The sequence below is a fragment of the Amblyraja radiata genome, chromosome 8 (genome assembly GCF_010909765.2).
Source record: "Amblyraja radiata isolate CabotCenter1 chromosome 8, sAmbRad1.1.pri, whole genome shotgun sequence".
NCBI lineage: Eukaryota > Metazoa > Chordata > Chondrichthyes > Rajiformes > Rajidae > Amblyraja > Amblyraja radiata.
The window spans coordinates 1264859-1325806 of NC_045963.1; the positions used below are offsets into that span (position 1 = coordinate 1264859).

Genomic DNA, 60948 nt, shown 5'->3' on the forward strand with positions numbered 1-60948 from the left:
GAACTTCTGATCGCTGATCTTTTTCCAGGATTTTTACTCCAGATTTCCTGTATTTCCTGTATCCTGGAGCTCGACAGCACCTTGGTTAGGCTGCGTTTGGAATATTGCGGGCAGTTCTGGTCACCCAATACAGGAAAGATATGGAGACTTTGGAGCCGGTGCAGAGGAGATTTACCAGAATGCTGTCTGGTTTATAGGGTTTCAGCTAGGAGAAGTTGGATAGACTTGGATTGTTTTATCAGGAGCATCAGAGGTTGAGGGGAGACTTGATAGAAGTATATAGAATTATATTTGAGTATAGGAGCAGGGAGGTTCTACTGCAGTTGTACAGGGTCTTGGTGAGACCACACCTGGAGTATTGCGTACAGTTTTGGTCTCCTAATCTGAGGAAAGACATTCTTGCCATAGAGGAAGTACAGAGAAGGTTCACCAGACTGATTCCTGGGATGGCAGGACTTTCATATGAAGAAAGACTGGATAGACTCGGCTTGTACACGCTGGAATTTAGAAGATTGAGGGGAGAACTTATAGAAACTTACAAAATTCTTAAGGGGTTGGACAGGCAGGAAGATTGTTCCCGATGTTGGGGAAGTCCAGAACAAGGTGGTCACAGTTTAAGGATAAGAGGGAAGTCTTTGAGGACTGAGATGAGAAAATCATTTTTTACACAGAGAGTGGTGAATCTGTGGAATTCTCTGCCACAGAAGGTAGTTGAGGCCAGTTCATTGGCTATATTTAAGAGGGAGTTAGATGTGGCCCTTGTGGCTAAAGGGATCATGAGGTATGGAGAGAAGGCAGGTATGGGATACTGAGTTGGATGATCAGCCATGATCATATTGAATGGTGGTGCAGGCTCGAAGGGCCGAATGGCCTACTCCTGCACTTATTTTCTATGTTTCTATGTTTCTATGATTTGCATAGATAGGGTAAACATTCCGAACGTTTTTTCCCAGGGTGGAAATGTCAAACATTAGAGTTCAAAAGTAGACAAAAGTGCTGAAGAAACTCAGCGGGTGCAAGGAAATAGGCAACGTTTTGGGCCAAAACCCTGAAGAAGGGTTTCCAGCATCTGCAGTTCCTTCTTAAACACATTAGAGTTCAAAAGGTGAGAGGGGGAAAGTTTAACGCAGATGTGCTGGGCAAGTTCTTTATGCAGAGGGTGGCGGGGGCCTGGAACGCATTTCCAGGGGAGGTAATGGAGGCCGATGCGATAGTGACGTTGAAGAGACTTTTGGATAAGCACTTGGATAGAGGGAATAGAAGGAATAGTGGGATATGGATCATGTGCAAGCATAGGAGATAATTTCTGCTAGGCATCATGTTCCACACAAACGTCGTGGGATGAAGGGTCAGTTCCTGTGCTGTTCTGTTCTATGTTCTTTGTTCCATGGGAGAGACCTCTCAAACGCTTCCACATCATTCCTGGAAATGATCAGCAGTTTGGGCAACTTCTATGGAATGAAAAATAAAGTTAACTTCACATGGTCCGTATAGAACTTTCCATTAGATTAAAGTCAAGATCAGCACAAGGTCTGAACTGAGACCACAGCTATCTCTGAGAGTTGTGGAGCTGAGGTACAGAACAGTGAAAGGCTTGGATGGAGTGGATGTGGAGAGGATGTTTCCACTAGTGTGAGAGTCTAGGACTAGAGGTCATAGCCTCAGAATTGAAGGACATTTCTTTAGGACGGAGATGCCAAGGAATTTTGAATTGCCAAATTGAATTGTATTGTTGTATTGTATTGTATTGTATTCTTTAGTCAGAGGGTGGTGAATCTGCAGAATTCTTTGCCAAAGATTGCAGAGGTAGATAGATTCTTGATTAGTACAGAGGTTATGGGGAGAAGGACGGAGAATGGGGATAGGAGGGAGAGATAGATCAGGCATGATTGAATGACAGAGTAGACTTGATCGACCGAATTGCCTAATTCTGATCCTATCACTTATGACCTTAATGTTTCGAACCGTGGAGCGATTTTCAATGTTTTCGTAGTCAAATTAGCAAGAGAGTCACTGAGCATTTATAAGGTCGTGGCACAATGCCTATCTATCAATCTCAACATCCCACATGCCCAGCATGGCCTCAAGCCTTAGAAACAATTCTCATAGTGTGAAGTTTTGAATTTACCATCATTGACCAGAGACCACACACCTTTTTTTTCTCCTCTCCACAGATGCTGCACGACCTATTGAGCATTTCCAGCATTTTTCTGTTTTTATTTTTGACTTCCAGTGCCAGCAAATAGTGTGCTTTTGGGGGAAAGTCTGCAATGTGTGCTTTTCAGGCTTGGAGGGGAACACCACCACCTGCAGGCTCCCCTCTTTGTCACACATCATCCTGACTAGAACATTTATTGACTGTCAAAGGCAGATACAAAATGCTGGAGTAACTCAGCGGGTGAGGCAGCATCTCTGGAGAGAAGGAATGGGTGACGTTTCGGGTCAAGATCCTTCTTCAGACTTGGCCCGAAACGTCACCCATTCCTTCTCTCCAGAGATGCTGCCTCACCCGTTGAGTGCACAGATCACCACCCCACGGTTCTTGACAGATCTGGGTCAGGATCCAGTGGCATGGAGTCCAAGACGACCGGAGACCCTTTTCTGCTGCAGCCTTCATCCGCCTTCCCAGCCGTTGTGACGCTCCACTAAGGTCAGCCCTCGTCCCCCGCCTGTTCCACCGTTGAGGTCTTGGTTGGATGGCTCTTTGTCAAAGACCTCCCCTCTCGACCTTACTGCCATGGGTGACCCTACCAGGAGCATAGCTCCGGAAGGCATTGGTCGCAGGATCTCAGGTCCACACAAGCTTCTCCACCACGACAAGGTGACAATCCACGGAGAAGACAAACAATAATAGTGCAATAATAACAATACCAGTCTTTGTAGTTCAGAGCTTATTTGAGGTTGTAGTGTTTAATAGCCGAATGGCTGTTGGAAAGAAGCTGTTCCTGAACCTGGATGTTACAGTTTTCAGGCTCTGGTACCTTCTTCCCGATGGCAGGGGTGAAATGAGTGTGTGGCCAGGGTGGTGTGGGTCTCTGATGATGCTGGCTGCCTTTTTGAGGCAGCGACTCCAGTAAATCCCTTCGATGGTGAGGAGGTCAGAGCCGGTGATGGACTGGGCAGTGGTCACAACTTTTTGCAGTCTTCTTCACTCCTGGACGTTCAAGTTGCCGAACCAGGCCATGATGCATGCAGTCAATATGCTCTCTACTGTGCACCTGTAGAAGTTCAAGAGAATACTCTCTTACCTATCGAATCTCAATAATCTTCTCAGGAAGTAGAGGTGCTTTCTTTATAGTCTGCATACTATTTAATAAAATCATGGCTGATCTGACTGTAATCTCAACTGCATTCCTGCGTACAATCAGTCGCCTTCCCCTTTTCCTTTATGAAAATCTCCTGTATATCTGCCTCAAAAATCTTCAATGGCTCTCCTTCTGCTCTCCTCCTTCGTGGAAGGAAGTTCCAAAGACTCACAATCCCTTAGAAGTAAGTCTCACCTCTTTCTTAAACTGTTGATTTTTTATTATAAATAGCAGCCCTTAATTCTAGATTCATGTATCCAAACAAATGGGGGCAACTCATGCAAGAACATTTGAACTAACTACATAGCGTAGAGATATAGTACGCAAAGAAGAATGCGTTATGTTTCACCTATTCCATCGTTTAAGAAACAGTTAGACAGGTACATGGATAGGGCAGGTTTAGTGGGATATGGACCAAGCGCAGGCAAGTGGGACAATTGTAGCCGGGAAATGTTGGCCAGTGTGGGCAAGTTGGGCCGAAGGGCCTGTTTCCACACTGTATGAATCTCTACGACCTTGTTTTGAATGAAGGAATGAAAGTGCTGTAAGGCGCCAACTCTATTGCTGCACTACCATACTGCCCCGAATATGATTGACAAATTTTCTTCTTATGCCAGGTTAATTCATAATATTAGTCCTATGCTTCGCACGTACCTCGGCACTCTTTATTGTCAGATCCAAGACTGTCAACAAATCATTTGTCACATGCAGGATTAAAGGACTTTCTCATAGGAAGGAGATGAGGAGAAATGTCTTTAGTCAGAGGGTGGTGAATCTGTGGGAATTATTTGCCACAGAAGGCTGTGGAGGCAAAGTCGGTGGATATTTTTAAGGCAGAGATAGATAGATTCTTGATTAGTACGGGTGTCAGAGGTTTTGGGAGAAGGCAGGAGAATGGGGTTGGGAGGGAGAGATAGATCAGCCATGATTGAATGGCGGAGTAGACTTGATGGGCCGAATGGCCTAATTCTACTCCTATTCCTCATGACCTTATGCACTTAGGTCTGTGTATTCGGGCTCTTCCCAACCCGTGCTACAGGCAGGGAGTGCAGGGAAGGGATATCATTGCATATCTCTGGACCTCGCCAAATGGCCGCCATGCAAAGGTAACGAAGTGGAGGAGTTTGAATGAAACTTCCACGCCAACATGTTGAGGTAACGATGAGATAAATAGAATGAAATGGCCGGCCAAGGGGAAGCACAGATGGGACCGAGGACTCAGGGAGAGGAATGGAGGGTACTATATAAAGGTAAGACAGCGGAAGCAGCAAGACCCAAAGATCCATGAACACGGTGTGTGCAGCAGTAGAGATGTTTTCCTACAGCACTGGAGACCCGGATACGATCCTGACTCTGGGCGCTGTCTGTATAGAGCGTGCATATTTTGGGTGTGCACATTTCCAAAGATCTTTCCTGAACCCAGCACACTGATGCAATTATAAGGAAAGCACATCAGCGCCTCTATTTCCTGAGAAGCTTACGGAGATTCGGTATTTCAAAGAGGATTCTCTTGAACTTCTACAGGTGCAAAGTAGAGAGCAAGCTGACTGGTTGCATCGTGGCCTGGATCGGCAACTTGAATGTCCGGTAACAGAAAAAACTGCAAAAAGTTGTGAACACCCCACCATCGAAGGGAATTATCGGAGTTGCTGCCTCAAAAAGGCAGCCAGCATCATCAGAGACCCACACCATCCTAGCCTCACACTCATTTCACCACTGCCATTGGGAAGAAGGTACAGGAGCCTGAAAACCGTAACATCCACGTTGAGGAACAGCTTCTTCCCCACAGCCATCAGGCTATTAAACACTACAACCTCATATAGGCTCTGAACTACAATAGACTATTATTATTATTGTTGCACTGTTGTGTTTGTTTTTTGAGTATGTGTGTATGTGTATATATATGGGTAGGTTGTGAGTATGTGTATATATATACACACATAGTTTGTCATATCACACTATGTTTGCATATTCTGTTGTGCTGCAGCAAGTAAGAATGTCATTGTTCTATCTGGGACATATGGCAATAAAACACTAACCATATAACCATATAACCATATAACAATTACAGCACGGAAACAGGCCATCTCGGCCCTACAAGTCCGTGCCGAACAACTTTTTTCCCTTTGACTATCTTGAGTTTGTGCGTTATCCCCATGACATGCATGGGTTTTCGCCAGGAGCTCTGGTCTGCTCCCACACTCCAAAGCCGTACAGGTTTGCAGGTTAATAGGCTTGGTATTATTGTAAATTGTCCCCAGTGTGTGCAGGATAGAGTTAGTCTGTGGTGATCACTGGTCGGTACCAACACGGTGGACCGAAGGGCCTGCTTCTGCACTGTATCTCTAAGCTAAACTATAAAACACTGAACAAGGACTTGCGGTTTAAGACAAAGGTATTAGGGAACCAGGTGCCATGAATGTCACACCACAGAGGTGACCACCAGTGCAGGATAGGACACTAGCAATGGATCTTTGGATGAACAAAGCATGGAGGAATGGAGCCCAGCCCAGGGAGTATGGGAATAGTTGCAGATGGTGGTGAAATAAATGCAGAAAATGCAGATCATTCAGCATTTTTCACATATCAACTCTGGGCTACTGAAAAATCTGCCACTCGTGTTTCTGCCACAGGCTTCATGTTACTGAAGAGTTGACAACTCTCGGAGAACATATCCATCTGGCCTCCAGCATTTTCTGTTTTCATTGCAGGGGTCAAATACCTGCACAAGTTTGCTTTTATATTCATTTACTAAAAATCCCGGTGAAACATTTTTTTTAAACTCCAGGATTTGCTCAGAGATGCCAAATGCAAGAATCCAACAGTAACGAATCACAGGTTTTTGGGAAGGAAATAAAAATTGTTAAATTACTCAGCATGTTTCTCTCATCTAGTGGTTACAATCTATTACTAATTTTTTAATTTTTCTGATCTTTGAGCGTATGGTCAACACCTACCCCTGGGGGTGTTTTGTTGTTTGATCGTTAGGGTAACGTTTAGCTGAAATTGCAAATGAAATGTTTCACAAGTCTCTTCAGTTACACGAGGAATGTGTGCGATTACCAGAAAGTGGTGGAAAATTCTGGCTAATTGCATGATATGAATTCTCCAAATCTCCCTGGCCAAATTGTACAGTCCATGGGGAAATTTCATAGTTAACTCATGGGGTGTCAGTCTAAAGTAGTCGGACAAACGTCATTGAAAAATAACAAGAAATAAAAGCAGGAGTGGGCCGTTGAGCCTGCTCCACCAAGCAATAAGGTCACGGCTAATTTATACTCACCTCCACTTCTCTGTTCGATCCCCACATGCCTTGAATTTCCTAGTCTCAGCTTCCAAGGAGTACCAATACCTTGGAGTGCACCTGGACAGTAAACTGTCTGGTCCAAGAAGGCCAAGGCCCTGTACAAGAAGGGACCGAGCCGGCTGTACTTTTTGAGAAGGCTCTGTTCCTTCAACATCTGTAGTAAGATGCTGCAGATGTTCTACCAATCGGTGGTGGCCAGTGCCATCTTCTTCACTGCCGGGTGCTGGGGCAGCAGAGCGAAGGCTGCGGACACCAATAGGATCAACAAACTCAGTCCTGGGGGTGGAGTTGGATTAATGGGAGGTGGGCTTGGAGGGGAGGATGTTCCTGGACAATGATCCTGGACTCACTTGAGGGGGCGCTGTCCAGTTGGGTATGGCTGCCCTGCCGGCAGCTGTCTGTCCTTTCACTCCTTTTTTAATTTTTTATTATGCTAAAAAGTGTTTTGTTTGGAGGTCTAGTCTTTTTATGTGTGGGGGATGGGGGATGGGGGGGGGGGGGGGGAACTGTATTTCTCAGTCCCTACCTGGTCGGAGAGGCAGCTTTTCTCCGGGCTGCACCGTCGACCCGTCCTCGCGGCCTTCCAGCAGGCCTGGAGCGGCGTTTCCTGAGGGGATCGGCCAGAACCTCAGCTTCGGCGGCGGCACAGCGCTGGAGCGCTACCGCGGAGCGGGCGATGCCTTGCCCGGGTCACCGCGCTGGAGCTCCAATGTGCTGGGTCCGCCGATTGAACATCGCGGAGCTGTGGGTCTGTGGAGCAGCCAGCCGCGGGCGGCGGCGCTGACCTTAAACATCGCGGAGCCTGGGATCTCTCGCCGAGATCGCCAGTGTTGGAGCTCCGTCCAGCGCAGCCTGTTGGCTTCGGAAGCCGCGGTCTCCGTTAAGGATGTGGCCGTTCCAGGCATCCCAAGCCGCTGTGAGGGTTCTCCCGACGCAGGAGCACCATCACCCGGCGAGAAGGGCCTGAAACATCGGGTCGCCATAGCGGCGACTGCGGAGGCCTCAATATGCCCGACTATGGGTGGACAAGCGGATGGGTACTGGATTTTGTGCCTTCCCTTACAGTGGGAACCATTGTGGGGGGATGTTTTTTATGTTTAGTGTTAAATCTCTTTATAATGTTATGTTGTATTCTTATTAATGTGCTGCAATGGCAACTCAAATTTCACTACACCAATTGGTGTATGTGACAATAAATGAACCTTAAACCTTAAACCTTAAACAATACAGCTCACCCCCTCCATGACACACTGGTCAACCTGAGGAGCATCTTCAGCAACAGACTGGTTCCACCAAGATGCAGCACAGAACGCCACAGGAGATCCTTCTTCCCTGTGGCTATCAAACGGTACAACTCCTCCCCCTTCTGTCATGTTTTAGACTGATTCCCCTCTACCCCCGCCCCCCCCCCCCACCCCACATACCTTCCCCAATCTTTCCACATCCCCAATCCTTTCCACTCGTCACTTTCATTTCATGTTTCATGTATTTTGTGTTTTATGACAGTTGGCAGATCAATTTCCCTCCTGGTATAAATAAAGTTGTATCGTCTCGTATCGTATTGTATCGTATTTGTAAATATAGTCAATGAATCATCATCTACATCATCCACATAAATGTACACCTCTCAGAGAGCAGACATTTTTCCCCATGTCAGAATAGGTGGTCATCTCTTTATACTGCGATTATGCCCCCTTCGTTTTCCACTCCGTCTCAGGGGAGACATCCTCTCAACTAATAACCTTTATGCCCATGTCCCACTTAGGAAACCTGAACGGAAACCTCTGGAGACTTTGCGCCCCACCGAAGGTTTCCGTGCGGTTCCCGGAGGTTGCAGGTGGTTGCCAGAGGTTGCAGGTAATGGAAGCAGGTAGGGAGACTGACAAAAACCTCCAGGAACCGCACGGAAACTTGGGTGGGGCGCAAAGTCTCCAGAGGTTTCCGTTCAGGTTTCCTAAGTGGGACAGGGGCATTACACGCTTCACTAAGATCACCCTCATTCATCCAAATGCCAGAGTGTAAGGCCAGACTGCGTTGTGTTTTCTCAGAACGAAATCTGCTTATCGCAGGAATTAATTATAGTGAACATTAGCTGAAGCGCCTTCAAGGCAATTGTGTCATTCCTCAATTAGCGAAATCAACACACGATGACACTAAATGTTAGTTCCATGAAACATTTGTGATGTAAAACACCCCTGCCATGCATCACAGGTAAAACATGACTTCCCCTCTCCATTCCCTATGATATCTCAATGGTATGTATTTAATTCATAGTTTCTTACATAAGTTACTCCCATTTACTTCTCGCACGAAGGGCAGTAGAAGCAAAGAGCAACACGGTGCTACGGGTGCTGTCTGTACGGAGTTTGTACCTTCTCCCTGTGACTCGCATGGGTTTTCTCCGAGATCTTCGGTTTCCTTCCACATTCCAAAGACGTACAGGTTTGTAGGTTAATTGGCTTGGTCTGAATGTAAAATTGTCCCTAGTGTGCGGAGATCTCTGGTCGGTATGGACTCAGTGGGCTGAAGGGCCTGTTTCTGCACTGTATCTCTACACTGATCTAAAAAACGAAACTAAAATATTGTGTCAATTAAGAGGTATTTTGTAAAATATTCTAAGTTGACACTAAAAATACCATGGTCTAATTAATACCTATTCCTATTATAAAATTTCCATTATAAAATTCCTATTATAAAATTCTTTCCAGTATTACAAACTTTATTATTATTTTTTTTATTTCAAAATATACTTTATTCGGGAAATAAATATATCCAATACCTGATCCTTACAAGACTCCATCCAACATTCTCGGAGGCTATACATACAATCAATAATGTTACCACAAATTTATCCCCCACCCTTGTCACTCATGTGGCCCACTGGCATGGAATCCCTTCCCATATTTTTGATGGGCATCTCCACCACACCGTACCCCCCATGTCCAGCAATGGAAGGACCCTAGACTGTGGTCCTCCCCCGCCGAGCCTTGACGTTGGCTGCACCGAGCTTCAGTGCGTCCCTTGGCACGTACTCCTGCAGTCTGCATCGGGCCAGTCGGTAACAGGATGTTAAACCGTTAAAATAAATCCTTACTCAAACCTACGTCAAAACCCTTGGCGTGATATTTGAGTCCACATTGAAGTTTGACAAACAAGTCAATTCTGTGGGAAAAGCTAGCGTCTTCCATCTTCGCACGATAGCTAAAATCAAACCATTCCACCAATTCTACGACCTTGAAATGATCATCAACGCATTTATCTCCTCCCGCCTTGATTACTGCAACTCCCTCTACACTGGCGTCAGCCAATCATCCCTGTCCCACATGCAATTGGTCCAAAACGCCGCAGCGAGACTTCTGACGGGCACCCGTTAAAGGGACCACATCACCATGATTTTGGCCTCTCTCCACTGGCTCCCAGTATGGTACAGAATCAATTTCAAGCTTCTCCTATATGTATACAAAGCCCTTAACGGGCTTGCCCCCACCTATATCAAAAATCTACTAACCCACCATTCTACCTCCAGGTCCCTCAGGTCGGCTGACATGGAGCTACTGACTATCCCTCGGTCCAGGTTTAAGCTCAGAGGCAACAGCGCTTTTGCGGTTGCAACACCTAGACTGTGGAACAGCGTCCCTCTTCCCATCAGAACTGCCCCCTCCATCAACTCCTTTAAGTCTAGACTTAAAACCTAATTCTACTCACGTGTTTTTTGAGGTCCTCTGAGGAAGCGCTGTCTGTATGTATTTATATATGTATTGTTAGATCTATGTACCACTGTATGTAGCATGTTAGTACCTGCACTGATGTAAAGTACTTTGGTCAACGAGAGTTGTTTTTAAATGTGCTATAGAAATGAAATTGACTTGACTTGATATATTTACCCGCTTTCCTAACCTGTTGAAAGAAGTTATCAGGAAGAGGGGTGATGAGCTGCACTCTTGTTCCATGGTGAGGATTTCTGTGAGGATTTCCAGTCACCAGCATGGCCTTGAATACTCTTGCCAGAAATACAGTTGTCAATAGATTAATGGATGAAGTATAAATGAAGGGCACAACAAAGTCTTATCTTCTTTCCTCCTCTTCTCCCGCAGTCGGGGGAGTCGAACCATCCGCAGTCGGGGCGATTGAAGCTCCCGCAGCCGGAGATCGGAGCCCCCACGTCGGGGCGATCGAAGTTCCCGCATCAGGGTGGTCGAAGCTCCCGCGTCTTGGAGCTCCCGAAGCCGGTCGCTATCCAGGGACCGCAAGCTCCATGATCGCAAGCTCCGAGATGTTAAGTCTGCAGGCTCCTGCGGTTGCAGCTCTGAGGTCCTACAAACTCATACGTCTTTGGAGTGTGGGAGGAAACCAAAGATATCAGTGAAAACCCAACAGGGAAAACGTACAAACTCCGTGCAGACAGCGCCCATAATTGGGATCGAACCCGGGTAATCGGCGCTGCAATCGCTGTAAGACAGCAACTTTACAGCTGCACCAGCGTGCCACCTCAATTGGTTTGAAATTGCTGAGCTATGAATTTGGGGGATCACGACATCCTACAGTCCTGCACAATGTCAGTGCCAACCGAAAAGACTCATTCATTCAGTACAAAAATAAAGGAGCTGGTGCTCCACTTATGAACGTTATTGGTGAATAAGATGATGGTGTACACAGTATTGGTCTTCTTCTGCATTGAAAACAGTTCTGAGGGTCATAAGTTCCAGGAGCAGAATTAGGCCATTCGGCCCATCAAGTCTACTCTGCCATTCAATCTTGGCTGATCTATCTCTCCCTCCTAATCCCATTTTCCTGCCACCTCCCCATAACCCCTGACACCCGTACTAATCAAGAATCGATCTTTGTTGTGTTGTCAAACCTCCACAGCCCTCTGTGACAATGAATTCCACAGATTTATCAACCTTCTGACTAAATAAATTCCTTCTCTTCTCCTTTCTAAAGGTAAGACCTTTAGCTATGGACTCTTGTACTCAACTCTCCCACTAGTGGCTTTAATGGACTTCCAATGGAATGGGTGGGTGGTCTCATGAGGAAAGATAGGTAAGAGGGGATATGATTGTGAGGGGTCTTGACAGTATGGAAATGGAGAGCGTGTTTTCACGAATCATCAAATCTAGAACAATGAAACAAAGTGCTAGAGGAACACACGGGGTCAAGCATGTGGAGGTAAATAAACAGACAAGGTTTGTTGTACCCACCTCCCTTAGTTTCGACCCGAAACGTCACCCACTCCTTCTCTCCTGAGATGCTGCCTGTCCCGTTGAGTTACTCCAGCATTTTGTGTCTGTCCTCTTAACAACCCTGTTCTCTCCACCCCTCCCACCTCGCTTCAGCCCACCGAGTCCACGCCGACCAGCGATCCCCGTACACTAACACCATCCTACACATAGCAGGGACAATTTACAATTATACCAAGCCAATTAACCTACAAACCTGTCCGTCTTTGGAGTGTGGGAGGATCCGGAGATTCTGAAGAAAACCCACGCAGGTCACGGGGAGACGGTGTAAATTCTGTACAGACAGCACCAGTAGTCAGGATCGAACCTGGGTCGCTGGTGCTGTAAGGCAGCAACTCTACCAGTTCGCCACCATGCCGCCCCTAGTATTGCAGAGCTCTGCAGGGATCTGTGCTGGGACGCCTGCTGTTTGTGATATTATCAATGGACATGGGTTTAAGTTGATGGATGATGCCAAATTTGCTGAACTCGCAGACTATGCAGATGGCTTTCAAAGTATACAGTGGGTGTATATATTACTGGTAGAAATGGGCACGGAAATGGGCGATGGAGTTCAGTCAAAGAAGATGCCTTGGGAGATCGAGTGTAAGAGGAAAATATACAATGAATGGCAAGACTCCTGAACAGCATTGATCTCGAGGTTTGAGTCCATAACTCCCTGAGAGTGACAACAAAAGTAGATGAAATTGTAAGGAAGGCCTATGGCAAGCTTGCCTTTGTTCAAAGCATTGAGTTTCACAGTCAGGATGTCTTTGGTGTGGCCACATTTAAGTATTATGTGGAAGGGTGCCACGGAGGTTTATTGGAATAATGCCTAGATTAGAGAATATTTTCAGTCAAATGCTTTTTCCTAGTTATGGAAGTTTCGAATAATAGATGGCATAGCTTTAAGGTAAGAGGGACAAAGATTAAAGGAGATATGTGAGGCAAGTTTGTTTTGTTGCAGAGGATGACTGGAATGAGCTGGTGGAGGCAGATATGATAATGGTGTTTAGGAGACCTATGGATAGGTATATGGATATGCAGGCAATTAAGAGTTTGCCTTGGCACAGACATTGTGGGCTGAAGAGCTTGTTACCGTGCGGTATTGTTCCATGTTCTATCTACCTCTTATTATAGCTTTATTCCCTCTTCTCCATCAGTCCAAAGAGGGATCCCAACCTGAAATGTTATCTGCGTGCAGAAACAAAGAACTACTGATGCTGGTTAATACACCAAGTGCTTGAGTAACTCAGCAGGCCAGGCAGCATCTCTGCAGAATATGGATGGGTGACGTTTTGGGTTGAGACCCTTCTTCGGACTCATTGTAGGGGGGGGGGGAGGGGAAGCAGGAAACTGGGAGAGGCAGGACAAAGAGTGGCAGGACATGGGTCATCTGCTGCCTATCGACTGTCCAATTTGCTCCAGGATGCTGGTTGAACCACTGTTTAAACGGATGAGTTCCTCCAGACCTTTGATTTTTACTTGAGCTCGGCGGTCCCTTGTGTATCTGGAATTTTGAGTCGTTATTTAAAAAGACAGATGATTACCTTTTTTCCCTCTGAGAGGTTTATCAGTAACTATCACTCTGTTCCCACCCCCCCCCCCTCCCAGACAGAACATGGATAGATATCCCCCAGGTCCGTAGCTTTCACCCCACTAGCCTCCTCGTCCAACATGCCCATTCTCGGACATGATCCCACTATCAGTTACAGTCTGAAGAAGGGTCTTGACCCGATACGTCACCTTGTCCCTTTCTCCCGAGATGCTGTCTGACCCGTTTAGTTACTCCATCTTTTTGTGTCTATCTTCCCCTGCACCACCCCTTTCCGCCTTCTGCAGAGACCGCTCCCTCCGCAATTCCTTCGTTGGCTCGTCTTTTTCCACCCAAAATATGCCCTCCCCAGGCACTTTCCCCTGCAACCACTGGAGATGTAACACTTGTCCCCACACCTCCTCCCCCTCGCATCCACTGCGAGATACCAACAGTCACGGTGGCACAGCGGTAGAGTTGCTGCCTCACAGCGAATGCAGCGGTTTGGGTGGGAAGGGACGAATTGACCGGGGAGTTATGGAGGGAGCGGTCTCTGTGGAAAACCATTCCCTCCGTAACTCCCTGGTCAATTCTTCCCTTCCCACCCAAACCACCCCCTCCCCTGGTACTTTCCCTTGCAACTGCAGGAAATGCTACACTTGTCGCTTTACCTCCCCCCTTGACTTCATCCAAGGACCCAAGCAGTCTTTCTAGGTGAGACTGCATCTATTGCATCCGCTGCTCTAGGTGTCAACTGCTCTTCATCGGTGAGACCAAGCGCAGGCTTGGCGATCGCTTTGCCCAACACCTCCGCTTGGTTCGCAATAGCCAACCTGATCTCCTGGTTGCTCAGCACTTCAACTCCCCTTCCCATTCCGTATCCGTCCTTTCTTTCCTGGGCCTCCTGAGTGAGTCAGAGTGAGTCCCACCGCAAATCGGAGGAGCAGCACCTCATATTTTGGTTGGGTAGTTTACACCCCAGCGGTATGAAAATTGACTTCTCCAATTTCAGGTAGTCCTTGCTTTCTCCTTCTTTCCCCTCCCCTGCCCAGCTCTCCCACAGCCCACTGTCTCCACATCTTCCTTTCTTCTTCCCCCCCCCCCCCCCACACCACTCCCACATCAGTCTGAAGAAGGGTCTCGACCCGAAACGTCACCTATTCCTTCGCTCCATAGATGCTGCCTCGCCCGATGAGTTTCTCCAGCATTTTTGTCTGCCTTCGATTTTTCCAGCATCTGCAGTTCCTTGTTAAACAGTTGAGTTACTCAAGCACTTTGTGACTTTATTTGACATTGAATCTCTTTTGCTCTCCACCCTCTATTCACCAATGTTAATTAAGCCTCTGTGTTCAAAAAGGAACTGCAGATGCTGGAATATCGGAGGGTTTCGGCCCGAAACGTCGCCTATTTCCTTCGCTCCATAGATGCTGCTGCGCCCGCTGAGTTTCCCCAGCAATTTTGTGTACCTTTAATTAAGCCTCTGCCCTTTATCGTACATGTCCGGCCCCTATTTGACTTCCCGAAATACATCATGTTGCACTTGTGGGGATTAAATTACATCTGCCAAAGCTAGGCCCAGTTTTCCATCTGATCTGCCATCTGGTGGTCTTCTTTGCTATCAACAACATCAATGACTTTAATGTGATCTTCAAACTTTACAATTACACAGAAAGATAGACTCAAAATGCTGGAGTAACAGCCTCACCACTGATAACAAGCTCTTCCTGAAGCTCATAGACTGCAAGTGGAAAGAAAACCACCAGATGGCAGTTTTGTATTAGCTTAACTCCCTGCCCCATTGATTCAAGTTAATATTCTTTTCCATCCAATGATTAGAATCATACGTTGTATTAGAGATCTGGAAACTGATGATAAATTATCTTTCCATCAGATCATCCACTAATTCTTAGCAGAGTTTCAAGCCTTTGCTACCACTCTGACGTTAAATGCCCAACTTCTGATGACATTTAGTTCAGTGTAGTGTATTGTTGCATGCTATCCAGTCAGCGGAAAGACAATACATGATCACAGTCGGCCCATTTACAATGTACAGATACATGATAAGGGAATAATGTTTAGTGCAAGGTAAAGCCAGCAAAATCCAATCAAGGATAGTCCGAGGGTCACTAAAGAGGTAGATAGTAGTTCAGGATATTAGTTCATTTCACTGCACCTTCGGGTGCATGTAACGAATAAAATTGACTTTGACTTTGACTGCTCTCTGTATGAGGTATGTTACCGATCTGAAACATTAACTTTCTTTCTCTCCCATCATAATTCTCAGTCTAACCTACTGAAGTGTTCAGTATTTTCTCTGCTTTTATTTTAGAATTTGCCTATCTGCATTTTCTCTGGATTTCAATGTAACTTCTGCCCATTTCAACACAGGCCTCTTGTTTATTCCCACTATTTAATTGGATAAAACTCACAAGGGTCCTACAGTAGGGAAACAGGCCACTGGTCCTACAAGTTCATGCTGACCAATGGGCACCCACCCAGAGAGAAACTCCTTGAGTTTACTTCCTCTAGATCATCAACCACGTTCCACATCGCTAAGAGGTGACGCGGTGATGCAGCGGTAGATTCGCTGCCTCACAGCACCAGAGACCCAGGTTCGATCCTGACTACGGCTGCTCTCTCATGGAGTTTATACGTTCTCCACGTGACCCGCGTGGGTTTTCGCCAGGATCTTCGGTTTCCTCCCACCCTCCAAAGACGTACAGGTTTTAAGGTTAATTGGCTTGGTTAAATTGTAAATTGTCCTTGGTATATGTGTAGGACAGTGGTAGCGTGCGGGGATTGCTGGTTGCTGCAGACACGGTGGGCCGAAGTGCCTGTTTCCATGCAGTATCTCTAAACTAAACTAAAGAGGTCGCCTGAGGTGATCTAGGTATCATTTATAGTCTTAATATGCCAAAGGCCAGTCTTGCATCTCTACCAGAGGTTATTGGCTCCTGAGAGAATGGGTTGCCAACGCTGCCACCCAATCCCACACACCACCAACCTTGCCCTGTCACTGCAAAGGAAATCCTCATCTTGCTGCCCCTGCTCTTCGACAACATACTCCGATGCATCTTACTGCCCTGCAGACTCTCTCACTCATTCAACCTCTCTCTCCCTGCCACAATTGTCCTCACTGCCATCAAAACCATCTTACTCTCATCCAAACTCTCGCCGTTAAGGTGGTGCAGCGGTAGAGTTGCTGCCTTACAGCGCTTTCAGCACCAGAGACCCGGGTTTGATCCTGACCACAGGTGCTGTCTGTACGGAGTTTGTAACCTGCGTGGGTTTTCTCCGAGATCTTCGGTTTCCTCGCACACTCCAAAGACGTACAGGTTTGTAAGTGAATTGGCTCGGTATAAATGTAAATTGTCCCTAGTGTGTGTAGAGTAGTGTTAATATGCGGGGATCTCTGGACGGCACAGACTCGTTGGGCCGAAGGGCCTGTTTCCGCGCTGTATCTCTAAACTAAACAAACTCTCTCTGCCATCAAAATCTTTCCATTGCCACCCAAACTCACTCACTGTTATCCATACTCTGTTATTGCCATCCAACCTCACAATGCCATTCAACCTTTTCATCACCATCCCAACCAAAGATCTTATAGCGGAGCAAGATAGGCCACTCCTGCGAAATGCAATGGGCTGATGTGTAGTACGCTACGGAGCGGATCCTGGGCATTTTTCCCCGACCATTTTAGTAACCGGAACCTACCCGACCCGACTCGCAGTGTAATCGGCGTTGCGGGGGAACAGTTTGTGTGTGTGATATAGGGTTAGATTCATAATTCTGTTAGTTCATAATTCTGTTCATTCTTGGCAAGAATAAAATTCTTGTACTTACCCACAGGTTCGAGTTTACTATTTTGCTCCTCTTTGTTGCTCCAGGGGAAACTGGAGAGAGCAAAGCAGAACAGAGGGAAGCGGCCCCCGTTCGACTCCAGGGAAGAAGCGTTCCGTCAGTGGAGGGGGGAGAGGCGGCACCGGAACCGCACACGCTGCGGTCCACAGTCAGGGTACTGAGCCGATGCCCAGTCCGCTAACAGCTGTCTGACCAACAGCAGTGGACTGGAGGGAAACTCAAAAACCGGCCGGTAACCCCTGCATACTCCCGACAAGGAGACTCGCCGCCCGAGAACCGCAGAAATGCCGCCCGAAAACGGCAGGCAGCCTCAGACCAAAGTCAGCACCAAACCTCGGGCTGGAGACAGGCACGGAAGATGGAACCGGCACTTCAAACTACCGCCCGAGAGCAAGTAAGTGTCTGTTCTCCAAGCCTAGAGTAAGGTCATGGAGTAAAAAACTCCAGCGAGGCTTGCCTCGGGAGCTGGGGAAAGCTCGCCAAGGGAGCATAACACTCCCACTCCAGTGCACTAACAGCACTGGCCATCTCACCTTATCGAGGGATCGATGGCAATCAGAGCTGGGCTGGTCAAGAAGAGGGGTCACTGGCTGAACAACATCGGGAGTATGCTTGAGGTACAGGATCAGGAAGAGCTGCTGGGTGTGGCCGCTATGTGGCTCCACCACTAGCGAGATGGCTTTTCAGTCTCAACTGACGGCCAGCTTACTACCTGTTCTTTTCAAAAAACCTCTCCAAGACAAGTAGTCATGAGGCATTGGATTTCATCACGCCTCCCCAAAATTGCATTTACTCAAAGTGCCCACCATTATTGGGGGGTACATTGAGCATAGCTTTTAAAAACCCAAATATCTTAAATTGCATTTGATATCCCTGACGTCAGCTATCATTTTCGCATGCTCATTCCAGAGGGGCAGGGTAGTATGGCAAAACACCTGACCCTATTGTTCACAGTATGCTCCGCAACTTCTCGAAGGAGGTCATAAAACCTGCCCTCAACCTAAAAAAATTCACAGGACTGTGAGAACGCCGACCTCACAACCACTGATCCTGCTATCTGGCAAAGTTACCAAACCAAGCCTAAAAAACTGGACGAAGTGTCCAAGATATTCGGCATCAAGAGGGCAGGGCCTGGAATGAGCACCACACAAAAACAGACAGCAGTACCTCCACGCGTCCACCAGTAGGCGTCTACTTAATGGTACTGGTGAAAGCTCGGGGCCCGCATGCCAGCCCCCGTAAACCTTTTCAGGCCAGGGTCCAGAGCGGACCCCATGGAAAATGCGCCACCCAAAGATGGTGAATGTCACACCATCATTGACTTAACCACTTGAGTATTTTCACCAGGTATACACACTTATGGAAACTTGTAACTGCTAACCATGGATTTCCTAGGATACTTTATGGTAGACATCGACTTAAAAGATGCATACTATTCAGTACCCATTCATAAAAGATTTTCGGAAATACCACAATTTACCTGGATGGGGTAACTATGGCAGTATAAATTATTGATAATGGCTAATATGAGCCAAAACTGTTTCCAGATATTCAAACCAGCCCTGACACTATTAAGGAACATATCGTCATGGCATGTCTCTATGATATTAACGACAGGCAAATCCATGGAAATAGCTAAATCAGCAGCATTAGCTACTAAAACTTATTTAGCCTGGGCTCTGTCATACAATCCAGATAAATCTACGTTGACACCATCCACAACTATTGACTATCTGGTATTCAATTAACTCTATCCACTTGTCTATAACATTGCCATAAGGAGAGTCAGCGTATGGCACAACCTGTAACAATTAATGGTAACAATCAACCAACCATTCAACAAAGTGGCAAGAGTAATTGGGAATTAGTAGCAGCATTACCAGCTACTTAACTTGAACCTTTCCATTAGAGCTAAGGTGCTAGTGTTTAAACAAAATAACCCTTACCCAGAACATGGTGGCAAATGGACTAATCTGGAGTCGTCTTCACTATAGACACTGGGCATAAAACCTAGTTGGAAATATTGAGTACGTTCTATGGGTAAAAGCATATTGTTCAGTAGTGCACCATTTTGCATGTTCGTTTATAAATTAACAACATCACAGTGGTGGCATATACCAAACCACTTGGGCGGAACAAAATCGATATCATGTGACAATTTATTTAACAATTGGAAACCGTATGTCGTCAAACATATTCGACCATCAGCAAACTTACCTACCAGGTGAGCTAAATACTGTAAACAGACATATTAAACCAAAGTATTTGCTGAAATTACAAAGCAATATGGAACACCAGATATCGATTTCCTTGTATTCCAATTGAATCACCACGTACCGATGTATGTCGCATGAAACCAGACTTTGAGGCAGCGGCAATGAATACATTCCCGCTGAACTGGGGGGGGGGGGGGAATCTAATCTCTATGTTCTCCCCTTTTCTTCCTCATCAGTCAGGTACTACGGCCTCATCAGTCGGGTACTACACAAAATACAGATGGACTCTGCTTCAGGTATTTTGATAGTACCCGACTAAACCCACAGGCATGGTTCCCAGTGGTCCTCGACATAGTCATCAAAACCCTAATGATTTTCCCAGTAGCCCAGACTTATCAACTCACCCAGTTTCAGGCATAAGCCACCCATGCCACGATACATTAAACTACTGGGTTGCAGATTTGAAAAGACCACTGCTGGGCCTGGGCTGCAGAATTGGGAAGATCGCTGCTGGGCCTGGATTGTCAGACAGCACTATCGACATGATGACAGCATCCCATCGCATATCCACAAGGGAGCTATACTTGGCGAACATCAAGAAGTGGGAAGATACTGTTCAAATACAGGAACTACATATTCAACTACAACAAAACCTGTACTGGAGTTCCTGGCAGGTCTTCACCACAATGAAGGACTCAGCTACGGCGCCATCAATACAGCCAGAAGTGCTCTGTCAGCCTACTTAACTCAGGCACCAGGACAACAGGCCATAGGGTACCACCCACGGGTGGTCAAATTCAGGAGAGGCATATTCAACTCTAATCCCCCAGACCTAGGTACACACAAATCTGGGATGTCAGTGTGGACCTGACGTACCTTAGGGGATGGTCACCAGCCAGGTCCCTCACCCTGGAACAGCCCACCCTGAAGACGGTCATGCTGAGGCCTTGAATCAGCACAAAGAGTCCAGTTCCTCCATCTACTATGATTGGACAATATGGTTATAACACCAGACCGTGTCACATTTACCATTCAGGGGCTGGTCAAACAGAGCAGACCAGGAACATCAGGTCCAGTCATGGAATTCCGGGCATACCCACCTGAACCACGGTTATGTGTCATGACCCACTTATTGAATTACATCGACACTATAAGAAATCCCCGAGGGAGAGAAAAAGCCTTATGGGTCAGCCACAAGAAACCTCATGGTCGGGTGACGAGCCAAACTATCTCAAGTGGCTCAAGCAGGTACTGGGAGTTGCTGGAGTAAATACTAACGTGTATAAATCTTACTCCACCAGGGCAGCATCCACATCGGTGACTAAGATAAACACCTTGGCAGGACAAATCAAAATAGGACCTACATGATAAATGGTAGGGAATTGAAGAATACAGTTGAACAGAGGGATCTGGGAATAACCGTGCAAAGTTCCTTGAAGGTGGAATCTCATATAGATAGGGTGGTAAAGAAAGCTTTTGGTATGCTAGCCTTTATAAATCAGAGCATTGAGTATAGAAGCTGGGATGTAATGTTAAAATTGTACAAGGCATTGGTGAGACCAAATCTGGAGTATGGTGTACAATTTTGGTCGCCCAATTATAGGAAGGATGTCAACAAAATAGAGAGAGTACAGAGGAGATTTACTAGAATGTTGCCTGGGTTTCAACAACTAAGTTACAGAGATAGGTTGAATAAGTTAGGTCTTTATTCTCTGGAGCGCAGAAGGTTAAGGGGGGACTTGATAGAGGTCTTTAAAATGATGAGAGGGATAGACAGAGTTGATGTGATCAAGCTTTTCCCTTTGAGAATAGGGAAGATTCAAACAAGAGGACATGACTTCAGAATTAAGGGACAGAAGTTTAGGGGTAACATGAGGGGGAACTTCTTTACTCAGAGAGTGGTAGCGGTGTGGAATGAGCTTCCAGGGGAAGTGGTGGCGGCAGGTTCGTTGGTATCATTTAAGAATAAATTGGATAGGCATATGGATGAGAAGGGAATGGAGGGTTATGGTATGAGTGCAGGCAGGTGGGACTAAGGGAAAAAAAATTGTTCGGCGCGGACTTGTAGGGCCGAGATGGCCTGTTTCCGTGCTGTAATTGTTATATGGTTATATGGTTATAAGAGGATGGACGTGCCTATGGACCACATCCTGGCTACAGCGGGGTGGTCTAGCGAGTATACGTTCCAAAACTTTTATAACAAGCTGCTGGCAGAACCTGTATCGTTTGCAGAAAAAGTATTAGAATCTGCAAAAATATATAATTTAAGCCCGGGGGAGCATTTTGGTCTTGTTATTGTTAATAACACCATTTTTGTTTTACAAACAGATTCATGGTTGATTACGATAACATACTTCCTCCCTCGAATGACTTCGGCAGCGAGTGAAGTAGGAACTGTTACACGGTTTGAAATCACAGAGCTTTAAAATCTGTGATAACTCATAAAATAGTAAGATTAAACGAGAACTTACCAGTTTGAAGTTTGATCTGTATTTTATGAGGAGTTACGATGAGGGATTACGTGCCCTCTGCTCCCACCCTCAATTATAGAGATCATCTGGTAACTTAGTTCTCCTTGTCTTTACTATGTTTATTTCAATTATTGTGTTGTTTCTGTGATTCCACACCGCTGCTTTGAAGTATGTCGCGCATGCGTGCTGGACGGGTTCTTCACGTAATCCCTCATCGTAACTCCTCATAAAATACAGATTAAACTTCAAACTGGTAAGTTCTCGTTTAATCTTACTATTATATTTCTTCTGATTTTTATATCCAATGATGAACTTTATTTCAGACTAGACAAGGGACAGTAAATAATAAACATTGTAAACCTCCCCGCAACTTCACTTTGGTGTCTTGGCCGTGCTGATCCGGGCCAGGCTCCCTGCACGCTGTGGAAGGCCATAGGCATCTTTTTGCTTTTATTGTGATTTATTTGTCTTTTTAACACTGAATATCTGATAACGACACATTAGCAGCATATGGCACCAACATTGCACTAACCCACTCAATTCTAAATAATTCAAAAACATGATCCATAAACAAACAAGGATAACCTTTCATTCTGTCATTCATGGTAAGACTTTAATGCGAATATCTCATAACGGCACATTAGCAGTATATTGCACTGACCCACTCAATTTTAAATAATTCATAATAGTAATCAACACATGGTCAACACTTTGACAAAGGGGAGCACCCACTTTAACATCTGAACTATAGTGAAAGTTCGGGCAGACTTAATAAAATTCTCAGTGTAAAACAGTCAATATGTGCTTATTCTGCATTAAGTAACAGAGAGGTAGAAAGAAAATGCTCTTGAGGAGAAGATTTTTACAAGTATGTTGCCATGAGGACTCGACTATCTGAGCTCTATGATCTAACTACAGTGAGAGATTGAATAGGCTTAATAACATTTTCAATATGCCACAGAAGTAATAAATGTTTTCTTACCTTTCCTCCTTAACGGGGAACCTGAAGAAAGACAAGTCGGGTCGCCTACATTGGCGATTGGAACCAAAGATCTTATAGCGGAGCCTCCGCTATAAGATCTTTGGATACGAGAGCGGAGGCGGAAGCAAAGGTCCGATCTTTGGCCGGAAGCAAGATGACGGAACAAGATGGTGGAACAAGGTGGCGGAACAAGATGGCGGAGGCTGGTTGCTAAAATGGGTCCTATAATCACCCATGAATCTCCCCATGACCGTACTACGTGTTTTGCGTAGAAGTAGGCCATCTTGTTCTGCTATAAGATCTTTGATCCCAACTGCCTTACTGCCATATAAAATCAGAGCACCATTATCCAATTTGCAAATGCCACAACAGTCCTCTGACTGCGATGTTAAAATGCCCATGGCTATTGCAGTACCTCTGATGTCCAAACACTCCCTCTGCAATGCAAGTTCAGGACATTGACACTCAGTGTTGCCACCCAAGCCTCAAGCTCTTCCCTGCAAGCTCAGAGAGCAGCCTCGACATGCCTGGATTCAAGTTCAAGTTCAAGTGAGTTTATTGTCATGTGTCCCTGTATAGGACAATGAAATTCTTGCTTTGCTTAAGCACACAGAGAAATAGTAGGCATTTACTACAAAACAGATAAATGTGTCCATATACCATGATATAAATATATACACACATGAATAAATAAACTGGTAAAGTGCAAATAACAGAAAGTGGTTATTAATAATCAGAGTTTTGTCCGAGCCAGGTTTAATAGCCTGATGGCTGTGGGGAAGTAGCTATTCCTGAACCTGGTTGTTGCAGTCTTCAGGCTCCTGTACCTTCTACCTGAAGGTAGCAGGGAGATGAGTGTGTGGTCAGGATGGTGTGTGTCTTTGATGCTAGAGTTGGTTATTAAAGATGGGATAGCAGCACATTTGGAAAGTGGTGAAATCATTGGACAAGTCAGCATGGATTTACGAAAGGTAAATCATGTCTGACGAATCTTATAGAATTTTTCGAGGATGTAACTAGTAGCGTGGATAGGGGAAAACCAGTGGATGTGGTGTATCTGGACTTCCAGAAGGCTTTCGACAAGGTCCCACATAAGAGATTAGTATACAAACTTAAAGCACATGGCATATGGGTTCAGTATTGATGTGGATAGAGAACTGGCTGGCAAACAGGAAGCAAAGAGTAGGAGTAAACGGGTCCTTTTCACAATGGCAGGCAGTGACTAGTGGGGTACCGCAAGGCTCAATGCTGGGACCCCAGCTATTTACAATATATATTAATGATCTGGATGAGGGAATTGAAGGCAATATCTCCAAGTTTGCGGATGACACTAAGCTGTGGGGCAGTGTTAGCTGTGAGGAGGATGCTAGGAGACTGCAAGGTGACTTGGATAGGCTGGGTGAGTGGGCAAATGTTTGGCAGATGCAGTATAATGTGGATAAATGTGAGGTTATCAATTTTGGTGGCAAAAACAGGAAAGCAGACTTTTATCTAAATGGTGGCCGATTAGGAAAAGGGGATTATGCAGCGAGACCTGGGTGTCATGGTACACCAGTCATTGAAAGTAGGCATGCAGGTGCAGCAGGCAGTGAAGAAAGTGAATGGTATGTTAGCTTTCATAGCAAAAGGATTTGAGTATAGGAGCAGGGAGGTTCTACTGCAGTTGTACAGGGTCTTGGTGAGACCACACCTGGAGTATTGCGTACAGTTTTGGTCTCCAAATCTGAGGAAGGACATTATTGCCATAGAGGGAGTGCAGAGAATGTTCACCAGACTGATTCCTGGGATGTCAGGACTGTCTTATGAAGAATGACTGGATAGACTTGGTTTATACGCTCTAGAATTTAGGAGATTGAGAGGGGATCTTATAGAAACTTACAAAATTCTTAAGGGGTTGGACAGGCTAGATGCAGGAAGATTGTTCCCGATGTTGGGGAAGTCCAGGACAAGGGGTCACAGCTTAAGGATAAGGGGGAAATCCTTTAAAACCGAGATGAGAAAAACTTTTTTCACACAGAGAGTGGTGAATCTCTGGAACTCTCTGCCACAGAGCGTAGTTGAGGCCAGTTCATTGGCTATATTTAAGAGGGAGTTAGATGTGGCCCTTGTGGCTAAGGGGATCAGAGGGTATGGAGAGAAGGCAGGTACGGGATACTGAGTTGGATGATCAGACATGATCATATTGAATGGCGGTGCAGGCTCGAAGGGCCAAATGGCCTACTCCTGCACCTAATTTCTATGTTTCTATGTTTCTATGATATTGCCAGCCAGCCTTTTTGAGGCAGCGACTTCGATAAATCCCCTCGATGGAAGGAAGGTCAGAGCCGATGATGGACTGGGCAGTGTTTACTACTTTTTGTAGTCTTTTCCTCTCCAGGGCGCTCAAATTGCCGAACCAAGCCACGATGCAACCGGTCAGTATGCTCTCGACTGTGCACCTGTAGAAGTTAGAGAGAGTCTTCCTTGACAATCCGACTCTCCGTAATCTTCTCAGGAAGTAGAGGCGCTGATGAGCTTTTTTGATAATTGCGTTAGTGTTCTCGGACCAGGAAAGATCTTCAGAGATGTGCACGCCCAGGAATTTGAAGTTCTTGACCCTTTCAACCATCGATATAAATGGGGCTGTGGGTCCCCCTCCTACTCCTTCCAAAGTCCACAATCAGTTCCTTGGTTTTGCTGGTGTTAAAGGCCAGGTTATTGCGCTGGCACCATATGGACAGTTGCTCGATCTCTCTTCTATATTCTGGCTCATCCCCATCAGTGATGTGCCCCACAATAGTGGTGTCGTCAGCGAACTTGATGATGGAGTTTGCACTGTGGTTCGCTACGCAGTCATGGGTATAGAGTGAGTACAGCAGGGGGCTGAGCACGCAGCCTTGAGGTGCTCCCGTGCTGATTGTTATCGAGACTGACACATTTCCACCAATACGAACAGACTGTGGTCTATGGATGAGGAAGTCGAGGATCCAGTTGCAGAGGGATGCGCAGAGACCCAGTTCTGCGAGTTTGGTATCCAGTTTGGAGGGGATGATTGTGTTAAATGCTGAGCTGTAATCAATGAATAACAGCCTGACATATGAGTTTTTGTTGTCCAAGTGGTCCAGTGTGGAGTGGAGGGCCAGCGAGATCGCATCCACCGTTGATCTGTTGTGGCGGTATGCGAACTGCAGTGGGTCCAGGTTTTTGTCGAGGTAGGAGTTGATTTGCTCCATGATCAACCTCAAAGCACTTCATCATTACCGGCGTTAGTGCCACTGGTCGATAGTCATTGAGGCACGTCATCTTACTTGGGCACCGGTATGATTGATGCCCTTTTAAAGCAGATGGGGACCTCAGACCTCAGAAGTGAGAGGTTGAAAATGTCTGTAAAAACTCCCGCCAGTTCGCCCGCACAGGTTTTTAGAACACGACCGGGTATACCATCAGGACCAGGTGCTTTTCGGGGATTCACCCTTCTGAAGGATTTCCTGACATCGGCCTCTGTGACTGAGACTGAAATGCCATCACAGCGAATGGGGGATCGGGAAGGCACATCAGTATTCTCCCTGTCAAAGCGTGCGTAAAACGCATTGAGCTCGTCAGGGAGTGATGTTACACCGACATTCGAGCAGCCTCCTGGTTTTGCCTTGTAGGAGGTGATTGCATTCAGGCCCCGCCACAGCTGCCGAACATCTGTCTCGTCCTCCAGTTTGGAGCAGAAGTCCCTTTTGGCCTTTTTGATGGCCTTACCAAGGTCGTATGTTGTGCAATGTACACAACTCTTTCAACCTCTTTGAATTGGTCGCTGAGGGGGCAGTGCAAAAACTTGCCACCCAGGCCAGGCACACTCACTACAAGACTACACAGGCATTCGCAGCCTCCTCTACTGCAAGGGACAATCGGTCACTAACCTGGGCTGCATTTACTGGGAGACTGCGACAGATAAGACAGAGAAATGTGCAAAGCAGCCACTCAGGGGCCTAACATTGTTCAGTCTCCTCAGCATTTGCTGCCGTGCTGCTGCACTGGAGTTCCTATCTCGTCCTTTACATTAGAATTGGTGTGTGCCTCGCTCTCTTTCATTGTTCTCTTTGCTCCTTGCTCTCTTCATTTTTGAGCAGCAAAGTGGTAGAGTGGCCCGGGTTCGATCCTGACTACAGGTGCCTGTCTGTACGGAGTTTGTACGTTCTCCCCGTGACCTGCGTGGGTTTACCCCGGGTGCTCCGTTCCCTCCTACGCTCCAAATTTTGTAAGCTAATTGGCTTGATATAAATGTAAATTGTCCCTAGTGCATGTGTGTGCGTGTGTGTCTACGATAGTGTTAGTGTGCGGGGATTGCTGGTCGGCACGGACATGGTAAGCCGAAGGGCCTGTTTCCGCGCTGTATCTCTAAACTAAACTAAAAACTATACCTCACTCTGACAAGCTGGGCCCTGTGCTACACTTGAAGGCCACTTGTTCCTGTTCAACCACCATGTACTGATCCCTCCACAATGCTCAAAGTGCCTGAACATCCGAGCCGGGGGCTGTGAGGGCCAGATTGAGGAATGAAGCAATGGAAATACAGACGTTGAGGGAAGCATTTAGCAGGTCAGCCAGCAGTCGTGAAGAGAGAAGCAGAATTGCAACACGATAACCATTCAAGCTAGCAAAGAATCTCACTGCGACTTGTCACATGTGACAATGATGTATTCATTCATTCATCAGCTTCTGCAGGTTTTAGTTTTGAGGAAAGGCATATCTTCTGATAACATTCTCACTACACAGCTACAATGCTGGGTTGCAATGGGTTCGGGACCTTCTGCAACATGCAAGGCAGATGGAGGGGGCGCAGCTCAGGGGAGAAGGTGCATAACAGCTGATGTTCAATGAGCAGCTTGTAAATTGGGTATTGGAGGGATGTCAGAGGGCAACTAGAGAATTTGTAAAGCCCTTTAAAAGACAGGCATGGTTTCTATCAATGCTGGCCATGTTGATGTAAACCGCTCTTCACATTATCCTCTCTGAGAATATGTGCAAAGGCAGTAAACGGGGATGTTATGAGTAGAAATTAAGAATTGCAGATGCTGGTAAACACACAAAATGACACAAAGTGCTGGAGTTTCTGGAGAAGGTGGAGAGGTGACGTTTCAGATCCAGCACTTTGTGTCCTTTTATGGCTCAAAATGTTATTTGATTGCAAATGGTTAATGGTCTTATGCACGTCACCTATGCATGTTCTCCAGAGTTGCTGCCTGACCTGCCAAGTCACTCCAGCACTTTGTATCCAACAGAAATGTTGCCACTGGCTTCACATGAACGATCATGGAATCCCACTCACCTGAATCAATCTATTACCTGCCAGGCCTTGTCCTGCCCCTCCCAGCTTTCTTCCCCCTCCCACAATCAGTCTGAAGAAGGGTCCTGACCTCCAGAGGTGCTGTCTGACCCATTACCAGCATTTTGTGTCTTTTTTTGAAAATCATGAATCACCTGCAGTTTCCTTGTTTCTGCATGAATTTCACGTTGCAATAAATTTCATAGAATCATTGCCATACAGCAGAAAATCAGGGTCTGCACTGGCCATGAAGTAAATCCAGTTCTCAGCATTCAGCCTGCATTCTGGCATTCGAATTTCACATTTGAATAGTGAAAGGCTTGGATAGCGTGGATGTGGAGAGGATGTTTCCACGAGTGGGAGAGTCAAGGACTAGAGGTCATAGCCTCCGATTTAAAGGAAATTCCTATAGGAAAGGAGATGAGAAGGAATTTCTTCAGTCAGAAGGTGGAGTATCTGTGGAATTCACTGCCTCAGAAGGCTGTGGAGGCCGTCAATGGAAATTTGTAAGGCAGAAATAGATGGCTTCTTGATTAGTACGGGTGTCAGAGGTAATGGGGAGAAGGCAGGAGAATGGGGCTAGGAGGGAGAGATGGATCAGCCATGATTGAATGGCGGGGCAGGTGTGATGGGCCGAATTGCCTAATTCTCCTCCTATCACATGACCTTATGACCTTATTTCAGGGCTAATCTAAGTTCACCCTAATCGTTGTGAGAATAGCTGCCTCCATCATTCCCTTGGACGATATGGTCCAGATTACAACCATCCTCTGGGTGAAAGTATTCCAGCTCAGATCCCCACAAAATCTATCACACGTAAAATAAGCCAATGTCCTATACTTATAACACCTCTAGTGTTATCTAGTGTCATCTTGTTTATGCCTCTCAGAGCTTTGTATACCGCAATTAGGTCCACCCTTAGTCTTCGTTGTTCTAAAGAAAAAAGAAAGGGAGCCGTTAAAGTACCTTTCACCTTCACCAGGCATTCTGCAGCTACGTACAGAAGCCACAAAATGCACTCCGATACCGAATGCACGCAAAGATACACGGAATCCACCTGTTTAATTTTTTTTTCCTGATCGAGGGAGTGAAAGGCTACCGACAAACCGGCCCTCTGGGACATGTGGATCAGATCCTGGACCAGATGGGAGTAGTCCTGAATGGCTTGGCCTGGCACCCGTGTAGACTGGTCAGGGTGGGTCACGTGAGGCAGCACGGATCCCAGATGATTCACCATTGCCCCGGCGAGGAACTTGTAGTTTCGTTTCAGTTTAGTTTAGAGATACAGCGCGGAAACAGGCCCTTCGGCCCACTGAGTCCGTGCTGTCCAATGATCCCCGCACATTAACACTACCCAATATACACTATGGACAACTTGGCATTATACCAAGCCAATTAACCTACAAACCTGTACATCTTTGGAGTGTGGGAGAAAACCGAAGATCTCGGAGAAAACCCATGCAGTCACGGGGAGCACGTGCAAACGCCGTACAGACAAACCCCCGTAGTCGGGGTGGAACCTGGGTCTCCGGCTCTGCAAGCGCTGTAAGCCAACAACTCTTCCGCTTGCCCATGCAGAGAAGGGAGCATCGGTTCCGTGAGCGGCGTAGATCCCCCCTCTATGATTCTACTCTGTGCCACGAGAGGGGCATCTCCCCAGTCGCCAAACTTTCTGCCAGGACCCACGCATGGTCATCCCCATTTTATATCTCAAAAGGCCCTGAGGAAGTCTACCGTTAGCCCATCTGGTCCTGGGGGCGGACATGCCCTGGCAGAGTTGGTGAAGGCCACCAGCCAGATCCACCATTGACTGTGGAGAGTCAAGACGCTCGGCAACCCCTGGACTGATGCCCCCAACAAACCTTGCTTCACATCCTCACTGGTAGATCTGGTGATAACAGACGGAGCTGGCCATTCATGGATCATGGCTGTAGATAGTGGGGGCTGCACCCAGGACGGCCTCCTGCTCCACTTTTGCTCTAACGCCCATGCCCGAGTGTCCCTGCAGAGGGAGCAAACAGCATTCACAGGCACCTTGGTTGTTTTCTGGGTACTCTGGGTGCTGCAGGGGCCTGAAGGTCCTTAGATGAAAGTTACAACCTTTTGTGTCGATACTTACATACATCTATATATCTTTTTCAGATGGATGTCCCCTTGGAGTACTGTATTCGCTGTGATTTTGTGTCAGTAAATAAACGTACTTTTGTAGAAAAAAAAGTGTGGTCTCACAACTGACATGCAGCTACATCATGATGTCCCAACATTTGGACAGAGTGCTCATCGCGATGGAGAAAAGTGTGGCAAAAGCCTTCTTCATCACATTGTTCATCTGTTTGGCCATTTCCAGGGAACTGTATTCCCAGATCCCTCTGTTCTGCAAAACACTGCCATTTACTGTGAAAGTCCTGGCCTGGTTTGACATCCTGAAGTGCAACACCTCACACATGCCAGAGTTAAGGGGCTGTCCCACTTGGGCGACCTAATCCGCGAGTTAAGAAGAGTGCCTTCGACCTTCAAACTCGCAGCATGGTCGACACGTGGTCCTTGGAGATCCTATGAGGTCACTGGAACTCTCCTTCATGCTCGAGGGAAGTTCCCGAATACTCACGACCTCAGCTAGGTTGCGGAAACATTTTCAGCATGTTCAAAAATTTTCCGCGAGTAAAATTTGGTCGGCATGGTTCTTTTGAACTTGTAGTGCAGTGGAGTGGGGTCGCTATGTAGTTACTGGCAGTCGAGGGCAGCCGTAGGCAATCTCCTTCCGGGCATTTTAATTGGCTCATTGGTTTTCAGGACTCCAGGGAAAACCGACCGGTAGGTTAAATGCCCAGTAAACTTTATTATACTTCTTAAAAGTGTCTCCACTCCTTCTCCCCCCCTTCTGCCCCCCCTTCTCTCCCCTTCTCCTCCCCTTCTCTCCCCTTGTCTCTCCTTCTCTCCCCTTCTCTCTCCTTTTCTCCCCCCCCCCCCCCGCGCTCTCTGAAGGACTTACCGTACACTGTGCAGCCGTCTTTTACCTTCCTGTTCATCGCGGGTGTGAATTTCAGACAGCGCTCCCCCGCTTTCCCCCAGCCCCCGCTTTTGAAGTGTGTGTGTGTGTGTGTGTGTGTGTGTGTGTGTGTGTGTGTGTGTGTGTGTGTGTGTGTGTGTGTGTGTGTGTGTGTGTGTGTGTGTGTGAGCGTGTGCGTGCGTGTGTGCGTGCGTGCGGCCAGTCGATCCAGCTCGCGGTTTCAACGCGGACGGTCGATCCAGCTCGAGGTTTTCCAGGCGAGTGCCCTCGAGCTTGAAGGTCGAAGACACTCTTCTGAACTCGCAGATTAGGTCGCCAAGTGGGACAGCCCCTTTAAATTCCAGTTGCCACAGGTTGACCAACCTTCCCAACTAATCTAGATGCTGTTGTGAATTTACACATCCTATCTCACTGTTCACTACACCACCAATTTTAGAGTCATCCGCAAATTTACTAACAATGTCTGAAGAAGGGTCTCGACCCGAAACGTCCCGCCGTTCAGTCCGTCTTAAGCAACCTGATCTCCCGGTGCCTCTGCACTTCAACTCCACCTCCCATTCACAATCTGACCTATCTGTCCTGCACCTCCTCCATGGCCAGAGTGAGGCCCAGCACAAATTGGAGGAGCAGCACCTCATATTTTGCTTGGGCAGTTTACACCTCAGCGGTATGAACATTGACTTCTCTAACTTCAGATAGCTTTCTCTCTCCTTCCCCTTCCCAGTTCTCCCCCTAGTCTTACTGTCTCCGACTACATTCGATCTGTGTCCAGCCCCCTCACCTGACATCAGTCTGAAGAAGGGTCTCGACCCGAAACGTCGCCTATTCCTTCTCTCCAGTGATGCTGTCTGACCTGCTGAGTTACTCCAGCATTTTGTGTCTATCTGCAGTTCTTTCCTACACATGTTCACTGTATTTGTCTCCCATGTGGAATCTTGTCGAAGTAATACGCGCGCAACTCAAAAGCTTTGCACTGTACCTCGGTACACACGAGAATAAACTAAACTAAACTACCGACATTCACATCAATGACATTAACTGCACAGCCATCATTGACACACCATGTGTTCAAAAGGGAACTGCAGATGCTGGAATATCGAAGCTACACAAAATTGCTGGGGAAACTCAGCGGGTGCAGCAGCATCTATGGAGTGAAGTCTGAAGAAGGGTTTCGGTCCGAAACGTCGCCTATTTCCTTCGCTCCATAGATGCTGCTGCACCCGCTGAGTTTCCCCAGCAATTTTGTGTACCATTGACACACCATGACTTCTGTCAACTTAGTCATATAGATTTGCTCGTAAATAAATGTGTAGGAAGGAACTTCAGCTACTGGTTCAAACCAAAGATAGACACAAAATGCTGGTGTAACTCAGTGGGCCTGGCAGCATCTCTGAAGAGAAGGAATGGGTGGTGTTTCAGGGTGAGACCCTTCTTCAGACTGAAAGTCACGGGAAAGAGAAACGAGAGATATAGACGGTGATGCCGAGAGATATAGAACAAATTATAGAAAGATATGCAAAAAAGCAACAATGATAAAGGAAACAGGCCATTGGTAGCTATTTGCTAGGTGAGAATGAAAGCTGGTGTGACTTGGGTGGGGGAGGGATGGAGGAATGGAGAGAGAGAGAGTGCAGGGACTACTTGAAGTTAGAGAAATCAAGATTCATACCACTGGGTTGTAAGCTGCCCAAGCGAAATATGAGATGCTGTTCCTCCAATCTATGTTTGGCCTCACTCTGACAATGGAGGAGGCCCAGGACAGAAAGGTCAGTGTGGGAATGGGAAGGAGAATTAGAGTGTTCAGCAACCTGGGAGATCAGGTAGGTCGTATAAAGTCATATTGACAAACCTTTATCAATCTCTTCCTTTCCAAGTGTTGACATATACATAAATAACACTCAGCTCATGTACCTGGGAATCCAACCTGAACAATGGGCCTTCACAAAGGCCAATTATGAATGCAATGTTGTTAAGTATGTACGACTTGTTTGTGTGATGATAAACATGAAAACATCACTGTATCAAATACAAATGGAATGATAATTTGTGTTCTATTATTTAAATGAAACCAACAGGTTTACTTTACACAGGTCACTTTTTGGGAACTAATATAACCATATAACCATATAACAATTTACAGCACGGAAACAGGCCATCTCGACCCTTCTAGTCCGTGCCGAACACGTGTTCTCCCCTAGTCCCATATACCTGCACTCAGACCATAACCCTCCATTCCTTTCCCGTCCATATAACTATCCAATTTATTTTAAAATGATAAAAACGAACCTGCCTCCACCACCTTCACTGGAAGCTCATTCCACACAGCCACCACTCTCTGATTAAAGAAGTTCCCCCTCATGTTACCCCTAAACTTCTGTCCCTTAATTCTCAAGTCATGTCCCCTTGTTTGAATCTTCCCTACTCTCAGTGGGAAAAGCTTATCCACGTCAACTCTGTCTATCCCTCTCATCATTTTAAAGACCTCTATCAAGCCCCCCCTTAACCTTCTGCACTGCAAAGAATAAAGCCCTAACTTGTTCAACCTTTCTCTGTAACTTAGTTGCTGAAACCCAGGCAACATTCTAGTAAATCTCCTCTGTACTCTCTCTATTTTGTTGATCTCCTTCCTATAATTAGGCGACCAAAATTGTACACCATACTCCAGAATTGGCCTCACCAATGCCTTGTACAATTTTAACATTACATCCCAACTCCTATACTCAATGCTCTGATTTATAAAGGCCAGCACATCAAAAGCTTTCTTTACCACCCTATCTACATGAGATTCCACTTTCAGGGAACTGTGCACAGTTATTCCCAGATCCCTCTGTTCACCTGCATTCTTCAATTCCCTACCATTTACCATGTACGTCCTATTTTGATTTGTCCTGCCAAGATGTAGCACCTCACACTTATCAGCATTAAACTCCATCTGCCATCTTTCAGCCCGCTCTTCCAACTGGCATAAATCTCTCTGTAGACTTTGAAAATCTACTTCATTATCCACAATCACACCTATCTTAGTATCATCTGCATACTTACTAATCCAATTTACCACACCATCATCCAGATCATTGATGTACATGACAAACAACAGTGGACCCAACACAGATCCCTGTGGCACCCCACTAGTCACTGGCCTCCAACCTGACAAACAACCATCCACCATTACTCTCTGGCATCTCCCATTCAGCCACTGTCGAATCCATCTTGCTACGCCACCATTAATACCCAACAATTGAATCTTCTTAACCAACCTTCCGTGAGGAACCTTGCCAAAGGCCTTACTGAAGTCCATATATACAACAACCACTGCTTTACCCTCATCAATTTCCCGAGTAACCTCTTCAAAAAATTCAAGAAGATTAGTCAAACATGACCTTCCAGGCACAAATCCATCTTGACTGTTCCTAATCAGACCCTGTTTATCCAGATGCTTATATATATTATCTCTAAGTATCCTTTCCATTAATTTGCCCACCACTGACGTAAAACTAACAGGCCTATAATTGCTAGGTTTACCCTTAGACCCCTTTTTAAACAATGGAACAACATGCGCAGTACGCCAATCCTCTGGCACTATTCCCGTTTCTAATGACATTTGAAATATTTCTGTCATAGCCCCTGCTATTTCTGCACTAACTTCCCTCAATGTCCTAGGGAATATCCTGTCCGGACCTGGAGACTTATCCACTTTTATATTTCTCAAAAGTGTCAGTACTTCCTCTTCTTTAAATCTCATAGTTTCCATAGCTACTCTACTTGTTTCCCTTACCTCACATAATTCAATATCCTTCTCCTTGGTGAATAACGAAGAAAATAAATTGTTCAATATCTCCCCCATCTCTTTTGGCTCTGCAGATAGCTGTCCACTCTGACTCTCTAATGGACCAATTTTATCCCTCGTTATCCTTTTGCTATTAATATAGCTGTAGAAACCCTTTGGATTTACTTTCACCTTACTTGCCAAAGCAACCTCATATCTTCTTTTAGCTTTTCTAATTTCTTTCTTAAGATTCTTTTTACATTCTTTATACTCCTCAAGCACCTCATTTACTCCATGCTGCCTATAATTATTGTAGATCTCTCTCTTTTTCCGAACCAAGTGTCCAATTTCCCTTGAAAACCATGACTCTTTCCAATTTTTACTATTTCCTTTCAACCAAACAGGGACATAAAGATTCTGTACTCTTAAAATGTCACCTTTAAATGTCCTCCATTTCTCTTCCACATCTTTCCCATAAAACAAACTGTCCCAATTTACTCCTTTTAAATCCTTTCGCATCTCCTCAAAGTTAGCCTTTCTCCAATCAAAAATCTCAACCCTAGGTCCAGTTCTGACCCTCTCCATAATTATATTGAAACTAATGGTATTGTGATCACTGGTCCCGAACTGTTCCCCAACGCATACCTCTGCCACCTGACCCGTCTCATTTCCTAACAGGAGGTCCAGCACCGCCCCTTCTCTAGTAGGTACTTCTATGTATTGCTGCAAAAAACTATCCTGCACACATTTTACAAACTCCAACCCATCCAGCCCATTTACAGAATGTGTTTCCCAGTCTATGTGTGGAAAATTGAAATCTCCCACAATCACTACCTTGTGCTTACTACTAATATCTGCAATCTCCTTACATATTTGCTCTTCCAATTCTCGCTCCCCATTTGGCGGTCTATAATACACCCCTGTAAGTGTTGCTACCCCTTTCCCATTTCTCAGTTCCACCCAAATAGCCTCCCTAGATGAGCCCTCTAATCTATCCTGCCAAAGCACTGCTGTAATATCTCCCCTGATAAGTAATGCAACACCTCCACCTCTTGCCCCTCCAATTCTATCACACCTGAAGCAACGAAATCCTGGAATATTTAGTTTCCAATCACAGCCCTCCTGCAACCATGTTTCACTGATCGCCACAACATCATACTTCCAGGTGTCAATCCAGGCTCTAAGTTCATCCACCTTTCTTACAATGCTCCTAGCATTAAAATATACACATTTAAGAAACCTACCCTCTCTTATTCTCTGTTTATTGTCTTTTTCTTCTGATATTTAGCATGAAGATAGATACAAAATGCTGGAATAACGAAACAGGCAGCATCTCTGGAGAGAAGGAATGGGTGACGTTTCGGGTCGAGACCCTTCTTCAAACCCAAAACATCGTCCATTCCTTCTCTCCAGAAATGCTGCCTGTCCCGTTGAGTTACTACAGCTTTTTGTGTCTGTCTTCGATTTAAACCAGCATCCGCAGTTCCTTCTTACACATATGATATTTAGCATGTTCAAGAAGGAACTGCAGATGCTGGAAAATCGAAGGTAGACAAAAGTGCTGGAGAAACTCAGCGGGTGTGGCAGCATCTATGGAGCGAAGGAAATAGGCAACGTTTCGGGCCAAAACCCTTCTTCAGACTGATGCAGGGTGGGGTGGGGGGGGATCCTGCATGTACTTCAAAAGAGAGTTCTGGCAGATTGCCCACACCCTTGTCTGTAGTTTGTGCAATTGAACTCCAGTAAGCCTGTTAAATCTTAATTAAGAAACTTGATATTTACAGTTTAGTCTGTGTGGACTGACCGTAGAATATCCTGGGACTGGATTATACATAGGTGTGAAATTCCAGTATTTCTTAGTGCTCACATTTTAGAACATTCTATTCAAGAAGGAACTGCAGATGCTGGAAAATCGAAGGCACACAAAAAAGCTAGAGAAACTCAGCGGGTGCAGCAGCATCTATGGAGCGAAGGAAATAGGCATCGTTTCGGGCCGAAACCCTTCTTCAGTCTGAAGAAGTATGGAAGTATTGAGTATAGAAGCTGGGATGTAATGTTAAATTTGTACAAGGCATTGGTGAGACCAAATCTGGAGTATGGTGTACAATTTTGGTTGCCCAATTATAGGAAGGATGTCAACAAAATAGAGAGAGTGCAGAGGAGATTTATTAGAATGTTGCCTGGGTTTCAACAACTAAGTTACAGAGATAGGTTGAATAAGTTAGGTCTTTATTCTCTGGAGCGCAGAAGGTTAAGGGGGGACTTGATAGAGGTCTTTAAAATGATGAGAGGGATAGACAGAGTTGACGTGATCAAGCTTTTCCCTTTGAGAATAAGGAAGATTCAAACAAGAGGACATGACTTCAGAATTAAGGGACAGAAGTTTAGGGGTAACATGAGGGGGAACTTCTTTACTCAGAGAGTGGTAGCGGTGTGGAATGAGCTTCCAGTGGAAGTGGTGGCGGCAGGTTCGTTGGTATCATTTAAAAATAAATTGGATAGGCATATGGATGAGAAGGGAATGGAGGGTTATGGTATGAGTGCAGGCAGGTGGGACTAAGGGAAAAAAGTTGTTCGGCACGGACTTGTAGGGCCGAGATGGCCTGTTTCCGTGCTGTAATTGTTATATGGTTATATGGTTAAGAAGGGTTTCGGCCCGAAACGTTGCCTATTTCCTTCGCTCCATAGATGCTGCTGCACCCGCTGAGTTTCTCCAGCTTTTTTGTGTACCTTAGAACATTCTATTGCTATCTTTCTCAGAAATATCGAGATCACTGAGTCTCATGGAATAATTGACCTTGCAATTTATATCATAACTGTTTCAATACCTCCTATTCCCACTCCTGTTTGCTATTTTACATATATAGTTTCTGGCTCTTGCAGTTCAATAATTCAAAGAGTAAATGGCAGTCTGAAGAAGGGTCTCGATCCGAGACGTCACCCATTCCTTCTCTCCAGAGATGCTGCCTGTTCCGCTGAGTTACTCCAGCTTTGTGTGGCTGTAAATGGCTACAGTAGATCATTTCAGTTCAACCAAGTGCAGAGGGCAGAGCGATATTTTTTAGGCAACTGATGGTATGAGTGGAGTGGAGCATCAGCAAAGTATGGGGTGAATAGACACAAAATGCTGGGGCAACTTAGCGAGACAGGCAGCATCTCTGTCGAGAAGGAATGGGTGACGTTTCTGGTCGAGACACGTTGTGATCAAGGCTGGCCCTGTAGAAGTTGGTTCAATTCTGACAAGGGTGGACACCTCATCTTTAGTTTAGTTTGAGCAACATGATCATGATAGATCTATTCTGGCCTCAGCTCCTCTTCTCTCCCAGTTCCCTACAATACTTAATTCCCTGGTGAAGTATGGAAATAACCTAATTGCAGCTTTGTAATTGGTGAATAGGTCATGAGGAATCAGGAGAAGAATCACCCATTACAGAATATCAATCCTCTGCCTCAGCTGTAGCCTTGAACTTGGTTGCTCAAAATCAACTTCTGGGCAACACATCCTTTACGCGGACTTCAGATTTCCCCTAATTCTCAATCTGAAGAAGGGTCTCGGCCCAAAACATCACCTAATCCTTTTCTCCAGAGATGCTGTCTGACCTGCTGAGTTACTCCAGCTTTTTGTGTCCATCTTCGGTTTAAACCAGCAACTGCAGTGTCTTCCTACACAGTCACCCTTTAGACAAAGAAAGACATAGATAAAACAATAGAGTTAACAATCCCCTGGCAGATTTTGTGAAGTAGGACTGGGAGGTTTGCAAAAGTTGTCCTTTACGGATTACCAGGATCTTTTCACTGAGGAGCTGGGGAAGCTACCAATAACCTACTCTATGACTATAGACCCAGAGGTGCGACGCGTGGATCGTCCTGCTCACCGTGTACCCATTGCCATGCGGGACCGGTTCAAAGCCGAACTGGACAGAATGGTGACATTAGGAGTTATCACACCCATTTCAGAACCCACCGATTGGGAGTCCTTGATGGTTGAACAGGAGATTCTCATATGTATTAATCCGAGGGACCTAAACACCGCACTCTAAAGGCCCCACCACCCCATGCATACCATGGAGGAAGTAGCTGCCCACATGGGTAAGGCAGCAGTATTCTCTGTGTTAGATGCCAAGAGCTCCTTCTGGCAAATCCCCCTGGATCATGCATCATCTATGTTTACCACCTTCAACGCTGCTTTCAGCCACTACAGATTCTTGCAGATGCCGTTCGGTATCAGTTTGGCCAGTGAGGTGTTTCAGCGTTCTATGGAACAACTCTTTGATCGATTCCCTTGTGCAATCATCGTGGATGACATAATTGTTACTGGCAAATACATGGAACAGCAGGATGCTAATTTAAAGAAAGTGCTCAAGCATGCCAGGGAAATTAACTTGAAACTTAATCCCCACAAGTGTCGGTTCCGTGTTAGCCAATGTGGGGCATGTTTTCACAAGTGACGGCCTCAGGGCAGATCCTTCCAAGGCTGCAGCTATCAGCTAGATGTCAGCGGCAACAGATGTTGCCAGCCTGCAGAGATTTTTGGGCATGGTTAATTACCTCAGGAAGTTCACTCCCAACTTCAGCAAGCTCTCGGCTCCCCTACGGCAGCTTACGCACAAAGCCACTGCCTGGACATGGCATGAACAACAGCAACATGCTATTGACAACTCAAACAACAGATATTGTGCCCCCCTACATTGGTTTATTTCGATGCCAATCAGCCTGTCAACTTGACCTGCGACGCATCCCTGTACAGCCTCGGCACTGCGTGCCTGCAGGATGGCAATACCTATGCTTCCAGAATGATGGTGGACACAGAGACAAGGTATGCTCAGAAGGAATTGCTGCCGGTAGTCTTTGCATGTGTCATATTCAACGATTACATCTTTGGTAAGGTTGTAACCATAGAGACTGACCACCAGCCTTTGGTCACCATTTTAAACATGCCTATACATGCCGCACCAGCGATGCTGTGAAGAATGATGCTGCAACTCCAGAAGTGCGACATCACTCTCGTTTACAAACAGGGTAAGCACATGTATTTGTCTGACACTTTATTTCGCGCTCCCAGGAGGACGAATACACAGCACGCAACTGAAATGAACTTTTGACGTTATGACAGTCGACTTTATTCATCCTTCCTGTCTGGATACTCTGGTGGCTCACACGGCAGAGGATGCAACTCTGCAGATACTCACCTCAATCATCAATCACGGATGCCCCAGGAAGCAGCATTTGCTTCCGCCTCCTGTCCAGCCTTACTTTCGTGTCCGAAACGAACTTGCCATTGAAAATGGAGTCATCAAGAAGGGCCATAAGGCAGTGATCCCAGCTTCGCTCCAACAGAAGTACTTTAACGCCATACACAGAGGACATCCTGGTTGCGAGGCAACTGTACAATGAGCAAAGAGCATGTTTTTCTGGCCTCTAATGCCGGATTATATACGCCAGAGGGTGCAGTCTTGCATTGTGTGCAACAGCATGATGCCGCATCAACAGAAATAATCTCTTTTGCAGCACACTGTTCCTGACCTGCCGTGGTCCACTGACATCTTTGATTGGCATGGCAATCAATACTTGGTCCTGGTAGACTCTTCGAGATCGACATGCTCCGCACAACCTCTTCTGCGGCCATCATCAAGAAACTTGCAAGACACTTCTCAGTCCATGGGCGCCTCGCTCCCTCTTGTCCGATAATGGTGGACAATTCACGAGCCAGCGTTTTAAGGACTTTGCAAGAGAATGGGACTTTGAGCACATCATCGGAGTTGGCCCAGTTGAATGGACTGGCTGAGCAGGCTGTCCGCAGTGCTAAGATAGTCACGGAGAAGTGCAGCAGAGCCGGGTCTGACATATTTTTAGATCTTCTCAATCTCTGCAATATTACACGCCATCCCATTTCTGACACCACGTATAATTTACTATTGACACCGAGTCATAAAACTTCAAAATAAGTACTTTATTAAGAATACACACAGGAACCATATAAATAGGTATTGTAGGCTCGAAGTCGTAGATTAAAACTGAAAGCATGGCTGCTCGCATTCCACAAGATGACATGGTGGAAACGTGACATGGATTACGGATCGGGTCAGCAAAAGCAAAACCAGACATGGATCAAATCAGCAATAGCGATTGATCTACAACTTTGACCTAACATTTCAACTGTTTCTCTTCACACAAAATTTAACTGAAGCAATGAATAATATGTATAAGCGCTGCTACATTCAAAGTATCAATTATAGCATATTTAATAGAACATAGAGATAGAGTCATAGTGATAAAGTGATAAAGTATGGAAACAGGCCCTTTGGCCTAACTTGCCCACACCGGCCAACATGTGCCAGCTATAATAGTCCCACTTGCCTGCGCTTGGTCCATATCCCTCCAAACCTGTCCTATCCCTGTACCTGTCTAACTGTTTCTTAAATGTTGGGATAGTCCTAGCCTCAACTACCTCCTCTGGCAGCTTGTTCTGGCACCCACCACCCTTTGTGTAAAAAAGCTACCCCTCAGATTTCCTATTAAATCTTTTCGTCTCCACCTTGAACCCCTCGATTCCCCTACTCTGGGCAAGAGACTCTGTGCATCTACCCGATCTATTTGTCTCGTGTTCTTATACACCTCTATAAGATCACCTTCAGTGCTCCATGGAATAGAGTCCCCGCCTACTCAACCTCTCCCTATAGCTCAGACCATATAGTACTGGCAACAACCTCATAAATCTTCTCTGAACATTTTCAAGCTGGACAATATCTTTCCAATAACATGGTGCCCAGAACCAAACACAATATTCTAAATGCGATCTCACCAACGTCTTATACAACTGCAACATGACTTCCCAACTCTCTGACTGATGAAGGCTAATGTGCCAAAAGCCTCTTTGACCACCTTATCTACCTGAAGATTATCTATGAAGTGTTCAGAAAATAAATTGTAGTGTGCATTTTCAAACCATGTGGTATTCTAATTGCCTTCAACTGATGTACATAAAGTCCTGTTTTTGGTGATTGGTGCAAGGCAGAATGTCAGTCTGAGGAAAGGAATGCTTTTGCACTGCAATATTGCTTTTGATTGCTTAGTTTAATTTAGTTTAGAGATATAACCTGGCCCACCGAATCCATGCATGACCAGCGATCCCCGCACACTAACACTATCCTACACCCAAGCCAATTAACCTACAAACCTGTACGTCTTTGGAGTGTGGGTGGAAATTGGAGCACCCAGAGAAAACTCAAGTAGGTCATGGGGGGAACGTGCAAACTCTGTACAGACAGCATCTGTAGTCAGGATTGAACCCGGATCTGTGGCGCTGTAAGGCGGTAACTTTACCGCTGCACGTACACCAATGCATTCGTGGTGGCTGGTCACAAATATAACTCCCTCTACAAGCTTAACTAGTTATCATTGCCATTCTAAGAGCTTCTCTGATTGAGTTTGATGACTGAATTTCATGCCAATCTTACCAGCAGACAGAACAAATTTTAATGTAGACTAATTCATACAATACAATACAGTACAATACAATACAATAATACTTTATTAGTCAAATATGTGTTGCAACATACGAGGAATTTCATTTGCCAAGTCAGTCATACAAATAAAAAGCTACGGAACATAAAAAATACATTTTAACATAAACATCCACCTCAGTGACTCCTCCACATTCCTCACTGTGATGGAAGGCGAAAAAAAAGTTCAATCTTTGTTCTTCCGTGGTCGGGGCCCCGAGCCCTCTGTTACTCCCGTAACCTTCAATGAGCTTAATGTTCTCGTATGCATCCGCTATGCTGAAAAACCAGGTCACATTTTAGGTGTTAGTCCATCAGTAATTCAGTGCTTCACCAAAGCAAGTTACTGCTATTCTGGAGTAAAGTTCTGTTATTTACGTGTTTTGGAAGCACAACATTCTGGACAGCAAACACTCATGAGAAATAACAAACCAAATGTAATTTCTACATGTCCCAATACCTATGCCTCTTGAGATCGCCCAGTGGTTTGCTCTTTGGGCAAGATTCCAGCATCTGCAGTCTCATATATCTTTAATCCTGTGTTTCCTATTTACACTGTGTTTCTGTGCCAGTCTCTTTATATTTAGCACTCATTTTCTATTTCCTCCCTGTTCTCGTGGTCCTCTGCATATTCTTGTTTAAAATTCCACGGTCTCCATTCCCGTACTTGAATATACCATGGTTGCTTTTAACTTGTTGTATAATATCATTTTTCTTGTATCTCCTTGCTGTCGCAACAGGTCAGTCCACACCTGACCACCCATTGAAAACTTTTAATCACTTCCAGTAACAACATTTGACCTTTGCTTCCAAACCCCTCTCTCGTAGATATGAAGCCATGACAGTTAACTCTGATGCCATGGGATTAACATGGGTGTCATGAAAGTTAACTTTGAATTCCTAGTTGAATGTTTTTGCCATCAGAAGTGACATTATTACCCAACAAAAATAAAGCAGATTGGGGTACAACAATCGTTCCTGCCTCCACACAATAGCAAAGTTTACTAGCAATTCCACAACATCAACTCTGCTCACAATGATGTCATGAAGTCAGGAGAGGTGTATAAAATTGAACAATGTAAAATTATCTATTTTATCCAATTGTCCAAATTTAAAAAAGATGCTTGATTTCCCAGCAAAAATACAACCAAACATTTTACAGAAGAAGACCCACCACTGGACTCGACTCGAAACGCCACCCATTCCTTCTCTGCAGAGAAGCTGCCTGTCCCTCTGAGTTACTCCAGCATTTTGTGTCTACCTTCAGTGTAAACCAGCGTCTGTAGTTCCTTCCTTTACAATATATGTTATTTGCTAGTTAACTGGCCCGGGTGTGGTCTCATACTTATGGCATACATTAATCATGTTTCACTTCACCTGGGCTTTTTAGTCACTTATTTGGACAGTTACTATTGATATTATTCCACAATTTTCACTTTTCAAAGAACACCGACATTAATTTCCTCCTGGTTTTAACTGCGCCACGCCTTGTCAAGAGGCGTGACACCAATTAAACTAAGTACTAGTACAAGACTCTGGTGCTTCAAGCAATTAATTGCCAGCTCATGTTTGTGGTGAAGTAGGGGACAAAACTGTTTACTCTATAAAATTGGCAAGACGTAAAAAATCCACATAATTCATCTATATTATTTTACTAAATGAATGTTATGGGCAAATATAGCTCGCAACCCCTGTGAGTATGTGTGAAGCAAACAATGTAATCATGTCCGTAATTAATCCTGGAAAAACAGAATGTGCAGAATTCATGGAATTTCCTTTTTTTATTATGTGTTACAGGTTGGATCCCAGAATTAATAAATGCAATGCCAAATACATATTTCATCGAAGATGGGATGGAAGAGATAGAATAGTATTTCTGTCAGCATGTCAATGTGATTTACCGCTAGAGTAATCAATTGCGAGCCTCTTAAATATCAGCCGCTGAATTTATTCAGATTTGTGGAATCGGATTTGAAGTCATAAGGTCATAAGTGATAGTAGTATAATTAGGTCATTCGGCCCATTGAGTCTACACTGCCATTTAATCATGGCTGATATATCTCTCCCTCCTAACCCCATTCTCCTGCCTTCTCCCCATAATCCCTGACACCTGTACTAATCAAGTCATTCTTTCCCAATAGATATTCCGCATTTACCAAATCCATCTGTATGTGGTCGAGATATGCACCTTTATAAGACGTTTAGCCCTTTTAGTTTAATACACTCTTTGGCCCATCGTCTGCGCCGACCAGCGATCCCCACATGTTATCACTATCCTACAGACCTATTGAACCCGGGTCTCCGGCGCTGCTAGCACTGCAAGGTAGCAACTCTACTGCTGCACCACCGTGCCGCCCGACTGTAGAATTTGTGGATTTCCTTTAACTACATGGGTTAAAAAGACATCTAGCTGCAATAGGAAATCAAGCTGCTGTCCCCACAGGCAGGGGGCGGAAATCCCGGGGGGCCAGGGGGGACACGTCCCGCCCTGTTTTGAGAGGTGGGGTACGATCCCCCCCGTTTTTGTAATCCGGATTTTAAAACCCGGTGAAAACTCTGCTTTCCGCGAGACAGTGGGGGTGGGACTGCTGATCGAGGGTGCCAATTGGACGAGAGACATCGGTCAGCAGGCAATGGGGCAGGACATGATGATTCAGCACGTTCATTGGAGGAGGGAGGAGTGGGGGGGGGGGGTGGGACTGAGGATAGACACAGTGATTGGAGGAGGGAGACGCGCCAAAACACTCTCGGCACAGACCTGCGCCTCATCCGCCGCCAGGATCGATCCCGGCTCTCCGGCACTGTCCCGAGTGCCCCCCATGCCCGGGGGTGGCCAGAGACGTCGGGAGTCAGATGGGAGCTGTACCCCCAGGCCCACAGCCAGCACAGAAAAGCAGCGCTAAACCCAGCTCAACTCTGCCTGTCCCACCAGGTTAACCTACAGCCCTGCCTGGACTTGCGGGAAATATGGCCCAGGTGTACAGCCAGCGCGGAGAAGCAGCACTGGTGTCCCATCAGTCCAGGCAGGGCTGTAGGTTAACCCGGCGAGACAGGCAGAGTTGAACTGCATTTAGCGCTGGATTGAGCCTCCGAAGCCTCGCGCGTATATGTGTGAGTGTGCACATGCGCGCGCGGCTGCCAAGAAATTGTGTCCCCCTTGTCCCCCGGTCCCCCCCATATTTTGATAGCGATTTCCGTGCCTGCCCACAGGGGCACAACTGCTTGTCCAGCAGATGTTTTATTTGTGGGAGGGTAAATATTATATTTAAATAGAGCGATAATGAAAGTTAAGGCGAGTGATGGACTGTAACTACTTCACCTTCATCTATTAAACTCAGGAGATATTCCCAAGAACTGGAAACACCCAGTGCAGGCACAGTTTACGTGTGAATGTAGTCATAAAATGAAGCAAACAATCATGGCCCCGCTAGTTGAATATGAGTATGCAAGCTCAGTCTGCCCAGACCTACGTGATCTCCCGATTGATAAACATTTAAACTCCCCTTCCCATTCACACACTGACCTTTCTATCCTGGGCCTCCTCCACTGTCAGTGAGGCCCAACACAAATTGGCAGAACAGCATCTTATATTTCGCTTGGGCTGCTTACACCCCAGCGGTATGAACATTGACTTCTCTAATTTCAAGTAAACCTTGCTTTCCCTCTCTCTCCATCCCTTCCCCACCCTAGTTCTCTGACTAGTTTTACTGTCCTCCTGATTAATTTTACTGATTGTATGCCTCGTTGTCACCTTCCCCTCAGCCAACAATGAACCATTCTACATTTCCTTTTCACCTGCTTTGATCTGTCATTTTCACACCTTACACTTCTTCATACCCTTCCATATCTCCAGTTTCCCTCTCCCCTGACTCTCAGTCTGAAGAAGAGTCTCAACCCGAAACGTCACCCATTCCTTCTCTCCAGAGATGCTGCCTGTCCCGCTGAGGTACTCCATCAATTTGTGTCGATCTCCGAAGTAAATCAGCATCTGCAGTTGCTTCCTACACATTAATATCTCTTACCACTTTCCTGTTTTTTCTCATATCTCAGGTTCCCTAGTCCTTCAACAACCTTATATATTAATTTTCTCTGCATTCCTATCTTCCTGTGACTTGATGACAGGAACATTATGTAGCTCTCAAGCACAGTCTGTGGAATTCTCTCTCAGAGAGCGATGGAGGCAGATTCTCTGGATGCTTTCAAGAGAGAGTTAGACAGAGCTACTGCATTTCGTTGTCTCTCTACTGTTCACTACACAATGACAATAAAATCTGAATCTGAATCTGAATCTGAATCTGAATCTTAAAGATAGCGGAGTCAAGGGATATGGGGAGAAGGCAGGAATGGGGCACTGATTGGGGATGATCAGCCATGATCACATTGAATGGCGGTGCAGGCTCGAGGGGCCGAATGGCCCACTCCTACACCTTTTGTCTATTGTCTATTGTCTACCTGCTCTCATGTGCTGCAAGATAAACACAAAATGCTGGAGTAACTCAGCGGGACAGGCAGCTTCTCTGGAGAGAAGGAATGGGTGATGTTTCGGGTCGAGTCCCTTCATTTCTGCATCTCGGCTAAAAAAGGAAATCAGCCCATGTTGCTTTTTAATACTTTATTGACTTATTCTGCTATCTCCAAACATCTGTGGATGTGTATAAGCACCCTCTGTTTACTGTACATTCCCATGCTTTGCTTCGGTGTCTCCTCTAATCACCAATGCAGTCGGGACAGATCGGTGGAAAGCAAATAAGCAAACCATTTTCTTTTGGTGAATAAGAACACACTGGATGTCTGACTCGCGCCAGATTGGTGATGTTTTCACAATTGTCGCGGGCAGCTGGCAGCTCACCAAATCAAACCTAAATATTTCCTGCTGATATGTCCTTTATCGTTCAGTTAAGTCACTTGAAAGATAGTGAGAACATAAATCAACGAGAACTTTGTGTATTTTTCTGTCCCTATAGGATGAGTCATCATTTTGGAGTGAGATGATTGGGGAATTTCTGGTGCCTCTCAAAAATGACAAAGACCAAATAGCACAGGCGCAGAAAGATCTCATAAATCTGAGGAATAAGGTAAGCTTGGCGGAATTCTTGCTTTCAGCTCAGTTTGGTCAGAATTAATATTGAATGCAACTGTTCTTTGTGGTCTGATACCAAATGGAATTCTGTTGGCTCCACTATGGTTTTTCCGAAATGGCCATAGCATTGTGCTCTGTTCTTCATAAGATCATAAGATCGAAAGAGATAGCAGCAGAATAAGGCCATTTGGTCCATCACGTCTACTCCGTCATTCAATCATGGCTGATCTATCTCTCCCTCCGAACCCTATTCTCTTGCCTTCTCCCCATAACCTCTAATCAAATACTAATCAAAAACCTACCTATCTCAGCCTTAAATATATTCACTGACCTTGTTCCCACAGCCTTCTGTGGCAAATAATTCCACAGATTCACCACCCTCTGACTAAAGAAATTCCTCCTCCTCCTTCTATGAAGAACATCCTTTAATTCTGAGGCTGTGTCCTCTAGTCCTAGACTCTCCCACTAGTGGAAACATCCTCTCCACATCCACCCTACTCAAGCCTTTCACTATTCTGCACATTACAATTAGGTCCCCCCTCACCCTTCTAAACTCCAGTGAGTACAGGCCCAGTGCCGTCCAATGCACATCATATGTTAACTCACTCATTCCTGCTTATGGGCTCCAACTCTATTCAATCCATCCTCTGTACCCCATAGTAAAGAGGATAGCTTATGCTGGAATACTGATCAGTGTTGTTACTTATACTTTGCCTCTCCATTCATACTCATATAGTCTTCCTTCACACACAAGATGGCTATAAGTAGAGCCAGGATTTTACCATGAATGCCATGTGCCTTTTCTTGCATTTTTTGATGATTTCAGAAAGATAATGCCTTTTTCACGATTGAGTGCCTAAATCAGCCTTTTTTTGCCATTTTAACGTAACTTACAGGAAAATTTACACTACCGGGGCGAAACCCGGCTGTAAGTGGGTGTTAAGGGGTGTGTGGGAAAAGGTCAAGTCTTTGCAGACTAGAGTCATGCTTTAAGTAGGTGTAATTATACCATCGCCCGGTGGGGAATCGCCTCAGCACAGAGGGAGAAGAGGAGGGAAGAGACTGCAGCCCTAAGATTTTTGCCTCCATCACAGTGAGGAGGTGCTTGGTGGACTCACTGTGGTGGATGTTAATTTTTTGTGTACTGTCTGTTCTGTTGTTTATTATTGTATTATTGTATGTATGACTGCAGGCACGAAATTTCGTTCAGACTGAAAGGTCTGAATGACAATAAAGGAAATTCAAATTCAAGTGGTGATTGGGGAGGTGTATTTGGGGAATGATCTAGTCTTTTCAAACTGGAGTCAGGCTGTGAGTAGGTGTGAAGTGTTGATTGGGGAGGGGGTGTGGGGGTACCAGGGTTAAGTTTCTGTTTATCGTGCTCGCTTCGGCAGCACATATACTAAAATTGGAACGATACAGAGAAGATTAGCATGGCCCCTGCGCAAGGATGACACGCAAATTCGTGAAGCGTTCCATATTTTAAAAAAAAATAAAAAAAATAAAAAAAAGTTTCTGTTTATCAAAACTGCAGTAGAACTTGTTCAGGTCGTTGGTCAGCTGACGATTGTACAAGGAGTGGGGGGTTTCCTCTTGTAGCTTGTGATTACTTGCAAACCCTGGTCTCCATGAAACAAGGTAATCGCTCTGTTATGGATTTTGCTATTGACTTTCGAACTGTTGCTGCTAAGGGTGGATGGAATGAGGCTGCTTTGTTGGATGCTTTTCGCAGTGGATTGTCTGAAGCTATCAAAGATCAATTGGCTCCTCTAACCCTGCCTTCCGACGTCGAGTCTATGATTTCCCTGGCTATCCAAATTGACGCTAGGCTCAGAGAAAGAGATCGAGAGAGGAGATCGGCTGCAGTTCGGTCCTCCTCCCAGCAGTGGCGGCAGCGTCGCCCTTCACCTTCCAGTCGGGACTTCTTCCCTCTCGGCCGGTCCAGTCAGCCTACAGCGCCACCTGCATCTTCGGAGGAGCCCATGCAGGTGGGACGAGCCAAACTCAGTCCGGAGGAACGGCAGCACCGCCTAAGGGAGGGGAGGTGTTTTTACTGTGGTGAACTGGGACATTTGTTGAACAGCTGTTCAGTAAAAGACAAAGCTCACCAATGAAAGAGAGGACATTGGTGAGTTGTACCACTCCTATGAGCCGTTCCTCTCGTCCATTGTCGACGGTACAATTGTTGGTGCATTCCCAGTGGCACTCCCTGCAGGCTGTGGTTGATTCTGGGGCAGATGAGAACTTCATGGACATTCGCTTGGCTGATGAATTGAAGCTGGAACGTGAACAGCTTCAAGATCCTATGGAGGCTAGTGCACTGGATGGGCGCCTACTGTACAGGGTAATTCACCGAACTCAACCTGTTCAACTCATCGTGGCAGGTAATCACCTTGAGACCATCAGTTTTCATCTCCTCGACTGTCCTCTTCATCCTCTGGTTTTGGGGCTCCCTTGGCTGTCTTACCATAATCCTCACATGAACTGGGGTACTGGGGAAGTAATTTCTTGGGGGAATAACTGTAAACTCATCTATCTGCATGATTCTTTTCCTGAGTCTATGAAGGATCCGTCAAGGAGCAGTTTGCTGGGATCTTCCAGGACCACCCTCCGGCAGCCTCCCCGTTCAAGGGAGGAGGATTTTCCAGATCTCACCAAGGTTCCCTCATATTATCTAGACCTAAAGGAGGTGTTCAACAAGGCCAAGGCCACATCTCTTCCGCCGCATAGACCGTACGACTGCTGCATCGACCTTCTGCCAGGTACAGCGCCTCCTAAGGGCCATCTCTACTCCTTGTCTTCACCTGAGCGGCTCGCCATGGAAAAGTACATTGACGATGCCCTTGCTGCTGGGATCATCAGACCTTCTTCTTCACCTGCAGGAGCTGGGTTCTTCTTTGTGGATAAGAAGGATGGAACACTTCGGCCCTGCATTGACTACAGAGGACTCAATGACATTACTGTTAAGAACAGATACCCTCTTCCTCTTATCTCCTCTGCATTTGAACTGTTAAAAGACGCTGCAGTATTCACTAAGTTAGATCTTAGAAATGCGTATCATCTGGTGAGGATAAGGGACGGGGATGAATGGAAAACTGCGTTTAACACACCCAGTGGTCATTATGAATATCTGGTCATGCCGTTTGGTCTTACTAATGCTCCAGCAGTTTTTCAAGGCATGGTTAATGATGTATTACGGGACATGCTGAACCGATTTGTGTTTGTGTACCTTGATGACATTTTGATTTTTTCTCCAGACGAGACTTCCCATGTGCAGCATGTACACCAGGTGCTAGAACGTTTGCTCCTGAATGATCTGTTTGTGAAAGCTGAGAAATGTGAATTTCATGTTAACACTGTTCAATTCCTTGGTTATGTTGTATCACCTGCTGGTATACAGATGGACCCGAGCAAGGTCAGTGCTGTGGCCACCTGGCCTACACCCTCCAGTCGTAAGCGACTTCAGGGGTTCCTTGGGTTTGCTAATTTTTATAGGAAGTTTATCCGGAACTTTAGTGTCACTGCTGCACCACTCCATGCTCTTACCTCACCCCACGTGCCTTTCTCTTGGTCCTCTCAAGCAGAAACTGCATTTATGAGACTCAAGAGGAGCTTCTCCTCAGCCCCCATCCTGGTTCACCCTGACCCGTCACTCCAGTTCGTGGTTGAGGTGGACGCCTCGGGTGTGGGCATCGGGGCCGTACTCTCACAGAAATCCCCCACAGATGGTCGATTACATCCCTGCGCTTTCCTCTCAAAGAAGCTTTCTCCTGCTGAGAGAAATTACGATGTGGGTAACCGTGAACTGTTAGCGGTTAAAACAGCCTTGGAGGAATGGAGACATTGGTTGGAGGGTACCAAGCAGCCGTTTCTAGTTTGGACAGACCACAAAAACCTGGAATACATCAAGTCAGCCAAACGCCTCAACTCGCGCCAAGCAAGGTGGGCTCTCTTCTTTAATCGATTTGATTTTGTACTGTCTTACCGCCCTGGTGCCAAGAATGGCAAACCTGATGCTCTCTCCAGACAGTTTGATCCTGACCCATCCCCTAAGGTTTCAACTCCCATTCTGCCTGCTTCCTGTTTTGTTGGGGCGGTTACTTGGGAGATTGAGAAGAGAGTTTCCGAGGCAACTGCTGGTGTTCAGTCTCCGCTAGGGTGTCCTTCTAATCGTCTGTTTGTTCCCGAGTCTCTTCGTTCACAGGTGATTCACTGGGCTCATACGTCTCGGATCTCCTGTCATCCCGGTGTCCGCCGAACCCTGTTTGTGGCCAAACAGCGGTTTTGGTGGCCTTCCATGGAGAGGGGGATTAAGGAGTACGTCGCCGCCTGCAGTATTTGTGCTCAGAACAAGACCTCCCGTCGGGCCGCCTTTGGCCTCCTGAATCCGCTGCCTGTCCCCTCACGCCCCTGGTCAGACATCTCCATGGACTTTGTCACGGGCTTGCCCTCTTCTGAAGGTAACACCTCAGTCATGACTGTAGTGGACAGATTTTCTAAGATGGTCCATTTCATTGCGTTGCACAAGCTTCCCTCCGCCAAGAAACCGGCAGAGGTCATGCTGTCTCATGTTTTTCGCATTCATGGATTTCCCAGAGACATTGTGTCTGACCGGGGGCCTCAGTTCGTGTCCAGGTTTTGGAAGGAGTTTTGTTCTCTGTTGGACGCCACGGTCAGCCTTACATCTGGTTATCACCCGGAATCCAATGGACAGACTGAACGCCTTAACCAGGAATTGGAGACAGGACTGCGGTGCTTGGTGGCACAGAACCCTTCAACTTGGAGCAAACACCTTATTTAGGTGGAGTATGCACACAACACACTTCCTTGCTCATCCTCTGGTCTCTCTCCATTCCAGTGTGCCTATGGTTATCAACCGCCATTGTTCCCTGCTGTGGAGAAGGAGTCCAGTGTGCCCTCCGCTCAGGCTCTCGTCCGTCGCTGTCGCAAGGTTTGGAATGGGGCTCGTCAGATGCTGTTGCGCAGTTCTGCGCGTTACAAGAGGATGGCTGACCGTGGAAGAACGCCGGCTCCAGTATACTCGCCTGGTCAAAGGGTGTGGCTCTCCACTCGAGACTTACCGCTGAGGGTGGAATCCCGGAAGCTGGCTCCTCGTTTTGTTGGTCCTTTCCCCATATCGAAGGTCATCAATCCTGTGGCGGTTCGTCTCAAACTCCCCCGTGCCATGAGGGTCCACCCTACTTTCCATGTCTCCCGTCTGAAGCCATTTAAGGAGAGTCCTCTGGTCCCTGCCTCCACACCCCCTCCGCCCCCCCGGTTCCTTGATGGGGGTCCAGTGTTTACGGTCAGCCGGTTGCTGGGGATGCGCCGGCGTGGTCGTGGTTGTCAGTATCTTGTGGATTGGGAGGGGTATGGACCTGAGGAGCGGTCTTGGGTGCCAGCTCGCAACATATGTGACCCGGAACTTATCAGGGACTATCGGCGCCAACATCCTGAAGATCCTGGGCCGTCAGGAGCCGGCCGTGGAGGGGGGGGTACTGTCAGGTCTCGCGTTTGATCTAGTTTCTGTTTCTTATTGGTTTTTAGTATTAGAGTTTGCATTCTTGTTTTATTTTGGTGTCTCACATCGCCTCTTGTTTCAGGTCCCATTTCCTGTCAGGTCGTTTACCCTCATGTGATTGTTGGCCACGCCCTGATGTGTTTCACCTGTGTCTCGTTATCCCCTGCTAGTCTGTATTTAAGCCTTTTGTGTTTTAGTTCCCATTGCCAGTTCGTGGTTGTATGCTACTTGGTTTCACCTCGTTCCAGCTCTCGAAATCTTGTGACCTTGTGATCTCGACCTTTGCCTGTATTTTCGACCACTGGTTCTTGCCTGCTCCTATATGGTACTGTTGCCTCTGTTTTGCCTACCTGTGTACTGACTTGGACCGATTAAACGCCGAAGACTGATCTGCCCTGTGTCGGAGCCTGCATTTGTGTCCTCCTCCTCGTTCAGTTCTGACAAAGGGTACCAACCCAAATTGTCATCTATCCATTTCCCTCCACAGATGCTGCCTGTAACACTGAGTTCCTCCAACAGTTTTGATTTTACTATAGTCAGAAGCACATTTCATAAGAATCTTGGTGGCAGCACCTAACGGCAGCGGCTCGACTACTGTCGTCCGTCTTGGTGGCAGCGCCTAACGGCAGCGGCTCGACTACTGTCGTCCGTCTTTTTTTTTATTTTTGTCTTGTTAAATGTATGTTTTGAGCTTAGTTTTTATTATTTTTTAGCTGTGTATATGTGGGGGGTGGAGGGGGGGATGTGGGGGAAACCGTTTAATCTCTTCCCTGTACGGGGACCCGACTTTTTCCCTGTCGGGTCTCCGGTGTCGGTGGGCCTAACATCGAGGAGCCGGCGGCGGCCTCCGTCCGGGACTAACCTGAGGGCTCCAGTCACGGAGCCTGTGGACCTGACATCACGGAGCTGGTCGACTTCGGAGCGGGAAGAGCTGTGGTGGCGTGCGGCTGCGACCCGACTTTGGAGCTTCGGAAGCTCCAGCTGCAGGCCTGGTGGACAGGAACATCGGGAGCTCACAGGTCCCTGGTGGGAGACGGCTTTTCGGAGCTCCCGCAACGGCTGCTTCTCCCGCTGAAATAGCGGGGTTGAAAGGACACGGAGCGTGGCCTAACATCGCCCGGTGCGGGTTAGTGGCCAAGGGGACTTACCATCGTCACCGGGGGCTCTAACATCGGAGCCCCAGTTCGCCTAGACGCTGCAGTTGGACTGCTGGACCGCTGGTTGGCCTGCTTGATCCGCAGGGTTTAAAGGACACGGAGCTGGGGCCTAACATCACCCGGCGTAGCTAAATGGCGACAGGACTTACCGTCCAACCAAGCGGGGGGCTTTAACATCTGGGCCCCAGTTCGCCTCGATGCTGCAGTTGGACCGCGGGTGAAGACTTTGCTTTCCATTACAGTGAGGAGGTGTTGGAGACTCACTGTTATGGATGTTTATGTAAACTGTGTTAAGTGTGGTCTTGGATTTTTTTTTGTAATGTAAAAAACTGTAGTAAATGTAATTTCGTTCAAACCTAGGTTTGAATGACAATAAATAGCATTCCATTCCATTCCATCTTCTTCAGGTTCCATATTTAAAGATGCTTTGGGTTGCTCCTGTCTCTGGTTTATGTTTAATAGTAAGATTAAACGAGAACTTACCAGTTTGAAGTTTGATCTGTATTTTATGAGGATTTACGATGAGGGATTACGTGAAGAACCCTTCCAGCACGCATGCGCGACATACTTCAAAGCAGCAGTGTGGAATCACAGAAAGACACAATAATTGAAATAAATATAGTAAAGAAAAGGAGAGCTTAGATATCAGTTGATCTCTATTATTGAGGGTGGGAGCGGAGGGCACGTAATCCCTCATCGTAACTCCTCATACAATACAGATCAAACTTCAAACTGGTACGTTCTCGTTTAATCTTACTATTTTACTTCAGAGTCACGTGAGTGGCTACGTGAAGATTTTAAAGCTCTGTGATTTCAAACCGTGTAACAGTTCATACTTCACTCACTGCCGAAGTCGTTCGAGGGAGGAAGTATGTTATCGTAATCAACCATGAATCTGTTTGTAAAAACAATAATGGTGTTTATTAACAATAACAAAAAAAAAATTGCTCCCCCGGGCCTAAATTATATATTTGCAGATTCTAATATTTTCTCTGCAAATGATGCAGGTTCTGCCAACGGCTTATTATAAAAAGTTTGAAACATTCTTTTCCCAGACCACCCCGCTGTAGCCAGGATGTGGTCCATTGGTACGTCCATTCTCTTAGCTGCCGACGTGGATGCTGCCCTGGTGGAGTGAGATTTATACATGTTAGTATTTATACCAGCTGCTTTCAGCACCTGCTTGAGCCATCTTGAAATGGTTTGGCTCGTCACCTGACCATAAGGTTTCTTGTGGCTGACCCATAAGGCTTTTTCTCTCCCTCGAGGGATTCTAGTTGTGTCAATATAGTTCAGTAGGTGGGTCATGGCACATAACCGTGGTTCTGGTGAGTAAGCCCGGAATTCCATGACTGGGTTTGATGTTCCTGGCCTGCTCTGTATGACCAGCCCCTGGATAGTAAATGAGACATGGTCTAGTGTTATGACCATGTTGTCCAATCGTAATAGGTGAAGTGACTGGACTCTTTGTGCTGACACAAGTGCCATCAGCATGATCGTCTTCAGAGTTAATTGTTCCAGGGTGAGGGACCTAGCTGGTGACCATCCCCTAAGGTATGTCAGGACCACACTGACATCCCAGATTTGGGTATACCTAGGTCTGGGGGGATTGGAGTTAAATATCCCTCTCATGAGCTTGATCACCAGCAGGTGGGATCCCGTGGCCTGTTGTCCTGGTGCCTGAATTAAATAGGCTGACAGAGCACTTCTGGCTGTATTAATGGCGCTGTAGCTGAATCCTTCATTATGGTGAAGGCTTGCCAGGAACTCCAGTACATTGGTTACAGTTGTAGTTGAGTATGTGGTTCCTGTGTCTGAACAGTATTTTTCCCACTTCTTGATACTTGACAAGTATTGTTTTCTTGTGGATACACGGTGGGATGCTGTCATGGTGTTGATGGTGGTTTCTGACAATCCCAGGCCCAGCAGAGGCCTTTTCAAAATCTGCAATCCAGGAGTTTAATTTTATCGTGGCATGGGTGGCTTATGCCAGATACTGGGTGAGTTAGCAATTCTGAGGTACTGGGGAAAGTCATAGGGGTCTCGACGACCATGTCGAGGAGCACTGGGAACCATGGCTGTGTAGGCCAGTCGGGTACTATCAAAATACCTGAAGCAAAGTCCATTTGTAGTTTGCGTAGTACCCGACTGATGAGGCAGAAGGGAGGAAATGCATAAAAGAAGAATTTTCCCCAGTCCAGCGCGAACGCATCTACCGCTGCTGCCTCAGGGTCTGGTTCCCAAGTGATATACATAGGAACCTGGTGATTTAGTCTGGATGCAAATAGATCGATATCTGGCGTGCCATATTGCTTTATAATTTTAGCAAATACTTTGGGATTTAACATCCATTCGGTGTTATCATTGAATTTGCGTGACCTGGTGTCTGCCACTGTATTTAGCTTACCTGGTAGGTAAGTTGCTGATAGCCAAATATGTCTGTCGACACACCATTGCCAGATTGTGTTGACCAATTTGTCACATGATATCGATTTTATGTCGCCCATATGGTTAATATAGGCCACCACCGTAGTATTATCTATTTGTAACCGAACATGCAAGTGATGCATATTTGTTGAATATGCTTTTAATCCATAAAATGCACCCAACATTTCCAGATAATTTATGCCCAGTGTAAGTAGTAATGATGACTCTAGGTTAGTCTGTCGACCACCTGTGCTGGATATGGAATTAGTTGCTCCCCAGCCTTGAGCACTGGCATCTGTTTGAATAATTAACGTAGGGTTAATAGAAACATAGAAACATAGAAATTAGGTGCAGGAGTAGGCCATTCGGCCCTTCGAGCCTGCACCGCCATTCAATATGATCATGGCTGATCATCCAACTCAGTATCCCGTACCTGCCTTCTCTCCATACCCTCTGATCCCCTTAGCCACAAGGGCCACATCTAACTCACTCTTAAATATAGCCAATGAACTGGCCTCGACTACCCTCTGTGGCAGGGAGTTCCAGAGATTCACCACTCTCTGTGTGAAAAAAGTTCTTCTCATCTCGGTTTTAAAGGATTTCCCCCTTATCCTTAAGCTGTGACCCCTTGTCCTGGACTTCCCCAACATCGGGAGCAATCTTCCTGCATCTAGCCTGTCCAACCCCTTAAGAATTTTGTAAGTTTCTATAAGATCCCCTCTCAATCTCCTAAATTCTAGAGAGTATAAACCAAGTCTATCCAGTCTTTCTTCATAAGACAGTCCTGACATCCCAGGAATCAGTCTGGTGAACCTTCTCTGCAATAATGTCCTTCCTCAGATTTGGAGACCAAAACTGTACGCAATACTCCAGGTGTACACCAAGACCCTGTACAACTGTAGTAGAACCTCCCTGCTCCTATACTCAAATCCTTTTGCTATGAAAGCTAACATACCATTCGCTTTCTTCACTGCCTGCTGCACCTGCATGCCCACTTTCAATGACTGGTGTACCATGACACCCAGGTCTCGCTGCATCTCCCCTTTTCCTAGTCGGCCACCATTTAGATAATAGTCTGCTTTCCTGTTTTTGCCACCAAAATGGATAACCTCACATTTATCCACATTATACTGCATCTGCCAAACATTTGCCCACTCACCCAGCCTATCCAAGTCACCTTGCAGTCTCCTAGCATCCTCCTCACAGCTAACACTGCCCCCCAGCTTAGTGTCATCCGCAAACTTGGAGATATTGCCTTCAATTCCCTCATCCAGATCATTAATATATATTGTAAATAGCTGGGGTCCCAGCACTGAGCCTTGCGGTACCCCACTAGTCACTGCCTGCCATTGTGAAAAGGACCCGTTTACTCCTACTCTTTGCTTCCTGTTTGCCAGCCAGTTCTCTATCCACATCAATACTGAACCCCCAATGCCGTGTGCTTTAAGTTTGTAAACTAATCTCTTGTGTGGGACCTTGTCGAAAGCCTTCTGGAAGTCCAGATACACCACATCCACTGGTTCTCCCCTATCCACGCTACTAGTTACATCCTCGAAAAATTCTATAAGATTCGTCAGGCATGATTTACCTTTTGTAAATCCATGCTGACTTTGTCCAATGATTTCACCACTTTCCAAATGTGCTGCTATCCCATCTTTAATAACTGACTCTAGCAGTTTCCCCACTACCGATGTTAGACTAACTGGTCTGTAATTCCCCGTTTTCTCTCTCCCTCCCTTCTTAAAAAGTGGGGTTACGTTTGCTACCCGCCAATCCTCAGGAACTACTCCAGAATCTAAAGAGTTTTGAATGATTATTACTAATGCATCCACTATTTCTGGAGCTACTTCCTTAAGTACTCTGGGATGCAGCCTATCTGGCCCTGGGGATTTATCGGCCTTTAATCCATTTAATTTACCCAACACCAGTTCCCGGCTAACCTGGATTTCACTCAATTCCTCCAACTCCTTTGACCCGCGGTCCCCTGCTATTTCCGGCAGATTATTTATGTCTTCCTTAGTGAAGACGGAACCAAAGTAGTTATTCAATTGGTCCGCCATATCCTTGTTCCCCATGATCAACTCACCCGTTTCTGACTGCAAGGGACCTACACTTGTTTTAACTAATCTCTTTCTTTTCACATATCTGTGAAATGATGATGATAGGGCTGGAACTATGCCGAATGTTCTCTACCCACCACTGTAACTCTGATATTGCTTCAGTGGGTAATTTCATGACTCGGTCAAAGTGACCTGCATGTCATTTTAATGCCTGCACTTTCGCTCTTTGTAAGTTTTGATAGTGCAGGGGTCCAAATTGTGCAGCTGGAAATGCTGCTACCATCTTTCCAATTACTCTCGCCACTTGTCGAATGGTTGGTCGATCGTTGACCATTAAATTGTTACATGTTTGTGCCAATTCTGCTGCTTTGTCTTTTGGCAAAGTTACAGACATGTGGACTGAGTTAATTGTGAATCCCAGAGAGTCCATGGTTGTGGATCGCATCAACTTAGATTTATCTGGATGTAAGACAAATCCCAAGGTTTCAAACAATTGTTTGGTGGCTGACACAGCTGATTTAGCCAATTCCATGGTTTTGCCTACTATTAAGATATCATCAAGATATGCCATGACAATATGTTTTTGTTTTCTTAATATTGCTAAGGATGGTTTTAGTATCTTGGTGAATAATCTTAGGGCTGATGTTAAACCGTCAGGCAACGCTTTGAACTGCCATTGTTGCCCCATCCAGGTAAATTTCAGGTATCTGCGATGATCCTTTTGAATGGGTACTGAATAGTAAGCATCTTTAAGGTCGATGCTTGCCATAAAGTATCCTTTGGAAATCAGTTGTTTGGCAGTTACAAACGTTTCCATTTTGAAATGTATATACTTAACAAACATATTTAGTGAAGTTAAGTCAATGATGATGCGACGTCCACCTTCTTTTTTAGTTTTAATGAATATATTAGAGACAAATTCTAAGGGTTCATGTTTGGTTTTTTCAATGATACCCTTTGTAATTAGCCTGCGTACAGCAGTGTATTGTATTGTATTGTATTGTATATCTTTATTGTTATTTTCCTGAGTACTCACATACCCAGAGGAAACAAAAAACGTTACTCAAACCAGTGTCCATTCAGTGTGCAGTAAAAAATAAATAGAAATAAAAATACATATATCATGAACAAGTTTAACACTACTCTCAACTAAACATCAACAGTCGTTCCGATCGGCAGCGGCACGACAGTGGCTCTGTCCAGGTTGGTGGTTGGTGCGCGATACTTTGGCAGGGGGCAAAGTCCGTTTAACAGTCTTATAGCCTGCGGGAAGAAGCTGAGGAGCATCCTGCTGGTTTGGCAGCTAATGCTCCTGTACCTCTTCCCAGATGGCAGGATGGAGAATATGTGATGCGATGGGTGGTAGGGGTCTTTGATGATGGAGATGGCTCTGTTGATACATCTCTTCCTGTATATGTCCAGCAAGAAAGGGAGTGGAGCACCAATAATCCTGCTGGCGGTCTTCACAATCCAGTCAAGTTGGTGCCGTTCGTACGCCTTGCAGCTCCCGAACCAGGAAGTGATGCCGTTGGTTAATGTGCTCTCGATTGTCCCCCTATAAAACGTTCATAGATGTGTAGTGGGGAGACCTGCTTTACGTAGTCTTCGGAGAGGGTGTAGTCGCTGCTGGGCTCTCTTGACCAGTGCTGTGGTGTTGGTCGTGGACATCAGGTCATCTGACAGGTGGAGTCCTAGGAACTTCACGCTGCTGACCCTTTCCACATCAGCTCCATCGATGTGCAGAGGTGTATGGTGTTGTTTTCCCACCCTCCTGAAGTCAACCACCATCTCCTTAGTTTTTCCCACGTTGAGAATGAGGTTGTGGGATTTGCACCATCCTGTGAGCAGCCATAGCTCCATCCTGTACGCCGACTCATCATTGTCACTGATGAGACCCACCACTGTTGTGTCATCAGCGAACTTGTTGATGAAGTTGTTATTGAGTCTAGCAGTACAGTCGTGTGTAAGCAGACTAAACGCAGGAGGCTTAGGACACAGTGCCAGTGTATCCTGCTTGATTCGTGGTCATTTCCACCCCATCCACGGAACGAGCATAGGAAGTGATGGCTGTCGTCAGGAGCCTGAGGATCCGCTGTAGTTTGAGTTCTTGGTTGCGGATGTTTGGCCCAACGTGCCCCCAGATTTGGCTATTGACGGCCGGCACGTTGAGCGAGGCGCAATTCTCTGGGGCCGAATACAGCTCTAGGGCCTCATTAACTACCTGCTCTTGTAGGAGC

The 60948-nt window shown here is 46.1% G+C and overlaps 1 protein-coding gene and 1 non-coding gene across 2 annotated transcripts; both read left to right on the top strand.

Annotated features, from left to right (window-relative positions):
• Positions 1–39028: 39028 nt before the first annotated feature.
• On the top strand, positions 39029–51486 carry LOC116976461 (the record flags this gene model as incomplete). Its single annotated transcript, XM_033026354.1, has 5 exons — positions 39029–39379; positions 39677–39845; positions 40078–40349; positions 47431–47541; positions 50521–51486. Coding segments are annotated over exons 1-5 (1869 nt in total), but the record flags the coding sequence as incomplete, so codon positions are not given.
• Positions 48925–49031, top strand: LOC116976578. The gene has a single exon (XR_004412987.1). It is a non-coding gene; the product is annotated as a U6 spliceosomal RNA (small nuclear RNA).
• Positions 51487–60948: the final 9462 nt, after the last annotated feature.